The following is a 60,948-nucleotide window of genomic DNA, read 5'->3' on the forward strand; positions in this document are numbered from 1 at the left end:
CCGCCCTTGAAGATTTAACTACCTGAACCACAGTCTCAGTTGCTCTCACTCTAACATTACTCCTGTATCACACTTCTGCCTCCTTTGCCGGTGCCCTTGTTGAGCTCCCCGGTCTGGCTGGAGTTCAAATTGAACCCCAGCATCTGCATACTTCACAGCCTGTATACACTGAGATCTACCTATATCCACCCACCTTCACTTTCAGACTTGGATGGATTCTTATTCTGTTTGAGTAACACAACTTGGAACTGTAGGGGTCAGCATCCCCTGACATGAACCTTGACCAGTGGAAAAAGGGAGATGAGAGTAGAGCACATAAAGATCTCTTCATGTCTCCCTGTCATGGGCTGCTCCAATGTATGTTTCCTCCTTGCAAACCTTCCAGAGAAGCTTCACATGCTGAGTAAAACAACTGCTGAATGACCCATCTCGTCTCTTTATATAAAATGTACTTCTTTGCACTATTTCTCATTACATCATTTGCATCTTTCTTTGCCTCATTCTCTCTTTATGTCTTCATCTTCAATGCCCTGGACTTTCACCTACTAATAGAGTATAAGCATTTTAAACCCTTTCTCAGGCTGTATTTCCTGGAATCCTGGGGCAAAGACAAACAGTTAATATCTATGACTATATTCTGTGGAGACTGGAGGGAAATCGATGAGAAACTTTCAAGGTGAAAAAAAGAAGCTATCATATTCTATTTTGGTGGACCCTTCATTCTTGATCATTTGGCTAAGAAAAATGATGCTCACTCAGAGCTCAGGGGGCCACAAATAACACCATCTTTCTGCTTCCTTTACTAGTGGATGTTCTTGGATTTTTCACTTAGGATTATATTTTATTTGTAGTTTTTCTTAATAAAAATGAAGTATGTCTCACGTGAAATGAATCAGTGTAAGGCTGGTTACTGGGGTCTCTCTGCTCCCAGCTGCCAAACCAGCACCGATTTTTATACAACCATCTGATGACCGAAGATTTCATTTTCTTCATGTCACAGAAATCAGCATCACTTTATGTAGTCTAGACCAGTCATGTCCAATAGGAATTTTGTTGGTAATGGATTTATTTGTTCTGGGCTGTTCAAGAGAGAAGCCACTCACCACAGGTGGCTGTTGAGCACTCGAAATGTGGCTAGTGAAAGGCCAAAGGCCTTTTTGTAGGACAGGGGCCAAGCAACTACACTAAATTAAAACATATGCAAGCAGAAGGGAGATACTTCCCAAAAAATAAAGTTGGCAGTTCAAGCTAAATAAAAAATATGTACCTGCTAAAACAAAGGAAACAACACCTATCAATGAAGAATAACAGAATTGAGAATCTTTAAAATTTAGTACTGACAATGTCCAGGACAAAACTCAAAATTATCTAACATAAACAAAACCAAAAAAAAAAAAAAAATCACAGCCTCAAGAAGAAGAAAAGGATTGATCACAACCCTAAAATGCAAGACTGAAAAAAGGGATGAACAGACTCTCAAGGTGGCAAGAGGCTGCATTCCTTCCTCACGTCTCTAGGAGAGAGTCTGTTTTCGGATCGTTTGGATGTGTGGTAGAAATCAGTTTCTTCAGGTTGTGAGATTCCGGTCCCTGTTTTCATCCTGGCTGTGAACTGAGAGCTGTTCCCAGAACTAGATGCTACCAGCTTTTGGCTCCTTTCCTTCATCTTTACATCCAGCAATAGCAGGTTAAGTCTTTCTCACGTCACATCTGTCTGAACTTTCTTCCATTGTATTTACATCTCTCCTTGGGTACATTTGAGAACAATTCTCTGCTTTAAAGGATTTATGAGATTAGAATGGGATCCCCCAAATAATTCAGGATATTCTCTCAGTTTCAATGTCCTTGACCTTAATCACATCTTCAGAGTCTTTTACTAGGCAAAGTATCATATTCACAGGTTCTACCGGGTTGGTGAGTAGATCTATTTGAGGACTCTTTTCCTACCCACTACATTAACTATTTCAATAATTACATTAATCATGAAAGACTAAAACACTCCAATTAAAAGACAAAGATACTTGAATGAATATAAAATAAGACCCAACTATACACTGATTTCACGAGACACACTTTAAATACAAAAAACACAGACATTTTGGAAGCAAAAGAATGAAAAAGATATACCATGTAAACATTAAGAATAAGAAGGCTGGAGTGGCTATATTAATGTCAGATAAAATAGATTCAAAACAAAAATATTACCAGAGGTAAAGAGAAATCCTTTATGAAAATGAAATGGTCAATTCATCAGGAAGATACAGTATATATAAACAGAGCTTCAAATTACATGAAGCAAAATTTACATAATTAATAGATAAACAATTACACAATCACCATTGTAGACTTTAATGCTGCTCTCTCAGCATTTGCCAGAACTAGACAAAAAAAAAAAATCCATAATGACATAGAAGATCTGAACAGTGCTATCAACTACGTTGACCTAATTGATATTTAATAGGCCACTATATCACACAACCACAGAATACATATTCTTTTCAAGTGCAATGATACTTTTAGCAGGATAGGCCACATTCTGTCTCATAAAACAGTCTCAATAAATTTTTAAAACAACTGTGCAGATTATTTGTAACAAAAGTTAATAAAGGGGAAAATGAAGGAAAGCAATAACTCATGGGTCAGCAAGGAGAACAGCTATCACTGTCTTCTTTTCAGTTACAGCAGAGTGTATTGCATTTCCTTAAGAAGCAGCGCACTTTTTAGCACCAAGAACTCTGTAGTGAAGAAAGCTAAAGGTGCAAGACTTGAGGGGATGGGGGAGGAATATATGTTACAAACAACTGGATAATTCTGAACACATGGATTTACTTCTCTATATCAAATACTGAAACCAATAAACTAATTTTTTTAAATCCTTTTTTTAAAGGGAAATACCAGAAAATTTTTGTCTTTTTAGCTGTAATCTCTCACTGTAAACTCTGACTTTCCAAAGGTCACCCCAATTAGGATTTCTCTACATCTGTAAATACTAGAAAGAGCACCCAAACACCATCCACAAGTACCAAATCAAGAGCTCTGTATTCTCATTATTTTTGTTCTCAGTTAATAAATTTATCTCTAATAAAATGTAAATGTCTTCCAGTAATTAAATATCTCATTGAAAATTGGTAGCCTAAAATAGAACAAGGTAGGTGACAACATTTGTAAGTTGTATAGTCCTGTAAAAATAAAATCATCATATATTCTACTGATATAATAGCAATATGCCATGTGATAACCTTTATTTTAAAAAATTCAATTCTAACACTGGCTTCTCTAGAAATGTAACCTAATATAACGAAGAGCCAATAATTTCCCCTAAAAATGGAAGAAAATGTTGCATTTCTGAAGACACATATGTATTATATAATTTAGTGATATAATTTACTTATAAGAAAGTAGTAATTTAATAGTCTACTTATGAGGTATTATCCTTCAGTGTTCAGGTTTCTCTTCCTCCAGAAAACCTTCTTGACCTAACCCACTGTAATGGTTAATTTTATGTGTTAACTTGGCTGGGCCATGGTATGCCTAGACATTTTGAGTGTGTCTGTGAGGGTGTGTCTGTGAGGGTGTTTCTGGATGAGAGTAACATTTAAATAGGTAGGGCAGAGTAAAGCAGACTGCTATTCAGAATGCTGGTGGGCCTCATCCAATCAGTTGAAGACCTAAATAGAATAAAAAGGCTGAATAAGAGAGGACTTCTTCAGCCCGACTGATTGAGCTGAGACACTGGTCTTCTCCTGTCCTTGGACTGAAACTACACCATTGGCTCTCCCAGGTTCCAGTTTGCCAATTGCAGATCTTGGGATTTCTCAGCCTCCATAATCATGTGAGCCAATTCCTTATGATCTCAATCAATCTCTCTCTCGTCCTCCATATACATATATAACTATACCTATCCATCCATCCATCTTGTCCCCCTGGTTCTATTTCTCTGGAGAACCCTGACTAATACAGTCACAATTTCTAGGGTTGCTTCATCTATGAATATGCCCTTAGCTCCCTCTCCATCTCTCTGTAGAGCTTATCACTCTATATTATAGTTGTCGCTCAGTTTTAAGGTCTAAGAAAGCAGAAATAATGCCTTTCTCCCACATCCTTTATCCATAGGTCTTAGTATGGTGCCTGACACCTAGTATACACTGAACAACAGTTGTTGAATAAATAAAAGAATAGATCAAATTTCAGTCAGAGATATATCTAGATTGCTTTCATTATGTAAGTACTAGATTGCTTTCTTTATGTACTTTAACTATTATTGGCCCACAGGTAAGCTAAACCTAGGTAGACATGACTGAATGTGATTCTTAAGTCATTAAATCCTTCAGTACACATATGTAGCAATTTTTTGTTTTCTGTTTGCCTATTCAGCTTATATATTTCTAAAGGAAAATTGATTTTTGATACATGTTACTCCTGAAAAAAGTAGTCATTCGAATGGATTTGGGCATTTCCATTCTCAGTTTGGTATAAAAGCAATCAGGGCCTAAGAATGGAAAAGGACCATCACATGGAAGGGAAACGCTCCTCCTTCCATTCTGTTCAGCCACTTGTTCAAAGTGAGACAATCATCTTCCCATTAACTAAAGGCAGAGATGGCTACAGGCAAATAATTATCATGGTTGAAAATTCCTGATTTTAAAATAATTCCAATTAGATCTCTTTCATAACTGCATTCATTGCCCTAGAAAAAATAATGAAAAATGAAAGAGTATTTTGGCATGTAGACATACCTCAAGATTTTTTCTTTTGTTGGGGTATGTGAATTAAGAACAGAATGGAATTTTTAAAAGTGGGTCAACGATGGTTAAAATTACTCTGTTTCCTTCTCTATTCTTTCTGTAAAAAAATTTTAATCAACACTTAAAGCCAAATGTCTAGGTTTTGTACACATCAATAGAAAATACAAACAAGAAGGTGAAAGAACACAGATTACTATTGATCCCTCTTTACACAAAAGGAGTTATTTTCTTTGGTATTGGCTTTAAAAAGTGGTGTTTCCCTGTTTCCCCCTCCCCTTCAATACTTCAATAAAGGAGCCAACAATTCATTGTGTGTTAGCTGGAGCTGCAAGGAATTATTGAAAAAGAACTTAAAAAAAAAAAAAGAAGAAAGAGAGAAAGAAAGAAAGAAAAAGCATTATACCAAAGAGAGAAACACATTTCAAGTCAGATTTATCTACTCTCTTGGATTTAGGCACGTGCATCTTTTACAATGAGCTGAATGAATGAGGGTGAATACAAGCCTGTGTCGATGATGCCTTGTACCCAACTACATTACTAAAATCCTTTTCTATAGAAATTGCCCAGTGTTCCATTCCTTTCAGTCTCTACATTGTTGTGCCATAAATACCTAGTTTAAACTGACACACAATGCCATTTTAGTAAGGCTCTCGAGAGCCATTCATTTGAGCACATGTAACAGCAAAGGGAGCAACCTGGCACCTATTACACTAGCATACTCTCCCATGTAAAAATGACATAGTTCTGTCAGGAGCTGGTATTTATGACTCTAAATTTTAAGCTAAATTTGTAAGAAATAAGCTGTTCTTTTTTTCCAAAGACTAGTACAGTGTTTTCAACTTGCATAGAAAAGTATCATTGATTTATATTTTTAAAAGGGTTATTTTTTACACATTTATCACAATGCAATACACTTTTTTAAAAAGCTCATGGTTCACAACTAGTACTTTTTTCTATTTTCTTTCACTGTCCATTTTAAATGGGCAGTTTTATAGTCAGCTCTCTTCACTTAATACAGTGTCATAAACATTTTACTCTATTACCTGATTTTCTTAACATCCCATTGTCAGCATGTGCATAATTACCAAAATCATTCCACCTATTTACATTTTTTTGTTATAATAAACCCATTTGTATATATGTTTTTATAATTTAAGAAAGATAAGTTTTAGAAATAGGATGTTCTTTTAATGACCTTTCCTGAATTGAAGAAATTGAACCCTTAATCCAACTTAGTCATTTCCTTTTAGGATGGATAAGTAAGAATCTAAGCCTCCTTTCAGACAATTACAAAACAGGCTAATAATTAAGACCTGGGGAGAGCAGGCCTAGATCTCAATTCTATCACAAATACCATATGATCTTTAGAAGTGACTTATCTCTTACAGTTCTTCTTTTCTTTTTTTCTCATCTTAAAGTGGGAATACTGACTTCCGTTTTTCAGTTCAGCATGCAAGGAGCTTAGAAGTCACTTCCCCATCCTAATACAAGTAAAAAGCTGTAGGAGCTGAAAAATCAACAACTAGAATCAGAAACGTGACGTCACGTACAGCAACTGTTGCCCCCAAATTGGAGAGTCAGACAAGAGAATAGAGAGAATCCCAAATTACCAGAGCAGAAACCCACAGGGTAGGAAAACCTGAGTGGTAATTAATGAACTGCTGGAAGCTCGGTGTGGACAACTCCTGAGGGTCAACAATTTCAGGGAGGCCCTGGTCATTGCTGGAAAAGAGTACAATTTTGTGAATTTTGACCTTCAGGAGCTCAAACAAGTCCATAAAATGAATATCAGAGAAAAATTCCCTCAAGGTCCTGGCAAGAGAAGACGAAAAAGAACCACTTTAAAATGTACCAGAACATTCTGATCTTAACAAAAGCCTGCCTTCAGGAGAAATTGTTTTACCAGAACCTAAGCTTCTGGGGTTTTATAATAGTCTAACTTACCTGGGGGAAGGGAAATACTCAATTCTATTTCCCGCTGGCCTTTCACATGGGGGAAGGAAACACACAACTCCACTTTCTCTAGCCATTCTGTGCTAACAGGGAGAAAACCTGAGAATCACTGGAGAAGCTTGAAGTCCAGGGGCACAGGCTCAGCAGAAGACTGAGACTTAATCATAGGACTGTAGAATGCTTCCCCTTGCCCCACACCTTACCACTGCATTACTAAAGGCCTACTGATTATCAGCACATTCTTGTTACCTAGTACATCATGTCTTTCAACAAAAAGTTACAAGACATGCCAAAAGGCAAAAAACAAAACAAAACAAAACAGTTTTAGAGTCTGAACAAGCATAAGAACCAGAATTAGGAATGTTGGAATTATCAGACCAGGAGTTTTTAACAAGTATGATTAATATGCTAAGAGATCTAATGTAAAAGTAGGTAACATGCAAGAGCAAATGAATAATGTAAGGAGAGAGAGGGAAATTCTAAGAATCAAAAGGAAATTCTAGAGATCAAAAACACTAACAGAAATGAAGAATGCTTCTGATAAGCTTATTAGTAGACAAGAAACGGCCTCAGAAAGAATCTCCGCACTCAAGAATATGACAACAGAAAATTCCAAAAATGAAAAAAAAAAGAAAAAATGACAAAAAAAGAAAAACCCAACAGACTAGCATACCCCAAAACTGTGGGATAACCACAAAATTTGTAACATACATGTGATGGAATACCAGAAGGAGAAGCTTAAGAGAGGAAAGAATGGAAGTAGTATTTGAAGCCATAATAACTTAAAATTTCCCTCCAAATTAATGCCAGCCACCAAAATGCACATCCCGGAATCTCATAGAATACCAAGCAGATAAACACAAGGAAAAAACCCTAAACATAGGCATATTATATTCAAACTTTAAAAAATCAAAGATAAAGAAAAAAAAATAATGAAAGAAGCCAGAGGAAAATCCCGTTTTACCTATAGAAGAGCAAAGGATAAGAATTACATCTCATTTCAATATTTCAAGTATTGAAAGAAAAAAACCCCCACCAACCTAGAATTTGGTACCCTGCAAATTGTCCATTTAAAGTGAAAGAGAAACAAAGACTTTCTCAGACAAATAAAAATTGAGGGGATTTGTTTCTAAAACTGCCTTGCAAGAAATATTAAAAAATTTCTTCTTCAGAGAGAAGGAAATGATATAGGTCATAAACTTGGATCCACATTAAAAAAAAAAAAACAACGAAGAACATTAGGGAATGAATAAGTGAAGATAAAATAAAAACTTTTATTTTTCTTATTCTTAATTAACATATTTCAGTTTGTTCAAAATAATAATACCAACAATGTCTTAGGTTATGTCCATTTATGTAAAGGGAAATAAATGCCAGCAATGTTACAAAAGATGGGAGGAAAGAATCATAAACATTTTGTTATTATAAGGTACTTGCAACACCCATGAAGTTGTATAGTGTTATCTGGAAGTAGACTTGGATTGATTGTAGGTGTATATTGCCAAATCAATGGCAATCACTAACAAAAGTAACAAAAAAGAAACACAATTGATATATTAAGAAAGGAAAAAATATGGAATCATATAAAATGCTCAACTAAAACCTCAAAAGGCAGAAAAAGAGTAGAAGACAAAAAAGGAAGAAAAAACAAAGGCAACAAACAGAAAACAGACACAAACATGGTATATATTAATGCAGCTATGTCAATAATCATTTTGAACATCAATGGTCTAAATTTACAAATTAAAAGACAGAGGTTGAGTGGATCAAAAAACAAGACCCAATCATATGTTGTCTACCAGAAACCCACTTTAAATATAAAGACAGGAACTCATTAATTGTGGTAGAAATGCATAATGGTATAGCCACTTTGGAAGACAGTTTGGCTGTTTCTTAGAAAACTAAACATAATCTTACCCTATGATCTAGCAATCCAACAACCCAAAGGAGTTGAAACTCTATGTCCACACAAAAACCTGCACACAGATGTCAAAACTTGGAAGCAACCACAATGTTTTTTGGTAAGTGAATGAATAAACTATAGTATATCCAGACAATAAAATATTATTTAGTGTTAAAAAGAAATGAAATATCAAGCCACGAAAAGACACAAAGGAAACTTAAATGCATATTACTAAGTAAAAGAAGTCAATCCGAAAAAGCTATGTACCATGTTTTCAAATGTATGACATTCCAGAAAAAGACAAAGCTATGGAGTCAGTAAAAATTTTGGTATTTGCCAGGAGTTATAGGGAGGCAGGGAAGAATAGGCAAAGCACGTAGGGTTTTTTTATGCATATATTTTTCAGAGCAATTTTTAGTTCATGGAAAAACAAAGAGTAAGGTACAGAGATTTCCCATATATTCCCTTCCCCCACACATGCACCGCCTCCTGCATTATCAACATCCCCCAGCAGAGAAGTGCATTTGTTACCACTGACGAACCTGCACTGACACATCATAATCACCCAGAGACTGTAGCTGACTAGGGTTCACTCTTGGTGTTGTATATTCTATATGTTTGGACAAATGAATAATGGCATGTATCTACCATTGTATGTAGTGTTATACAGAAGTCCCACTGTCCTAAAAATCCTCTGTTCTTAGAGGATTCTTAGAGCAGTGAAAATACTGTTTGATACTATAATTATGGATACATGTCATTCATTATACATTTGTCAAAACCCATAGTGTATACAACACAAAGAGTGAACCCTAGTTAAGTCCCAGTGAAAACTATGGACCTTGGGTGATAATGATGTGACAACACAGGTTCATTTATTGCAACAAATGTACCATTCTGGTGGGGAATGTTGATAATGGGGGAGGCTGTGCATGTATGAGAATAGGAGTGTATGGGAACTCTCTGCTCTGTTCTTTCTGCTCAGTTCTGCTGAAGCTAACACTGCTCTAAGAAACTAAGTTTATTTACCCTAAAGAAATTGGGAGTAATAATGCTTATTTGCCCATACAAGTGATTATGCATATTAAAACATGTGAGGTCAATATATCCAAAGGGAACCTTAATTCAAAAAGATACATGCACTCCCATGTTCATAGCAGCACTACATACAATACCCAAGACATGGAAACAACCTAAATTTCCATTGACAGATGACTGGATAAAGAAGATGTGGTATATGTATATACAATGGAATACTACTCAGGCATAAAAAATAATTAAATAATGCCATTTGCAGCAACATGGATGGACCTGGAGACTGTCATTCTAAGTGAAGTTAAGCCAGAAAGAGAAAGAAAAATACCATATGAGATCGCTCATATGTGGAATCTAAAAAAAAGGACAAACTTACTTACAAAACAGAAACAGACTCACAGACATAGAAAACAAACTTATGGTTACCAGGGTGGAAAGGGAGTGGGAAGGAATAAATTGGGAGCTTGAGATTTGCAGATACTGACTAATATACATAAAATAAACAACAAGTTCATACTGTATAGCACAGGGAACTATATTCAATATCTTGCAGTAACCTATGGAGAAAAAGAATATGAAAATGAATATATGCATGTTCATGTATGACTGAAGCATTATGCTGTACACCAGAAATTGACACACATTGTAAATTGACTATACTTCAATAAAAAATAAATATATACAAGATAAACAAATCAATAAAATACATGAGGTCAATACAAATATAAATTATGATGTTGCTATATTCAAGGTAACTGTAACACTAGACAAATTAGTAACACTTAGATAACAGGAATAAAAAAGAAATTCATGGCATAAAAATGTTAATGCAACTGGACTTCACTTAAAATTAGCTAAAAAATAAGATGATGCTGTGCTGGTGATAGTTATATAGTTGCTCTAGATGAAAAACAAATGGAGTTTTTATGAAATATTTCTGAGTTTTGGAAAATTGATGCTTCCAATTTGGAAAAAGTGCTGCTAGAAAAAGATGTATCAATAGAGTAACAGCTCACTGATCTTTACATTGTGTTTTCAGCCACGCTTCAGCAATGGTTTTGGAATCCTTGCCATCCCAGGTTCTTTATGGATTCTGATTATCTCTGGCAGAACAAAGAATTGGAAGCATTTTAGTCAGCCAGACGGTTGTAGCCTTTATTCTCAAGGCAGATATCTCTGTTAATTACATTCAATTTTTCGTTTGCCTTTAGTTTGAAATGTGATCAGTTTCCAACACTTCAAATACATGTACAGTTCTATATGCTCTAATACTATGCTAAATACAATGTTTTTTCATTGAAGGCTTCTACTGGATCTTTTTTTTCACTTTTAATTGCTCAATTTCAAATGACTTTCATCTTAAGAGTTAGTGATTAATGAACAATCATTTGGAATATGTTTTATGACATTTAAACATCCTGTGGATATGACGTGGTATTCATATCAATGTGTATTTCCATGTGAAGTTTGGGTTTCTATTTTATTTTCAGAAATAACTCCTTTTTTAAAATGAAAATGAATCAACTCCATGACAAGTGGGCAAACAAGGTCTTTCTAAGGAGCATGAGGTCAGCGGAGTTACAGGTTTGGATGACAAGTACTTAATGGCCTGATTATACTACTTTGGTAGAATAAAAGCTATTTAACTTTGGTTTTTAATCTGACAAACAGTACTAATTGTCTTCCAACTCTTAAAAGGTAAATTGAGCCATATTAAAATTTTTAAGAGTTTATCTGAGCAAAAATAGATTAGAATTAGGCAGATCCAAACTAGAAGTGATTAGGAGCATGCCACCAACAGGAGCTGAGAAGAGATTTTTAAAGAGAAAAGGTGGAAGGAAAGCAAGGAAATTATTGATTGCCTGTAGTTTAAAGCTGAGTTGGCTGGTCACAACTGGTTGTCCTTAGGTTTTGATTTTGCAATCTTGAGACGTTTACAGGCTAAGATCTTGGTTTGCTTACATAGGCCTCCATGCCACATTGAGCCACTTCAGTCTAACAGTCTCCTTGTTCAATTACTTTAACACCACATGGTATCAAAGTTATGTCAGATTGTTGGTTACTTTCCATTATTTAGGTTTTAAGTCTGGGGAATTAGAGTTTAACAAAATCCCTCTGTTGTTTGCACATAATCTGAAGTAAGAAAATTCAGTGAAAAGATGAGAGGGAGAATCAGAAACATGGGACTGTAGTTGAGAAAACAAATCATAGCAATAAAAAGAGATTGTCAGTTCTGGGGAGAAGAGTATACAATAGTATGATTATGGTTCAACAAAAGGCAATGTGTATGAAATCAGAGAACACTGTGCTCCACTGGTTCTTTATTTCCCTATTTATAGGTAATCATATATATGACTCCCAAAGAGTTCTGGGGACTGAAATCAAGCCACAGTGGGTTGTATAGCACGGCCACTTAGGAATTCTGCCATTACCTGGAGCCTTATTTTCATGAGCACCACACTGGCTTCCAGGGAACAAGAAAAGGAGATTTGGTGTCAAATAGGCCCCTCAAGACATCAGAGGGAGAAGGAATGACTGTGAGGCAGTTATGTAAAAGCACATCCTGAGGTTGGGAATGGCACAGGGATTTTCTTAGCCTGTTTTGGGCCCGATACACTAGCCTTGTGATCAATAAGGAAAATATGCAGCTTTGGGTTGTAGCCTGTAATTCTCATTGATCTTATTTCTAGAGAACGCCTTTTCTACTTAATAAGCAAGACTATAAAGCTGAAACTTCAGGCAGCAATCCGGAAATCTAAAGGGCTCTGAGGGCTGAAAGGGGGGATAAAAAACGATCTCCCCACTTGGCAGCAGGAGCTGTAGCTTAAGGAAGGAAAAGAGCCACGTGGGCAGCCGGTACCCACGTCCTGACAGCAGCAAAAGGAGGTGGCAGGCACCTGGGATGGTGAGAGCTGGGAGACAGGCAGAGGGAGGAGAGCTAGAGGGTTCGGAGGCCCTGTCCAAGTGCTAAGGGCAAGGCTTAGAAGATGCAGCACAGTCCCAGACAGAAAACAGTTCAAGGATGACAGGTCCTAGAAAATCATCAAACGTTTGTTGAACTGAATTGAAACAGTTAAATCAAGTGAACTAGATGACGTAATTTTTACAATAGTAAACAGATCAATAATTTTACAACAATAAACAGATCACAGTTAAAATGAATGCTACAAGGGTTAGAATTAGTTCTGTAACTTTCCATCGGGTATATATAAGGATTTATTGTCACACGATGCCTTCATTTATCTCTTTCCTTTAGAAGTGGGGCATTTAGTACATCAACAGGCCTAAAGCTTCCTGAGGATTAAGTCTCACCTGCTTGGCCCTGGTGCCTCCCTCTCAGTTGATATTGTCCCAAATCATATCAGAGGAGCCCAGTTTATAGTCTCATAGGATAAGGAGAGAGAGTTAGCCATTCTACCTACTATACCAATAAAGCTCCTCAATCTTATATCATCTTTGGAAGCCCTTCCCTCTCATTTGAAGGATGAAGAGGCTGAGGGTGTGAAGGGTAGTTTTGGAGAGGCCACTGTGAGAATGTTGAACGAGCAATAATTTCCCTGCATGAGAAGCACCCAAAGGCATGATGCTGTAGTCATTTTCTGTGCCTCATTTTGAACAGTTCTTTAAAAGGAAACAAAATTTTGAATACTTTTCTTAGATGATTTCTCTCTAACCTGCAAAAGAAGGTACAGTTTAGAATTTTAACACATCTACCCTGAAATTTTAGCAAAAATTTTCCCCCAAAGATGGTTGGCCATAAATACTCCACTATCTCTACTAATATCTTCTTACCAAGTTAATATTTATATGACAAATAACATCAGATGCTGTATGCTTGGCACTGTTTTTAATAAACCTGTATCCATTTTAATGCTCTCTGAAGATGAAAATACAAAGTGTTGCTAACCAAGGTAGCTGGCTACATTACTGAAATTCAGAGGGGTCTTAAAAGAGGAATGTCACTGGCTCCTTAACATTTGAAGCTTTCAGTTTCTCCCACAATATTTAATTATTACACAAGAACAGTAGATGGGTGGAAAGAGGAATTTTTATCTCAAGCGGCCCAGGTATGCATCATTTAGAAAGGCTGTGTCCATTTGTGTGTATGAGGTGGTGAGTGGATGGAGGTTGTAGTGTGATGCTTTTTTGAAACAAAGTAAACTGCGTTTTATCTTTATTGCCACACAGAGATAAAATAGGCAGCTGTCAGAGGGAAGAGTCACCAGGAAGAGTTAGGTTGCAGACCTCTCATTTCAAGGAATCTCATCTAATCTGGGGTGCAGCAGACTGGTCAAATCAGATGTGAGGCTTGCCATACAGAGAGGCTCTTCAAAGACTTGTCTTCAAACCCTTGGGACTCCTCAGATCATTTGCTTTTTGAGTGACTTCCCTGGCATTGATATTAGTGTCCTCTGTTCCTGCTGGGTGCCACGCATAGCTCTGCAGTGGTACGGAAACAACAGAAAAACAGATTCTCTAGAAGAACAATTCCCTCATTCAAAAAGGCAGAATCAAAACGCACATTTATCTTTTTTTCCCTGGCTTTATTGAGATATAATTGACATATAACACTGTGTATGTTTACGGGGTACAATGTGTTGACTACAGACATGTATATACTGTAAAATGATGACCACCAAACACAGCATTAGCCAACACCTCCATCAGGTCACATAATTATCAGGTCTTTTTTGCAGTGAGAAAATTTAAGATCTACTCTTTTAGCAACTTTCAAGTATATAAAACAGTATTGTTAACTACAATCATCTTACAGCTGGAGATTTGTACTCCCTGACCAACATCTCCCCGTTCCCCCCACTAACCAGCCCCTGGTAGCCACCATTCTAGTCTCTGTTTCTGTGAGTTTGGCTTTTCTAGATTCTGCATATAAGTGACATCACATAGTATTTGTCTTTATCTGTCTGACTTACTTCACTAAACAATGCCTTCAAGATCCATTCATGTTGCAAATAGCAGGATATCTTTCTCAAGACTGAATAATATTCCATTGTAAATGTACACCACATCTTCCTCATCCATTCATCCATTGCTGGGCACTTAGGTTGTTACCATATCTTGGCTATTGTAAACAATGCTTCATAAGCACAGGAGTGTAGATAATCTCTTTGATAACTTGTTTTCATTTCCTTTGGATAAATACACAGAAGTGGAATTGCTGGATCATACAGTAGTTCTATTTTTAATTTTTTGCGGAACTTCCATACTGTTTTCCATAGTGGCTACGTCAATTTGTATTCTCACCAACAGTGCACAAGAGTTCCTTTTTGTCCATATCCTGGCCAACCCTTGTTACCTCTTGTCTTCGTGAGATAGCCATTCTAACAGGTATGAGATATCTCATTGGGATTTTGATTTGCATTTATTTTTGCTTTTGGTGTCAAATCAAAAAAAAAAATCATTGCCAAGACCACTGTCAAAGAGCTTACCCCCTGTGTTTTCTCCTAGGAGTTTTATGATTTCAGGTCTTACATTCACATCTTTAATCCATTTTGAGTTGATGTTTGTGTTTGGTGTAAGATGGAGTCCAATTTCTTTCCTTTTTCCTTTTTTTTTTTTTTTTATTTGCTTGTAGCCATACAGTTTTCCCAATACCATTTATTGAAGAGAGTCCTTTCCCCATTGTATATTCTTGGCTCCTTTATCATAAATTAATTGACTATACACACATAGGTTTATTCCTGGGCTCTTTCATTCTGTTCCATTGATCTATGTGTCTGTTTTTATACCAATGGCATATTTTTTGTAATTACAATAGCTTTGTAATATAGTTTGAAATCAGGAAACATGACGATTCCAGATTTGTTCTTCTTTCTTAAGATTGCACTGGCTATTTGGCGTCGCTTGTGGTTCCACACAAATTCTCAGGTTGTTTTTTCTATCTCTATGAAAAATGCCTTTAGAATTTTAATAGGGATTGCATTGAATCTGTAGATAGCTTTGGGTAGTGTGGACATTTTAACAATATTCATTCTTCAAATCCATGAGCAGGCAATGTCTCTATTCTTTTGTGTGCATCTTCTTGAATTTCTTTCAACAATGTCTTATAGTTCTCAGTGTACAGATCTCTCACCTTTTGATTAAATTTATTCCTAAATATTTCATTCATTTTGCTGCTACTTTAGGGGATTATTTTCTTAATTTCTCTGATAGTTTATTGTTACTGTATAGAAATACTACTGATTTTTGTATATTGCTTTTTATCCTGCAACTTTTTTGGATTTGTTTATTAGTTCTGTATTTTGGTGGAGTCTTTAGGAGGCTTTAGGTGTTTTTGCATGTCATCTCCAAATAGAGACAATTTTACTTCTTCCTTTTCAATTTGGATGCCTTTTCTTTCTTTTTCTTGCCTAATTATTCTGTCCAGGACTTCCACTACTGTGCTGTGTCAAGATTACAAGAGTAGGCATCCTTGTCTTGGTCCTGACCTTACAGAAAAGGCTTTTAGCTTTACACTGTTGAAAATGTTAGCTGTCTGCTTGTCCTATATGGCCTTTATTGTGTTGAGGTATGTTTCCTCTATACTCAGTTTGTTCGGAGTTTTTTATCATGAACAGGTGTCAAATGCTTTTTCTGCATCAATTGAGATTATTATATGATTTTTATCCTTTATTTTGTTCATACAGTGTATCACATTGATTAATTTCCAGATGTTGATCCATCCTTGCATCCCTGGAATAAATCCCTTTTGATCATCGTGTATGATCCTTTAATGAACTGTTTGCTAATATCTTGTTGAGGAGTTTTGTGTCTATGTGCTTCCAGAGATATTGGCCTGTATTTTACTTTTCTCATTTTCTTGTCTGGTTTTGGTATTAGAGTAATGCTAGCCTCAAAAAATAAATTTGAAAGTATTCCCACCTCTTCTGTTTTTTTTGGCAGAATTAATTCAGATCCATAATTAACGCAAATCCTTCTCAAAATGTTTGGAAGAATTCACCAGTGAGGCCATCCAGTCCTAGATTTCTTTGTTGGGAGGTTTCTGATTACTGATTAAACCTCCTTACTAGTAATTGGTCTATTTTGATTTTCTCTTTTTTCATGATTCTGTCTTGGTATGTTGTACATATCTAGGACTTTATCAGTTTCTTCTAGGTTGTCCAATTTACAATTTTATTTATTTGAGTCCTCCCTCCTTTTTTCTTGGTTAATCTAGCTGAAGTTTTGCCTATTTTGTTTATCTTTTCAAAAATAAAAACATTTCTTAGTTTTGTTGATCTTTGCTATTGTCCTTTCAGTCTTTATTTCATTTACCTCCTATCTGATAATAGTTATTTTCTTCCTCTTATTAACTTTAGGCTTATGTTTGTTCTTCTTTTTTCTAGTTCCCTGAGGTGTAAAGTTGGGTTATTTACTTAAGATCTTTCTTTTTTCTTAATGTAGGCATTTATTGTACACTTTAAGCACTGGAAGGGACCTTACAGATCATGTTTTTAGCTTCTCTCTGACAGGACATCTGCCAGTTGATCATCCAGTGATGGTGAGCTCATGGACTTGAAACAGATCTCAATTTTCAGTATTTACTAAATATAAGAATGTTTTCCTTGATACTGAAATGAAATTTCCTTCTAAACTTTTATTCATTGGTCCAAGCTTTAAGATTACCAATTATAAAGCAATTCTGTTACCATTTTTATAAGAGCTTATTTCTTATATTTTATAACATCTCTCCCAACTCCACTGAGGATTTTTAATTTCAGAGTTAACGTCCTGGATACTTTAGATACTTCTTACATAATAGAGCAAGGTCCCTTCTGTATTCTAGCCATCATTCTGAGAACTTTCTACAGCTTTGTCACAGTGCATTTTAAAGCATGGCAACCAGATATAAGTATAATACATTACATGGGATCTGACCAAGACAGTATAGTGGCCTAAGTATGTTCTTTCTTCTTCTCTTAGTATAGATTAGGATTTCATGAATGTTTTTGGCAACTCATTACATATGGTGGCTTATATTAAGTTTCAGTTAACTAAAATGCTTACTTTTTTCCCCAGGTGAGCTGTTTAACTGACTTATCTGAAAAGTAATGCAGAATTTCGTATTTATTCTTACTAAATTTTACCTTGATTGTTTTGATCTTGATTCTTATGTTTCTGGATTATTCTTTACCATCTATGTGTTTACACGGGAATAAAGCAGGGTAAAGCAGTGAGTCTTTTGCTGTCCCATTAAAAAATAACCTATATGTTTTTGTTAATCATTCTTATATAAGATTATTTAACTGGCTACAAATCTATGTAACTGCACATGTTGTTTTACATTATCTTCAGGGGAGAAGTCTCCAAATGTCTGTTGAAAAGACTGTGGAGGGGATAGATACAGCTCAGTGGGAGAGTGCATGCTTAGCATGCATGAGGTCCTGTGTTCAATCCCCAGTACCTCTGTGAAAGAAAGAAAAGAAAGAAAAGGAAAGAAAAAGAAAAAGAAAAATAGAAAAAGAAAAAAAGAAAAAGAACGAGAAAGAGAAAGAGAAAAAGAAAAAGAAAAAGAAAAAGAAAAAAAAGAAAAAGAAAAGATTATCATGGCTTTAGTGAATCAATTCTGCTTCCTGATAAGAACCAACTTCCTTTGTTGAATATTAGCAAGTTTTGGGCTTAAAATTCTACCCTAATATATTTTCAGGTATGTATGCCATACTTTTGAAATCTTTAGCTAGAATTAAATTTTATCATTGAGATAAGTAACATTTGATTAACAACAATATATTAACTAATATAAATAACAATTTTAAAAAATAATATTTAAATCTTTTTTGAGGCCAACAAAATAAACAAAAATATAATCTTCATCAAACTATTCTTAGATGGCCTTTCCACAATGATGTTTGCAAATTCCTTTCCATATCCTGAACTATAATTCAACATAAGTTGCATGAGAGTTGAACTTTATATAGGAGTTTAATTTGACAGGAGTCACCTAGAATGTGTGTGATCTTAGTTAGATGACTTACATTCGTGGGACCCTGGCCTGTGAAGATGATAAACATGAAAACACTGGTGGTGATAACCATCCATCTTGGATTTCAACACCTGTTTATGACATTTACTATACCCCTAGTCACACTTTTTTTTAAATTCTACCAGATAATTAATTTTGGCATATTTCCTCCATCCCCCACCCCCTGTACTCTTGGGAATATCTACTATTAGCCACACAACTAAAATATTTAATTAAAGGAATATATTATATAAATTATCAAAAACTAGTATACCATCTACACATAAACTCAAACTTCCTGGAAAAACCTGTACTGCAATTCAGTAACTTTGCTGAAGCCAATGGTTTAAGCTTTTTCTCATGCAGTTTAATGAGGCTTGACATAACTTTGCCTCTTTATTCAGTCTCTCAGCATTTTCTAGAATTTTACTGCAAGTGCTAAACCCAGGAATATTCTTTTGAATTCACCTTAGTTACTCTAGTTTTTCCCTCTTTTGGCACTGGCCCCAGATCATTGTGTTTTGGGAGTGTCACCCCTTCCTTTGCCAGAGGTCACCCATTACTGCTGACTGACTATGCCAATTTTATACATGCGGTATTTTTGCCTACAAAAGTTCTTTCTAAATCATCAGAGAGAGCAAGTGCCATCATTTTCTGATAATCTCATATCCTTTCCTACTGGGAGAGAGGAAATCAGCCCTTCAACATGACAGTTTATAATTTAGTTACAAATCCATCTGATTGTCCAGCATTTTAGAGCGTAGAAGTATATTTTGGTAGAGTTTCAAAAGAAGGAAGCATGGCTGATGGCGAGGTTGGTGAAACTTTAGGCAGTACAGCTGTAAGTAATTCTTCAAGAATGTCATTTAGTATGATGCTAACACCTCGTGTTGTTCTCTCCCAAGCCATGGTTTCACAACGCTGGCAAGCATCTTTCACTTCCCTTCTCCAGACACTCAGTTGCAACACACAGAAGGCGGTGTTTTGAAGGACAAAAAGACATATTCAGCCCACAGTTTTGGCTTGCTTTCCCTATTATTTTCCCTCAGAATTATGCAATCTTTGGGTTGTTCCAGAAAATATGAAAATGATCATCGTCAGTATAGGACCCTGTCCAACATGCTAAAAGGTTTTTAATCACCATCCAGCTCTTGTTTGAGTTTTGCATGCAAACTCCACTGAGCTAGAAAGATGTAAGCCCTGAAGGATGGCAATGGCCTTCTTATCTGACATCAGAAAAAAGAAAAATTGTTTTGTTAATTTCCCTTAAGTGAAAATTCTCTAAGTAAGTTGATTGAACTAGGGATTATTGGTATTATGAGGGACACTATGAAGTGTGTGCCTTTGATATAAGCCTAAATCTTTTTAATAAAATATTATTTCAGCTGATTGAACTGAGAATTACTGGTTATATGAAGGGCACAGTAAAGTTGTGTGTCTCTATTACAAGCCTAAATCTTTTTTTAATAAAGTGTTTGGACCATTATGTTTTCACATTTGCTTCTGAACAGGTAATGACTACCAATCATGCTCTTTCATGATAAATTTTCAGTATGATCCTGAAAAGCCCTTGCATTAAAATGTAAGAATGAATAGGAGTGATTTGTACCTTTGACTATTATTGTCATTAGAATTAGATGATTCCTCTCAATACTTTTCACTTGAGTGGCCATTATAAAATTATTATTTTTCATATAGATATTTAAAAATCACAGAAAAAAGAAACAGGGTGTACAAAGGTGTAAACTACTCATGCAGGAAGTGCTTTTCGTGCCTGGGGAGCTTGGTAACTTCCTAGGAAATATTTTCATAAATAAACTTTCTATTTTTAGAATACTTTTACCATTAAAAACCTGCTACATTTTAACACCTCCTCTCTCTTCTTTTATTACGAAAGGAAAAGTCCAAGTTGCATGTGTTTTAAATAAATGATTGCCTTCACCCTCCCCTTCTCCTACCTTCCATTTGCCAAGTTCAAGATTATCTGGGCCTTTCTTTGGCCTCTTCTGGAGCATGAAGTAGTGCTTGGCATTATCAGACATGTATGGAAGGGCCATTAAATCTTAGATACTGAGTGGTGTCACCCCAGCTTGATGATGTTAGTCAAGCAAACATATATCCTGGTTTTTGGATTCCATTAAGACATTCCATATTTATGTCTTTCCAGTATAAATGGAGAATATATATATATATATATATATTTAAGGACAACCAGGCTATAAAAAGGTGCATCTGATAAACACAGAAAATCAGTGTTATTATGACTATTATAAATTTCATATTTAAAGAAGGCAATATCAAGGTTAGGAGCAAATGGGGACTTTCTGCTTCTGAGAATGGAAACCCATATGGCAGGAGACAAGGCCTCTAGGGACAGTATATGTTGATCAAAACAGTGAGAGTGGAATTTTCCCGAGTTTTACTTCTATAAATAATTAACCAAATGCCTTTACATAAATAAATATTTCCCTCTGGGAATTACAGCATCATTAGGAATTTCTGAGCACTAATTCTAGTTTTGGCATCTGTTCCCCATACTCATTTTTAGCATCTTTCTGTCTGCTTCTCTTTTAAGAAGAAATCTCCTATTTTCTAAGAAAACAGAAGAGAAATCACATAATAGTCCAGAATAATGGGCATTATTAAGAGTGAAATGGGATTACTGTAAGGGGAGGCATGACAAATGGCCAGGAAAAAATAGTTTTTTTTACCATTAAAAACCCATAAACTGCTTGTGTTGAAGTTCATGAGAAGGGCTGCTATCTCTTTCTCATCCTGGGCCTTTATTCCATTTCTCTTTTCTTGGTAAAAGGATGTCACTGAACTACTGGACGCAGCTCTTCTTTTTAACACTATAGACAAGACCATGGGTAGTTAACCTACAACTCAACCACCAAGAAGTGAAAGAAGTATTCATGACAGCCCCCATTGTTATCTTAATATAATTCGAAACAAAAGAAAAAAAAGATGATTATTAAACACTTATGTCCATAAATGAGGCTCTTGACTAGTGCTAGGAAAAGCAAAATAAGCAGGAAGGCTTTTTCTACGTTTTGGTGAACAAGGAGTCTAAAATAGGTAACAGTGATACAGCCATGCATGAATAGATTTCTACCTATCAAAACTCTGTGACTGCTACACACCTAAAATCATGTGCATAAATCAGTTTCACAACTTCATTAAGAGAGCTCCCTGTAGAGGGAGTTCTGTGTAAATCTGTTTGCAATGTGAATAATCACCTTTTCATTGACCAGCTGGAAGTCAGAATTTGGTGGGTCACATTTTCTTAAATCACAGAATTACCCACATTATAAAAGAGCAATGTTTCTCTGAAGATCTCTCTTGGCTAGTACTGGGGGTCTAGTTTGGGAGCGGAGCTAGACTGGTGGAAAGTAGTGTGTAATGAGACAGCTAATCTTTGCCCTTCCAGAACCATGATCTACAATTTCATACCCTGGTCTGCGTAGGGAGCTGGCGTCACGAACTTATCAAAGGCTTCCTTACCCTCAGGCCTCTTGTTGACACTGACGGGAGAAGAGCAGACAGGAGAGAGTAAGTGTTCATTTTGCCAGGCCCCTCCCAGGTTGCTGTGTATTGCTGTGTGTGTGTGTGTGTGACCTCTACCACGGGTCCCAGTTCCTGTCAGGCTACACTCCATTACAGCTGCCCAGGTGGGGATGCCCCTCCAGTCCTAGGTGGTAACAGCTCTCCATTGTTACTTGGTCCCAAGTACTGCTCTAGCCCTTCGTTGGTTTCCTTAAACCTTGCCTTTGCCAATCATCTTTATTAAACTCTTATCAACTATTTGGGTGGACATCCTTGGTACTTGGCCACACAGAAAGCTTTGCAGTAGTGCAGTAGATTAGTAGATTATATAGTGGTATAAACAATAGATTAATTTTCAGTAAAGACTCCAAAGAGAGACTTCTAAAAAGAATTCTGCTTTCTGTATCACTCCTCAGCACCCCTGTCCTCCCAGTTGTCTTGGACTGCAGGGTAAAATGCACTTGCTAGAGCTAAAGAATACTGACCCCTTCCTACAAACCAAAGAACCATATGAAAGTTAAACAAGGTGTCTTCCCTAAGAATTTCTTAGGCCTTCAAGAATAGGAATGAGAGACAGAGCTGTATCATTACATTCTTATTCTCAGGTTTAAAAGTTAGGTTAAAAATATATTATTCTTGCAGCAATTTTTTTTGGGGATCTGTCTGCTAGAGCAATGGAAATAAAAGCAAAAATTAACAAATGGGACCTAGATAAACTTAAAAGCTTTTGCACAGCAAAGAAAATCATAAACAAAACAAAAAGACAACCTATTAAGTAGAAGAAAATATTTGCAAATGATGTGACCAACAAAGAATTAATTTCCAAAATGTACAAACAGCTCATACAGCTTAATAGCAAACAAACAAACGGCCCAATCAAAAAAATGGCTGAAGACCTAAATAGACATTTCTCCAAAAAAGACATACAGATAGCCACAGGCACATGAAAAGATGTTCAACGTTGCTAATTATCAGAGAAATGCAAATCAAAACTAAATGAGGTATCACCTCACACTCGTCAAAATAGCCATCATCAAAAAGTCTACAAACAATAAATGCTGGAGAGGGTGTGGAGAAAAAGGTATCCTCCTACACTGTTGGTAGGAATGTAAATTGGTGCAGCCACTATGCAGAACAGTATGGCTATTTCTTAAAAAACTAAAAATAGAGTTACCATATGATCTAGCAATCCCACTCTTGGGCATATATCTGGAGAAAACTCTAATTTGAAAAGATACATGCCCTCCAATACTCAGAGCAGCACTATTACAATAGCCAAGACATGGAAGCAACCTAAATGTCCATCAACAAACACACACACACACACACACACACACACACACACCACACCACAATGGAATACTACTCAGCCATAAAAGACTAAAATAATGCCATTTGTAGCAACATGGATGGATGTAGAGATTATCATATTAAATGAAAGAAGTCAGACACAGAAAGACACACTATTATATGATATCACTTATATGTGCAATCTAAAGAAATGACACAAATGACTTATTTACAAATCAGAAACAGACTCACATAGAAAACAAACTATGGCTCCCAAAGGGGAAAGAACGTGGGGACAGGGATAAATTAGGTGTTTGGGATTAATATATACACACTACTATATATAAAATAGATTAACAACAAGGACCTACTATATAGCACAGGGAATTTTATTTAATATCGCATAATAACCTATAATGGAAAAAATCTGAAAAATAATATATATATATATATATATATAACAAATCACTTTTCTGTACAGCTGAAACTAACACAACATTGTAAATCAACTATACTTCAGTAAAAAAAAAAAAAGTTCTGATTGATTGATTAAAGCCAAAAGGGAACAAAAAGGAAGAATACTGATAACAGATCTCAAAATGTGGGAACCATGGAAGAGAACTGGACACTAGAGAGACCCATTACATGGCTTCATGCTTAATAGATTATTACACCTTCTTAATTACATATAATCATTTATTTGCTCATTCATTCTTACATTCATTCAACAAATACTGACTGATTAACCGTGTTCCACGGTACAGGGATAGTCCTTAGGAATAGAACTGTGAACAAGGTAGAGTCCCCCCCTTCAAGGAGCTTTGTGAAGAGGAACCATGGACTGGTATCAGAACACACACTACACCCCCTTTATATTTAAAGACCATTCTCAATCAATCTTTGTATCATCTTCATAAACCTTACAGTCATAAGAAAAAAACACTTTACTAATTACCACATAGAGATACCTGAATATGGTAGCCTCTATCATTATCATTGATAAATTCTAGTGCCTCCCTTACTAAATTTGGTCAGAGTGTATTATGTTTTAAAAGGCACACCCATTTACAGTGAGACGTGTCTGCCCTTTGTATACAGGTTGGTTTGGGTGCATTTCCTCTCTGCTTCAACAAATACTGAGCACCAAGTACAATCTCGCATCTCCATAGGGGATGTGTCCATTTATACATATTTTGGTTTTCACTCTTTAAGTGTTTTTAGTGTTTTAACATACCCAAGCAAGAAACTTTTATTTAATTCATAAACTGCTGGTTACTATTTATTATTTAAAATGCAGAAAAATACATTCTTCCATTACAAAAGCCTCCCAAACACCAAACGTGAAAGTAAGCTGTAGTGCTGTGCCCAGGTCTCTCTTTCCTTCATATGTCTTAGACAATCATTAGCATTGCTTGTCCTGCAAAAATAGCCTTGTTTCCCAGAAGCAAGAACACTATTCTCTAACTGGGTGGGGAGATCTTACAGACTCTTGCTAGATCCAAAATAATAATGATAGAAAAGTAGAAAAAATATTTACAGGGTTGTGACATTTCTGATGCTTTTTTTTTTTTCAACTCCAGTAATTTGTATAGCTTTTTTTTTTCCCAGGGTGTGATCCATGATTTCTATAAGTTAGTTCATATTTTTTATTGAAGTACAGTCTAAAAATAGAGTTACCATATGCTCCAGCAATCCCACTCCTGGACATATATCCACTTTTTACCTCTTCTTTTTTCCCATATGCCTTTAACCTTTATTGTGAGACACAAGCTACTAATAGAGGAGGTAAGATTAAAACTGCATATTGGCAGACAAAGCTCAATTTACCCTTTGAGGATTTCTTGTTTTGGCCATGGGAGGTAAAATTGCTTTTTTGCTTAAAGCAATCAAATACTTCACAAATATTGGCTGCTGTGCTTTAAAAATACACATTTTAATGAATTTAAAGGATTTTATGCACTTTGGGTGGTATACAATCAAACAGTATTGAATTTTGTAACTTGCCAATTTAACAATCTGTGCTGCTCTCATAGTAAAGAATAAAACTGAGTAGCAAAATTCAAACCAGGTAAGTATGGACGTTACACACAAGGAAGCAATTGGAAAAGAGTTATTCCCAACTGGTTGCTTTTATGTACCCTGTCTTCCACCCAAACTTGCTTTCCTGCCACTGTACCTTTATGATGGTACCAATTACATGCACAAATCCAATCTAGGCTTCAAGTTCAATATTTTCTTAATATTTAATACTTTTTTCACAATATGTTATTATCCTTGTGTTCTTTTTTTCTCTCAGGATATCTCTCTGGTTTACCTTTGCATCCATAAAAGCATATAATTAAATAAATAACAGTATGTACACGGTAGATACTCAACTGAATTTGGCTACATTAATGAAAGAATGGATGTATTCTAGGCTACAGTTCAGATTCTCGTGATTTATCTCACAAAGGATTATATTATTATTTTAATGAGATAATTACTTTTTTCATTATATTCCAAAATAAGAAATATACCTATTACTGATATGAGAGATTGACATAGATAAGAAAAATTTTTCCAAAGAACAGAACAAACTCAAATTGTATGCACCATCCCCAAACTCCTAAAGAGATTGAAGAAAGAAAATTACAAATTAAATATTGATTAAATAATATTTCAATGTTTACTCTACACAGTATCTAAGCTCCTTTCATTTTTTACTTCTTTTATTCTTTTAGGTACTCTATTTTTACCACTTAATTCTTAGCTGAAACAAATCAGATTTTTTTTCTTGTCAGAAGCCTTCATAAAATATTTAATAAATAAAACAACAAAAGTGTCAAATAACATAATAAACAGGAATGTAATTTATTTCTATTCCTTCTAGTACAGATCTATAAGTCATAGATGGAAATAATTAAAATTTTTGTCTGAAATAAAGATCCATACAACTGGAAAAATATAAAAATTGTGATTCTAAAATAGCTCTGAAAAAACAAACAACCTGATTAAAATGGGCAGAGGGCCCAAATAGACATTTTTCCAAAGAAGACATACAGATGGCCAACAGACACATGAAAAGATGCTCAACATCACTAATCACCAGAGAAATGCAAATCAAAACACAATGAAATACCACCTCACAGCTGCCAGAATGGCTATATCAAAAAGACAACAAATAGTAAGTGTTGGCGAGGCTGTGGAGAAAATAGAACCTGTGTGCACTTCTAATGAGACTGTAAATTGATGCGGCCACTATGGAAAACTGCATGGAAGTTTCTAAAAATATTAAAAATAGAATTACCATATGATCTAGCAATTCTACTTCTGAGTATTTTATCAAAAGAAAATAAAGACATTAATTTGAAAAGATTATATGCTCCCCTATGTTCATTGCAGCATTATCTACAGTAGCTAAGATTTGGAAGTGACAAGTGTCCATTGACTGATGAATGGATAAAAGAATGGGACACTACTTAGACATAAAAAAGAATGAAATCTTGCCTTTTGCAACAATATTCGTGAACCTAGAAGGCATTATGCTAAGTGAAATAAGTTAGACAGGAAAAGACAAATACTGTATGATTCAACTTATATATGGAATTTTAAAAAACAAATGAACAAATGAAACAAACCAGAAACAGACTCATAGATACAGAGAACAAATGGGACAGGGGTTGAGCAAAATAAGTGAAGGGGATTAAGAGGTTCAAACTTTCAGTTATAAAATAATTAAGTCATGAGAATGTACTGTACAGCATAAGGATTATAAATAATATTGTAATAACTTTATGTGGTGGCAGATGGCTACTAGACTTATTATGGTGATCAATTCATAATGTATATAAATGTCAAATCACTATGTTGTACACCAGAAACTAATATAATATTGCATGTCAAGTATACTACTATTAAAAAATAAAAAGGAAAAAAATAAAACAGTTCTGGATCCAAAAACAATGAAACCTATATTTGAATACTGTTACCTTGGTCAAGTCATTTATCTTCTCCACGTCTCTCCTCTCAAATGCAAAATCACGCTGGATGAGTAAGTTTCAAGGTACTGACTAACTCTAGTATTCTGATTTCCATTTTTAATCCTGAAACGAAGAGAAATGATTAAAAAAATTCCCCTTTGTATAAATCTTTCCACACATTATTTCATACTCAAAAAACAACCTGTAGAGTGGCTAAGTCTTGATAGAGTAAGAAATTAGGGCTTAGAAAAGGCTGTTTAATCATTTAACCAAGGTCACATATCCAGTAAATTAGAGTCAGAAACAGCACACACGCAAAAATGCAAGCTCCTTGTCCGGTGCTTTTCCTGTGTTAGCAGTCTGCTTCTCCAAGAACGAGACACTGCACACACGTGCAAGCTCACACACACAAACACACTAAACTTCCTTCCTCTCTTTATATGTACAGTGAGCTTGTGTTGATACCGACATCCATAAGCACACAGCTGTCTGGATCCATTACTCTTCACCTTGCAGAAAGCTGGAATTGTTTCGATTATTGGTTTTATGCCAAGGTACAGCCCAAATCCTCACACACGAGGACAACTGTTTGGAGAGCTGTAGCACATCAAAAACAGTGCATCTTCCCTAGACTTCTTATATTCCCAGCATGTAGCTTCTACTGCAGCAGTAAGATGAACCCAAAGTTGTTTGTACTACATTATTAAACATAGGTGAAAATGCTTGCACATACTGTCACATATAGATAAATTTAAAATAAAAGATATCATAGTTGTCTTCAAGATTTGGCTGTTTACAATTTCCTATATAACTTGGGGTTAATAGCCCTTACATCATTCTTGTTCCGTAATATTTAGCAATTTTTGTTTTTTACTCTATAGAAGTATAAATGATCATTCTTGCTATTGTACTAGAACACAGCAGTTAAAGAAAATAAGTTTTAATAAAAATATCTGGGTATAACATTGATGCTTATAATCTCCTCAAAATCAAGTTTTATCATCCTTAACTCCCCTCTCCCACCCCACAGCTAGAGAAGATGACTTACAGGTGTATGGAGGTAAAAATAAAATTATATTTTTTCTTAATATCTTGTTTTGTTCAAATAATAATTTGAGGTAGCTTACATTGAGTCATAAAATACAGAAAGATGCAATAATTTAAAAGGATATAATTGGAAGTTTCCAATGGCCAATAAACAGAAAGGTACTCACATTAAATAACTTTTAGCAAAGCATTACACTATGGTTTCTGAATCAGACAGGAGGGGATTATTGTTTATAAAAGTTATATTTGAGGGCTGTTTATCAAAACAATAAATATAACTTCACATAATTAAATTGAACACAGCCCATTAAATGTTATAATCAGGCTCATCTTCTCTCTCTTTTTTAGCACCCAAAATAATAGTCATAGTAAGTTGAATGAAGACAATATAACATCTGGGTATAAAAGAATATTAGTCTTTCTTTATAGCAGGAAGATGTGTATTCTCATTTAAAGGTGTATCAAATAATTAAGGAGAAAATTAAAAGGTAGGTGGAAATCATCAAATGGTTAGCACAATAATGCTGATAAGTAAGGGTTGTTAAGTAGCAGTAATGGCTGGTGGTTTATGTTGAGTTCATGCAACTTTGCTAACCAATGCCAGTTAACCTCTGAAGACTGAGAGAAGATCAATATAACCTTCAAACAAGCATTTCATTATGGTCAGGTTTTGCTGCAAGTTTGTAATATATAGTGGAATAGCTAAGCCTAAAGCCTATTTAATTTACATGTACTGGTCTGATAAATCCTTTTCAGCACTTAATGGAACAAGAAACAGTTACTGGGCAAATATGTAATACATACATCTTACTGTCACTTGGGAGATTGAAAACAGGAGGTTTCTTTAAAAACAAAAAGTATACCTGAAACTATGGGACTAATCACAAAGCCCTATGCTTGTAGGAATGATACAGGTAAAGAAACGAGCAATGATGAGAGCCTATCATTGTAAAGTGGTCCTTGAATAGATCAATGAGTAGATAACTTCTTAAATGCTTTATCCAAGTTTTGATCATTGTGAAGAACTGCTTCCAGGATCCAGTAAGAGCAGTCTGAGATCCACAAAATTAGGTGGTTAACTTTGACGTATAGTGCTACTAAGCTTCTCAAGGAGGACAGATTGAACTGCCACAATTTCAGTAGCCGCTTTTAAACTGTGAGCAACTGATCCAGATATGCAAAGAAATGCTCACTAAAATTATAGTCAACAGATATTTGTACAGACTTTTCCAAATAAATTTGTGTTTCTCCATTAATTCCCCCATTCTCAGCAGTGAAAAGCTGTTTTTTCAAGAGGGACAAATTCTTTGGGGGTGGGTGTTAAATGTAAATGAATCCTCTGCTGCAGCAGAGTTAAACACCTTGGGGACACAAGAAAGGCAAGACTGAATGATCCAAAAGATTCCGCTTCTTAGACCTGGAATTACTATCTATCCAAGTTCCATCAAGTAGGAAAATCCTTGATTTATTCAGTCTATGCAGTATTCTTGGATGGCTATTGAACTATCTATGCTTTTGTTAAGAAAAAAAGTAAAAAGCAAAACCCCAAACACTTTTTAAAAAGGATTTCTTGGTGTGCATTGTCAAATTGCATTTGGAAAATACATAGCCAGTTTTATTCCCACCAACAGTGTATGAAAGTACCTCTATTTTGAAAATTTTCTCATATTTCCTGGAAGACTCCATTAGGTGCTTATCTGTCTTTAATGTCTTTCTTTAATGCTTTATAAATTTACTTTTAACAAGGAAGGCAGAATAAGCTACAGATGGTAGGAGCTGCTAGAGTAACAGCAAACAATAAAACAACGTTGTGTGTTTGACAGTTCACAGTGGAGCAAATGTCTAAAACTGTGAATAACAAAATCCCTGAATCTGGAGGATGACTCTACTAAATGAATGGCAGTTACATTCAGCACATTCATACTTTTGTCTGAAATGTGAAGAAAATTATACAAAGAATTGCTACTGAGATTAATATTACTCAAGATACTCATTGATAACTTAGAGGTCAAAGAAAATTTAATACTGATAAACATGTACAGATATTAGAGAGAACAAAGTCATGGTAAATACAAATATTTAATAAACATACACATGAATTGGTGTAATTTTGTTAAACCACAGTTGAGTTTTAATATACTGAAGTGATCATCATACGCACAAGGTCACTAAATACCTGTCAGTGGTACACATTGAGGTATGTGGTTGTGAAGAAAGATGAGATAATTATAAAGCAGTAAATTACTGCTTCTTACATGTCATTTTTAAGAGTCTCATGCTCTACCGACTGAGCTAGCTGGGCAACCACTTACATGTCACTTTAAAAAGACAATTTAAAATTAAAAAAATTTAATTATTTATTTATTTTTAATTGACGTATAGTCGATTTACAATGTTGTATTAATTACTGCTGTACACCATAGTGATTTATATATATACGTATATAAGTAATATATATTTAAATAAGTATTTATATATATGTACACACATATTCTTTTTCATCATAGGCCATTACAAGGTATTGAACATAGCTCCCTGTGCTATATAGGATAAGGTTGTTGCCTGTCTATTTTATATACATAGTGGTTGGTATCTGCAGATCCCAAGCTCCCAATTTAACCCTCCCTGGTAACCGTAAGTTTGCTTTCTAAGTCTGTGAGTCTGTCTCTGCTTTATACGTAAGTTCATTTGTACTCTTCTTTTTTTTTTTTTTTTTTTTTGATTTCCTGTATAAGTCATATCACATGGCATTTTTCTTTCTCTTTCTGGCTTGCTTCACTTAGAATGATGATCTCCAGGTCCATCCATGTTGCTGCAAATGGCATTATTTTATTTTTTTATGGCTGAGTAGTGTTCCATTGTATAAATATACCACAGCTTCTTTATCCAGGCATCTGTTGATAGACATTTAGGTTGTTTCCATGCTTTGGCTATTGATAGCTATCATAGTGCTGCTATGAACATGGGGGTGCATGTATCTTTTCAAATTAGAGTTTTTTCCAGATATATACCCAGGAGTGGGGTTGCTGGATCATATGGTAAGTCTACTTTCAGTTTTTTAAAGAATTGACATACTGTTTCCCATAGTGGCTGCACCAAACTACATTCCCACCAACAGTGTAGGAGAGTTCCTTTTTCTCCATACCCTCTCCAGCATTTATCTTTGTGGACTTTTTAACAATGGCCATTCTGACTGGTGCAAGGTGATGCCTTATTGTATTTTGATTTTCATTTCTCTGATAATTAGTGATAGTGAGTATTTTTTCACATGCCTATTGGCCATGTATATATTATTTGCAAAATGATACAATTGACAAGGGCTTAATTTCCCAAATAAACAAACAGCTCATACAACTCAATAACAAAAAAAAGCAACCCAATCCAAAAATGGGCAGAAGACCTAAACAAACATTTCTCCAATAAAGGCAATTTTGTATGGTCAGGAATTACAGCATGAAATTCACCATGACATTTTTAAAATGATTTGAGAAGACTACATTTTAGTAACAGGGAATTGAGTTCCATTTTGTATTTGCCTTGTAGTGTTGAACATTTTAATCACACATCTGGAATAGATCAGTTATTATTCCACTTTGTAAAGGTCTGCTTCTACACCATCAGCAGCATTTCCTAATAACCTAGCATGTGTTGAGTATTGTGCTAGGTGTTGTGGTAAAATATTTTCGTGAACATATATTAAATGTACGATTAATAGCGTCATATATATAGGGAGTCCTGAAATGGCACAAACTGAATGCGAGTATGAGAAAAGATGTTGTAAAGAAAGAAATGTAATGATTAGCACTTGAAAAGGATATGACCTCTTGGTGAAAAGTCATTTCAAAAACCAAAAAGGACCATTACATTAGGTTAGATAAAATAGGGAGGGGTCATTCAGGCAGCGTGTAAAAGTAGGTAAATCCAAGAACATCTCATATGAGTAACAGAAAGTGCTTAGAATCAGAAAATCCCCACTCATTGCTTCATTTCTTCCAAACAGAGAGACCCCAAACTCCTCTCTCCCTTCCCCACACGTATGTGAAAATGACCCAGAATACACTTTGGAAAGTGAAGAAGGAAGGAAGGGAGGGAAGGACGGGGGAAGGAAGGGTCCAGTCTGACTGAAAGTCATGTGCTTTTTTCACTCATTCTACCACCAACTGCAGAGAAACATGTTGTTGTAATTTGGGCATTACCAACTATAACCTAATCTCTTTAAAATAAAGAAATTAAACTATTGAACCAAACTTCAAATTTACTATTTTTAAAAATTGGTTTTAAATGAATATTATCCTAGATCAGCACAGTCTAATAGAAAAATCTGTGATGATGGAAATTCTCATTGTCCAATATGGTAGCAACTAGCCACATGTGCTTATGCCTATTGAACTTTTGAAATGCGGTTAGTTTACCTGAGGAGCTGAATTTTTTATCTCATTAGACTTAAGTCACCTATGGGTAGTCCCTATTGTGTTGGACATCACAGCTTTCCAATATGTTGGAAATTGTAAACACTTTGATGGCAGGGCCTTTGTAAATGATTTCATCTCTTCCTGGGCCCTGCAGAAGGTGGACCTCATAATAAATACTCATTAGCTGATAATTAACTCTGGAAAGATCCAGTAATCATAAAAATAGAAATAAGTGCATAGCCACCAAGAAAAAGTCACTGTAAATTTAAATGGTTCTCACTTTACTTAGGAAAATTCCAATCATAGCCACTGACATAACATAAGATGTTTTTAACTCACTGAAAAGTTGATTAAGAAGGTTTTCTCCTTGAGAGCTGTAGGCTAGGGCTTGCCATCAACTTTTCAGGGACTGAGGCCAAAAGCAGAGCCAGAATCAGCTTCTATGAATTCACTATTAATGTGTGGTTTGGAATTCTGAGTTCTGTCTTGCCACACACTGTCACTATAAATGTCACAATGGTGAGTCTTCCCATCTGTGCTAAGGCTCAGATCCTTTGTTATATATGATGAATTCCTAACAGTATTTTAGTACCAAGGGTCTATTGTAAGACATCTTGCAAGATTTTTTAGGTGGCTCAAAAGAAATGAAGGCACACTGGATTCTATTATAACCATAGATTTAGACTAAATTGGGAGGGAAATAGAAGATACTATTTTGAAAAAGAAAAACAAGCAAAGTATAACTCTATTTTAAAGCTTCCTTGTATTCACTGGGATTGCACATTGGGCAGGATCCTCACCATCAACCACTATAGAAACTATTCAAATGTTCTTCCGGTGACATTATCCTCATTTCTACACATGGACAGAATAAATAACTAGCTCAAAGTCATACTCTATATTACTAGATAATTAGGAATAAAAGCCAGAGTTCTTAGCTCTATTTTAGAGTTCAGGCAGTTTCCTGCATTGCTTCAATCATGACGGTAGAAAAGGAAAGGAATCTCATTAAAGCAAACTATTGTTGTTTTTTCTTTCCCCTTTCAAAAAGTGTAGGATTATAGCCTTAAAGCTCAGCCTATTCCTTAAGAGATAGTTTCTCAGAAGTCTTAAGGTTTAAGTAAACGATGATAAAATAGAGTTGCAGACAGCTGTAGATGGGACTACCCTTGTTCACTGCCCAACATTTGGCTCCCACATTAATTGCAAGTAACTTTCCCAATCACTGTGACAGCCAAAGACAATAGGGCTCCCCAGATGTCCCTATTCTCTGTTCTCTAGAGGCCCTTTTAGATGCCCTGAGGGCAAGTGAAAGAATCCAAGGCCACGGAGTTTTGGTTTTAAGTATCCTTCTCTAAGAGCTCTTGGCATTAAGTTCCCTACTTTCCATCAGCTTCTGTACATTCTGAATGTTTTATCTGATGAACTCCTTAAACACAAAGTTTTACAAGTCTCTATGGTAAATAAAATTAAAGTCAAAAGAGAGTGTTCTTATGCCTTCCTGAATCTAACATCCACTTATAATGAAGTGTAGCAGAATTTGCCACCCAAAACATGCCACTTTGTCATAAGGATTATTTTGAAGTGAAGGCAACTGAGAAGTAGATACAAGAAAAGCTCTCTGCTCTCCAGCTATGTCCCAAAAGCAGGACATCAGTTTGTAAAGGTGTCTCCCCTCCCCTAACAGAAGTTAATCACCAGAGACAACTCTAGATCCTTATCAGCTCAGAGAGGGCACCAGAGAAATCAACCTAACAAACCTCGTTAAAACTAGCCCTTCTCTACCATCAATTTCCCCATATATTTGCCTTCCCACAATTTGCCAGTCACAAGAAGCTTAAAGTCATTTTCCTTTGCCTTGCCACTTCTTTAAAATTTTACCTTTTATTAAGATGCTACATAAGCCCAAGTACTAACCACGCTCTCAGTTACTTATCCTCTGAGTGTTCCCATGGGTATGCACATGCTAATAAACTTCTGTTTATTTCTCTCTTGTTAATCTGTCTTCTGCTAGTCTAATTTCCAGGGCCCTAGCTAGTGAACTTAAAATGGGTAGAGGGAAATCACTTTTTCCTTCCTAAAATACTCCAACACTAAATGCCAGTAAATTAGACAAAATGACTTCAGTGGTTAAACAGTTTTCCTTCCTCATTTACTTTAATCTATAACTGTCTGCTGGGTTTTTATAGCTTTTTCATAGTGCAGATACCTTACACTTAAGGTCATGCTCACTAACAGTGAATATATATAATTTTCAAAGTTGAAATGCTTTAAAAGTTGAATAAAGTCAAATTCTCACAGTTTATGATTGTACCTCTTTTCATTATGCCCTAATCCCTTCTCTTACAATTAAATGAAAACAGATAGACTTTAGGAAATAAATTTTTTTTAGCATTCCCTTAGGAAGAAGCAATTTGTCTTAGTAGAAGAGTACCAATTATGCAATAAGACTACCTTAGTTTTAATTTAGCTTCTTTGGGCCTCAGATTCTTCATTGTGTAAAATGGGGATATTAGAAGTATCCTCATTATTATGAATATGTATTAAGATGATGCAGAAAAAGATTTAATATAGATCTGATATACAGTAAAACCTGATTTTGTGTATATACACATATATATTTATGTACTTAGCATATGTTAAATATATAGTATGAAATAAATTTGATAATAATGATGCTACAACTCTGCCCTGTGGCAATATCCTATTTTAATAACTTGTCATTCACTTTATTGAATTTTTCAAAAGTTTCAAAGTTTAGAGGATTAGCTAAAATAATGACTGGCAGAGTCAATGTTTGAAATTAGTTCACTAGATTTAAAGGATGGGTTAAAAATCAGTGACATGTATTTCGACAGGAATAAATGGAAAAGCCTATATGCCAATTTAAATGATTAATGGGCCTGTCAAAAACCTAAAAGTTTTAATTCCCCAAAAGTCAATATTGAGATGTAGTGGTTAGCAAGTAAATATAATCTTGGAATGAGTTAATCAGAATTTAGTTTACAAGAAAGTTGTCCATTTCGGAAGTTATTCTCTGGGCTTGTCATATCAAACTGTGGGGCTGTATTTTGTTCTGGGCTCTACATTTTAATGGTAATACTGAAAAATGAAAACAAATACTTGACAAAATACTGAGAAACAGCTAGACGAACTGCTGTGATTTAGCCTAAAGACAAGGTAACTTAGATCATGCTTTGCTGTCTTCAAATATTTGAAGGGATACAATGTAAAAGACAACTTTACTGGTTATTCACTACATTTATAATAAATTCTTTTGGTTAAAAAATACATCCAAAAATTTTTTTAAATGCTCAGAAATTATAATGTTTAAAGGTAAAGAAAAGAAGACTCAGAGAGGTTAAATGATTTAGAAACAGAGATCCATAAACTTTTTTTATAAAGGGAATTTAGCTGGTATTTTGGACTTTTGGAGTTATGTGGTCTTGGTTTCAATATTCAACTGTCATTGTTGTATGAAAGCAGCAATAGACAACATATACATATGTTCTAGTAAACATATGGCTATGTTCTAGTAAAATTTTATCTATAAAACTAGGCCCCAGGCTTGGTTCGTGAACCCCTGACTTAGGAATTTAATCATGTATATATATAAAACGGTAGAGCAGAGCTGTAAAACTCAGAACCTTCAGTTCTACAAAAATAATGAATCATTTAACAAGAGTTAAAAGTCTAAGCCTCCAACTTAGGAAATTTTCAACAGAATCTGACCAACTTTTGGGGTTATTTATTTATTCATTCACTCATTTATTCCAAAAACATTCAGGGTCTATAGGAATTTCAACAGATTTCTGATTTTATCTCTTTGGCTAGAACTGTGTCACACGGCCATACCAGGCTTGAGAGAACCTGGAAAAGCAAATATTTTACACACCAAATCTAAGTTCTCTTAGCAAGGAAGAATTAGAAATAATATTGAGTAGGAAATTAACAGTATGTGCCATATTAGCAAGTAAAAAGTTAAGTGATAGAAGTATATATATAAGATCAAAAGATGGGGAAAATTATCAATATTGCACTAGAGCTCAGGGAAGATCAACCAGAGAAAGTGAAAACTGTTTTAACAGGGATTCACCACGCATTGATAAAAGTATTGAAAATATGACAGCAGAAGATTTTTAAAAATCTTATATTTCATGATATGGAGGATCAGCAAGATGACTATAGTACCTGGAGCAACTTATATACACAATCTGTCTTTTAAAAAAACTCTTTCCTGAAAGTTATCCAATGAGAATGGTCCACTGACAGTTCAAACATTTCAAAAGTCATATTTAGCTAGGAATAAGCGGAAATAAAGTAAGACTTCATGTTTAATTTTGAAATTTTCAACAAAATGTTTTTCTGACAAAGACAATAGATTAAACTCACACATTTTATTGTGGTTCCTCTAAAAATGAAAATTAAATGACAGGTAAAGGCATTTTATTTCAAATGGCACATACCCACAAAGAATAAAAGATGGGGAAAGCAGAACACGAGCATTCATCTGCTAGGTAGCTGCATGGCGTCTGGCTGGGGTTTATTCTAATCAGTCAGGCATCTTTTCTCACTGGTTGGCTCCCATAACATACCGATTATTAAACATTTTAATATAAATCTTGTGATAGCAACAAAATTTTGAAACTAGAGAAGCTGAAAGAGGAGTTCTAATTAATTGAGTCACTCTGAAAAAGCTTAATTCTAAGTTGGCAGTGAGGAAGAAAGACAAGCAACATGATTTATATCATAGAATCTCTCATAGGTTCAGCAACTGGCATCACCTGCTAACTCTGGGGTGGGGGTGAACGTGGGATAAAACGAGGATTTGTGGAGTGAGCTTAAGAAGTAAAGAGACCCACAGATCCTCAATCACACTCTGCACAGCTGAACAACTGACTCTCTCCAACTGCTATGGACTGAATTTTGTGTCCTCGCCAAGCCCTGCCCCCTCACAAATTCCTATGTTGAAGTCCTAACCCTAAGCTTGGCTATACTTGGAGACAGAGCCTTTAAAGAGGTAGTTAAAGTTAAATGAGATCATAGGGTAGGTCCCTGATCCAACAGGACTAGCGTCCTTACAAAGAGAGGAGGAGAGATCAGGAATGGGTGCACAGAGGAAAGGCCACGTGAGGACATAGAGAGAAGCCAGCAAGTCAGGGAGAAGTCTGCAAGTCAGAGAGAGAGGTCGCAGGAGAAATCAATCTCACTGGTACCTTGAGCTTGGACTTCCATTTTCCTAAACTGTGAGAAAATAAACTTCTGTTGTTTAAGACACCTGGTCTGTGGTATTTTGTTATGACAGTGTGAACTAACTATACTGACCAAGACAGAAGATTGTAGGTTTATTCTCTGGGGAGTGTAAAACGCAGAGTCTTTGTATTGGAGATGAGTAGCTACAGTTGAGAGCAGGTTATGGGCTAGGAGGAGTCAGTGTTTATTTATTAATGTTGAGAATCCCTTAGCCCTCTTCCCCCACTCAATTTCCAGAAATATGGCAGGCAGGCGTATATCTGGGATATTCTTTTCTGGGAATTTTTGCCACATCAAGAGAAAGATCTAAAATGCTAAAATTGAGAGTCTCTCACTAAAACGGTACAGCCAGATCTTCATACTTCAAAGTCTGCAATAGAAAAAATTATCCCTATGTGTTTCCCAAAAAGCTTTTAGTCTATCTCTTATAGCATGAATAGAGAATAAAATAAACAATGTGGAGGAAGTAGATACTACACAGATTGAAAGAAACTTTAATATAAGTTTTATTACTATGTTCAGAGTTAAGAAAAAAATTACAGCTATGAAAATAAAAAGCTATATAAATAAACAGAATTGCTCTTAAAAATTAAAAACAGCATAAATAGAAACTTCAGATAAAGTTTTGAAACATTAAAGAAATTCTCACAGAAAGCAGAGCAAATGAAACATAAATTTTTTTTCAAAACCAGAAGACACTGAAAAGATTTAAAAATAAATATAAGAAAATTAGAGGACCATTTGAAGAGATCCAGTATTGGACTAATAGGAAACCCAGACAGAAAGAATGGAAAAAAAAGATAGTAGAAAATCATTAATAATTTAAGAAAATTTCCTAGAAATGAAGGATATCAATCTCTAGATTATGCCCAGCATGATAGCTGAAAATTGGTAGACCAAAGGCATTTAACTGTAAAATTTCAGGACTTCAGGAATAAAGAGAAGATTATAAATTAAGCTTCCACAATCAGTAATTACAAAGAACTTTGATCTCTCAAAGTTACACCAAAGATAGAGGACAATGGAGAAATGCCTTTGAAATATGGAGGAAAATTATTCTGAATCAATAACACCATACCCAGTGATAATATCAGTCAGGTAAAAGGGAACATTACAGGTATTTTTAAACATACAACCTTTCTAACAATTTATTTCCCATGCTGTCTTTCTAAGAAAACCCCTGGAAGAGTTACTTCACCCAAACGAAAGAGTAAATCAAGAAAGAGCAAAGCATTAGATTCAGGGAATGGGAGCTCCAACTCAGGAGAGAGCAGGATCTCTCTAGGTTTACCTTGAAGGTAGGTATCTCAGGATGATGGTATTTTTAAGGCATAGAACATAACCAGTCCAGCTGGAAAAAGATCAGCAGCCTCTGAATAGTTGTCTCCAAGAACCTGATACAATCCTAATGAATTTGGAACAACTTAGGGAGAGTTAGGGCAGACAAAACCAAGTCAATAAAAAAAATAGTGTACTTAACACCAAGAAGGTTGTTTAAGAAAGCAAAAATAATCCTAGTATAAAATATAGCACAGTCAACATCTACAAAAATACAATGATGTGAATGCTGAATATTGATATAAGTAATGTTATAACTCACAAGTTTGGGGAAATTCGTGCAGTAAGGAGGGCTAGAGGGTGAAAAAATGCCAAGTCCACATTTCTCATGGTGAGAAATTAACAAATTGATGCTTAAAGTTTTTCTTAAAGCTACTAATATAACAAGTGTTATTTGACAATATGGAGGTAAACACACACAAGTGAGTGTTAAAAGTGAACCCGAGGTATGGGAAATGCAACAGTCAGGGAGGACAGGTAACTGACTTTCATTTCATAATTCTTATGCAAACGTTTGGCTCATTAAAACATCTGCATATATATTTTCACCGAACACTAAAACTTAATTACAAACTTAGGAAGAGCTAATGATGATTACTTTTTGTAAGTCTTCTCACTTGAGTTCACCTGAGTTACACTCTGCATTCTGCTGCAAATCCTAAAAGTAAATTAATCTGGGTATTTGCTCCCTACATTGGGGAATGTCTTGTTTTATTTATAATTAGATGCTATAGCCTTTATAAAATATATAGTCAATGTAATTATTTTCAAAAGTTATTCATGGTTTAGCTAACATAGAATTACACTGCATTCTAAAAAGCCCTTTACCTCACTAAGCTCTCATCATATCAAAGGCTAGCTAAGATAAATTTGAGGCATCCATATCTTTGTAAGCGATCTCAGGATGTGCTGATGTTGCATGCAATAGAGAAAAAGTCAGCTACCCTCATTTGCAGTACAGAGAAATGAGTGATAAGTGACTATGGAATTATACTTTCTCACCTCACCAGAAAATTTGACTTCAAACAATGTTTACCAAACTTCAGGAGACTCGCCTACACTTTGCTTACTTCCATAAAATATGTAAAATCTTTATCTGCAGGTTTCTTAAATGACTTCCACTGCTCCTTATTTATTTGAATATCTAGTTCACATTTTTCTCCCTTGATTTTAAATCTCATTTGAAAATATTTTCTTCTCACCTCATTATCGGTTTCTTTTTTTCCCCCTTCTCTTGCTTTATTATTTCTAAACACTTCACTGAGCTCTTTGACACTTAGTTTGTAAGAGAGATGATTTGCTGTTTCAGTAAATTCTTTGTTGGAATTTAGAGTACAGAAAAATGACAGAACTATCAACAGAGAATGTTGTACAAGCTATTGGTGTAGAAAATTTGAAGCAAAAGCCTTGCCTGTTTCGTTCATTGCTTCCCCTTCCTCCACTCTCTCTAGCCTCTATCTTCCTGGTCCTCCCTGGGCATTGCAACTCATAAAATTCTAAAAATCATCATCTTTTTTTCTGGTTAAGGAGATGACTTATTGCTTCTGCTATTTTACCATGAAATGAGAAACAATAAAACAAACACTATAAAAGATCAATGAATTTAAGAGACCAACAGGAAATGACAATCTTTTAAAAGAGGTCAAGCTTATTATCTTGATGTTAATATACTTAAAGAATTTCCAAGCCATTCTGGACCTTCCTATTCCTCTAACACACATATACACAGAGCTACACATGAAGGCATATCTTTAAGCATCACCACCCAGACCACAGGGTAAATGCCCCATTTTTCTGTATCTACATAGATGTACTACCTTTGATCCAAGCCAGAAGTTTTACCTACTTTGCATATGAATTCCAGTATATGAAAAGAAAGCAACTAGGTCTTGCCAGGACCCATGTCACTTTGATAAATTTTTCACTATTAGTTTGCCAAAAACACAACACTCTAAACAAGTTACCCTCTAGACAATGAAGCATGCTCCTTCAGCAGAACACTGAGAAAATGCAATGGCTCAGGCATGCTTAACAAAAAAGATATAACAGGTATTTGCTCCTTTTCGGCATTTCTAATAGCGCCCTCACTTCCTATTGGCTTTACCCAGCGTGCAGTTTGGTAGCAGGGGAGTCGGCTTGCCGGTCCTCTACTAAAGACATGCCAGTTTCTTCCTCTCACCATTTCAGTCAGCTAAGAGAAGAGCAAATGGCCAAAACTCAGCCAACTGAACTGTCTTGAGACACACCCTGAATCTTCAGCAAGTGACGCAAAAAGAGTAGAATGCATAGGAATTTCTTCTTTGCAGTAGCAGTGGCCTGATTAGCCTGTTCCCTTGTCCAGCCCAGGCCTGAGTTTGGTTCCTTAGTCCTCTGATGCTTTCTTGGCTCTTCCAGGCTCGTTCTAGTCTAGTTCTGCAGTCTCCCCATCTCCACAATGCGTTCTTAGTATCTTAAACCCTCTTTTGCTGAGGTTAGCTGGCATCAGTTTCTGTTGTTTATAGTCAAAAACTCCTAACTGGTGCAAAGGACATTTTGCAAGAAATCTGACTAAGAAAATACCGTTACTATACACTATTTCTTATTGTAAAAACTACCTTTTTTTTTTTTATCACATGTGCTCCCCCCCAAATTATGCTGGTATTAATCTTCAAAAGGAGAAGATATCAATACAGTCTTTTTGATGAGTAGGAAGAACAGGACTGAAAGTAAGTTTCTTCTTCTTAAGCTGGGACCTTTATAATGATGCCTAATTCCATTCATTTATTGAGATCTTCTTTAGCACTTACTTGTGTTCTGCTTGGGGCAGAAAACTAACCTACAGACTTCCATTCACATTGCAATGGCCTTAGCAATGAGCTATCATGCAGACTTTTATGATGTCTAGTCCAGCATAGCTAAGTCACTGTGTACTAGTACTGCTGAGAGGGAAGCAGCTATTTCTTATACATCTCCTAGATGTGAGGTCATGGGCAGGCCATTTTTCCTCATGTTTTTAAATGAGTTCTAGCATCTTGTGATTAATTCTGTAATTTCAACAAGGTTATTTCAATAAATGTAAACATCTATAACTGCAGATTATGGATGACAGCAGCATCTTATATCACTGTATTCAGATTTTTGTTTAATTTTATATCAGTTTAATATTTGCTATGGGGGGTGCTATTTTACACACCTAAATAATTAACAGGTAATCACACAATTTTAGGTGAATGGACATATGCAATCCTGAATTTCATGATTTAATGATGATAACTTAATAATTTAATAATAATTATAGTAATTAATTAATGGCCCGGTTAAAATAAGTTGTATTTGAATAGATATTTTACAAGAAGTTGTATTATAAGATTTCTATAAAAAGTCAATTAATTACCCTGGCTGCTTAAGTCAATGAATCTGTTTCTAATTGTTAAAAATTATCACATTTCAGTGGAAATATTTTCTTACATTTAATTTTTATGACCATCAAAGTTATTTTTCATACATTTAAGAGAGTCAAGTGGTTCTGAAATTCTTATTAAGAAAAACAGCAATGCCTCAACCCTCCCTGCCCTTTCCACTTTCTGAGAAGCAACATTTTTTCAGCTGTTTTGGCTTTTTAGCTAGCTGTTAGTTTTCCTTCACTGGTGTAAGTAGAATAACAATATTGCAATTTCTTGATCTCTCCCTTTTAGGTAGTATCTACTGACTTCTCCCAGTGAAAAATGAGCATTTAGTTCTCTTTAACTCACTATGCCCCAGAGATAAACACAGATACTTCCCATGTCCTCTATCTTCTCACTAAAATTATTGCATGATTTTGACTAAAAATTTTCAGGAAACATTATTATATTTATATAAGAACTATTCACAGAAAAGCTATGTATAAACCATGACTACATGTACTTGGTTAAGCAACTTTTTGTTTCCTTTGTTGCTAATTATTGTTTTATTTTGTTGTTGGCTTTATTTTCTAATGTGCTCATCACTGAAAAATGCCCCACATCTCCCAGTTACATCAGATATTCTATCATTTTTATTTTCTTAGAGATAATCTTCCTGGAACCCTCTGAGCGGCTCTCTTGCCCTTGCTGTCCAGTGATGTGCTACATTCCTGGTTTATTCCATCATCTTCATCCTAGAGATATTCTTTGCCTCTTTCTTAAAGGAAAGAAAACCCCATTTTCTGGATTCCATGTTTTCCTTCCCTTGGTTACTCCCTCATTTTAGTATAGGAATCTTACAGTAGTTTCCTAAGAAAGGATTCATGGGAAGTAAATTGTTTGGAGCCCTGTATCTGAAAATGTCTATCCTACCCTTGATTTGTTAGTTTGTCTAGAATAGAAAACCAGAGTCAGAATCTTTTTATTTCAGAGTTCCAAAGCTATGTCTTCATTATTTTTCAGTTTCCAGCACTGCTCTTAGGAGTTCAAAACCGTCTTGTTTTCTGATCCTTTATTTGTGACCTATTTTATCTTTCTGGAAGCTTTAGAATCTTCTATTTAATCCATAGGTCTGAATTTCCACTCTTAAGTGCCCTGAAGTAGACCCCACTGTATCTACTCAATAGGCACTTAATAGAAACTGCCAATCTTTAAATTCATGTCTTTTAGTTCAGAGAAATTTTCTTGACTGTTTATTTAATGATTTCCTGAGTTCAGATTCCTCTGTTCTTTCTTCACTGAAATTCTATCATTCAGTGGTTGTTCCTTTTAGACTGGTTCATTCATTTTCTAATCTTTTTTCACTTAAAAAACTCATTTTTTTGTTGTTTTGCTCTACTCTCTGGGAGACTACCTTGATTTTATTTTCTAACTGTTGCACTGAGATTTTCTTTTTTACTATCGTATTTTATTTTTAATTGTTTTCTTATGTCTGAACAAACACATTTTATGTATAAATTATTATATATAAATATATTCACATTTTAAATATATGCAAGATATGTACAAGAAACACATATATGTATATATATGCAATGCATTTATATGTGTATATAAATTTTTGTTTCATGAGTGCAATGTGTTTTTATTTTTCTACGATTATTAGCACATATATATTTGAACTTTTCCTGTCCTTACATAATATATTTCCTCTTAGTGCTTTTTTTTCCTGTTTGTATATTTGTACACTTTGATTCTATCATTCAAGTTACATGCTTGAATGAAGTGTCTACTGATCCTCTGTTGTCTATTCATTTAAGTGGGTTACAAAAAATTCTTTACGAGCTACAGGTTTGTTGAATTTAGGCTTCACTGTAGTGATTCGGTTGTAACCTTTTGTTGGAAAACTCCGAATAATAGTGTTTTTCTGTAGCTCTGGTCATTACTTAGAGAAGAACAGTTCTGCCTAAGTCAGGCTGTCAGTCTCCTAGAAACTGAATGGGGAAAGATGTAAGGTCAGGTTCCATGTTGCATATATACTCCAGGCTGTGCCTGTTTTGGGAATAGTACCCTTTCTACTACTTTGCCTCCTGAGGCAATCAGGAATTTTCATTTTGCTGTCACCAGAGAATAAGCTTCCAGTCTTTCACTGAGGCACTAGGTGGGATCTGCACTTCTGTTTCTCACACAGAAAACTGATCAAATCCTCATTTGTTTTAGCCCCACCTTTACCCTCACCTTCAGATAGGTATGCTGTGGTCACGTCTCAGCCTTTTAGGATTTCTGACATACAATTAGGTTGTTTCGCCTTTCCCCACTACTTGATTGGGCTTCAGCATATCTGGGCTTCTAAGTTAATTGTTATTTATTTTTGCACATTCCACATTGCAGAAAGCTGTTCCTAATCTGCTTTATTTTATCCTTTTCATCTTTTTGAGTTTATGTTTTAGAACTTCTTTACTTCGATATTTTCTATTTTTGGAAAGAATAGAAGTTAATATATATATGGACAGTCCATCCTGTTTAATTGGAAGTTTGAGCATTATATTTTTATTTCCATATAATGACTATATATAACTATAATATATATATTTAATTATGTATAATATTTGTAAAGCTTCTTAAATTACTACTGCTGAACCTTCAGGTTCTATAAAACAGAATATAAAATCTGTAACATTTTGGTATAAGAAACCCACATACACATACATCTGTAATTGATATATAAAATAGTCTATGGTAAGAAATTGATAAACAGGCCCATCAGTGGCTTCCTATGTATTGGCAAAATGTTTTTAAAAAGTGAGAACTTCTGAGAATCTTTAGGGAAAAGAGATGTTTAAAAAATATTTAAGTCTGTATGATATGCTTCCCCAATGCCAACCAAATCTACATTACCCATATATACTTCTGGGTTAGATTTAATATTTTTACTTAAACAATGAAAGGAATTATATTCAATGCTAGAACATACCAATTATATTCATAGTACACTATTTTGAAAAACATGTCACTTTATTCCCAATGTCAGTTTCCTCATATATAAAATGAGGATGATACCCCACTGAATTGTTTAAAAGGATTAGAAATAAAAACCAAATAAACACTAGAAAAGTACTAGGAACAGGAAAACTTCTACCTGTTATTAACAAGTACAAATTCGAAACTATATAAACATTTACTTTATTCACTACATGTCTTTCCTCTTGTTTTGCCAAGACTCTAATTCTGGGAAGATATATTTGAGTCTTAAGAATAAGCCTTCTATTCTACCTGCAGTCTATTTCCTTGCCATCTTCTTGACAGGAATAATCAAAAGGAGGACTCATTTTCAGACTGCTTCATTAGGAAGAAGTGGACTAATGTTTAAATCTGTGTCTAAGTTAATGTTTAAATTAATGTACATCTGTAGCATTTTGGATAGTGACTGACAGATAGCAGGTGCTCCACAAATATTTACTGAGTGAATGGGTGAATTGAAAATATTGCTAAAATTAAACTACTATTTTTTCTAGTTGTGCTTTCAAACTGCATTATTATTCTTTCCTAACTCATCTCTAGATATATATAGCTTGTACATCAGGCAGGGTGTAGGCAAATGTCTTCCTTAAAGGGTCAAATAACAAATATTTTAGACTTTGTAGGTCATATGGTGTCTGTTAAAGCTACCAAACTCTGGCATTATAAATGCAGGCAGCCATGAAAAGGACATGGCTGTGTACCAATAAAACTTTAATTATAAACACTAAAACGCAAAGTTTATATAATTTTCATGTCATAAAATATTATTCTTCCTTTGATGTCTTCAACACTTCAATATAGCTCACAAACTATTCAAAATGAGCAGGGGGTGGGCCAGATTTGCAGAACAGACTGTTTGCCACCACTTTATTATGGTATGGTTCTTTGTTTAAAAGCGTATAGGGAAAATCAGATGGGTAATTTCCTCCAGTTGTCAGCATAGCCATACAGCAAATACAAGATATTTTTATTAGAAGTTACACTTGGATTTCTTTTCACATTATTTTCAATAAGACCAGCATGCTAATTTAGAAATCCAGTTTGCTCAGGTATATGGTTTTCATGTCATGATGATAATGTTTATCAAAACATTTTACTTATTTTTCAGAGTTCTCACTGGTTTCAGAAAATAACAAGCAATTATTATTTCAAGTCTTTTAACCTTACTCAAAACCTTAATCATCCTTGACTCCTCCCTTTCCTTTCATCTTCCCCCCATCCCTCAAAGTCAATCAATTCCCAAATCTTGTCAGTTTTTCTTTTTTTCAAGTCCTAGATGTCTTCTTTTCTGTCCCCATTCACAGCCCTAGTTCAGGACCTCATCAATGGTTATGTTTTGTGAAATAAACACTTTATATACTCTATTTCTCTTCTGTCAATCATCTGTCCCCATAATCCTCTGAACTGTGAAGATGATACAAATAGGGAGTCTCAGAAAAACTGCCACATGGTTTTGTACTTGTAAGAACAGGCAGAGGGCATTTGTCAAAATTATAAGACAGCTAGCCTAGAAATAAATACCAAAAAAATAGCTTTCAATGTCATATGTCACGACAGAAAACAAATTGCATGGCTAGGTTGCATTTAACCTGAACCACTTATTCACAGAATTTGCAACTGAGAAATTAATAAAGAGAGGAAGTTCAACATGGCAGGCAAAAAAAAAAAAAAATGACTAGCTTCAGGGAATCCTTTAGTCATCTCTCTCTTTTTTAGACTTAACTGCATGATCTTCCCTATGTAAAAGTCTCTGGATTCTGAGTATCGGACATTGATATTCAGGCACCAGGATATAATTGTTGAAGTTTCTGCTACTGGAGTTTCTTGAGCTTCACCAAAGTTAGTAAATATTATTAGATATGAATTAATGGGCAACCAGCAACTTTTCCAGGTCCCATTCCAGAACACCACAGTTTTATTTTTCAATTTTACATTTGGAACCATAAACATAAATCTCTGTGTGAAACATGTGTTAGATCTAAGAACTAGAAGACTCAGGAGGCTGTCAAATGAGTCTGATACAATGAATTTTTAAAACATCCACACATCCTGTGTGCCCCAGATACCTCCTCCCTGGACTATAAGAGCAAGTTAAATATTCACATCAATTGACCACATTTTGAACTTTCCCTTTCCCTAAACAATAGTTGGTTCGATCTTTCCTTGACAAGGCTCTAAATGCAAGAATTCTCCACTGCCAAACTTAATTCTCATCTCTGGACCGTTTAGACTTTGTATTAGTAAATGATCTTTTCTGTCTGGGGAACTTGATTTTATATAGTGGATGGCTATTTGGTTTTCTCCTTTGCCTCTACAGAAAATGTTTTGCCTCAGAGGCAGCCCAAATAAATCAATCTTCCCCACCTTTTTTTTTTTTTTTTTTTTTTTTGGTCACTTCAAGCTCATATTTGCAGCTTTTAATCACTCTCCAAAAACTCAAGGAAAGAGACACCCTAGTATAGAATGAAAACTGTAGGAAGCATGTATTGGATTTTAATCACTATGCATTTGCTTGATAATTGCCAAGTGAGAAGAGGCCAGGAAGGAAAGCTGGAAATCTGTCTGGTACTATTAATTATTTTGGTGATAGAAATAGAGGCTTGGAAAGCTTATTCATCAAATTCCCAGATGGCTCTATTCCAGGTGATCCGAGGTGACAGAATTAATACTCAGAATAAATGACTGTCTAAGAATAATAGGTATGTGGGTTATTTTTTATTTCCTTGCCTGTATTTTCAATATTTTCTATATGTATTATTTTAAAACAAGAAAAATTATTTAAAAATATGCAAAAAAGGATCAGAGCAGGTTTGAATATTGAACTAAATAGAAGATGATACTCAAAAGAAATATATAAAAAGTACTACATTTTTGTTTTATTTTTTAAAATCTGTTATAAAAATACAAAATGGTGGAGACATAACTTGTCATCTGTAAGGGACAGACTTAATCAGCTGTCATTATGTTGCAAAAAATCTGGATCCTAAAGGTGCACAAGCTGACTTGATAACAGAAAATTACTGATTATAGGCTGAATTAACAGACATATAGTGTCCAAATAAAAGAAGAAATTAGGCACTCAAGTACTTCTGTGCTAAGACATACTTAAGTATGAATATGAATATAGACTGAACTTTATATCTAGAATAAGAAAAATTTAAATTAAGCTTACTTCAAAATAAATCTCACCTTTCAGATGACCAAAATCAGAGTCTGATATCACAACATATCAGTGAGGGAACGGCAGAGACACTCATATATTTTTCACGAGTTTAAATGTGTAATATATTTAGAGGAAACAATTTGGCATCTATAAAATTCATAAAATGTCTACCCATTGTGATCAATTGTGCTGGTTTCTAATTATTTGTTTCTCCTTCCTCTTGGTAGAGAAATGTACATCCATATCCTTTTGATGCCAGCCTTGACCACATGATTTTCTCTAGCCAGTGAACTGTGAATAGAAGTGATTTGTACTATCTTCAAGCAAAAGCTTTAAAAACTGTCATTTGGTTACCCATGTCCTCTTTTCCTTCTACCAAAAACCTGGTTTGTCCGGTAAAGAAATTGGTCCTTCAGGGGTGGTGCCAAGATGGCAAAGTAGAAGGACACATAGCTCACTGCCTCCAATGAATACAATGAAAATTATATCTACAGACCCATCAAGTTGCACAGAACACCTACTGAATTTTGGCAGAATATTCTCTTACCTCAAAATACAAGAAGATTCCTCACAAAAACTGGTAGAAGAGAAAAAAAAAGAAAAAAAGGAAATTGGTGTGGGCCCTGTCTAAGGGGGAGGGAGTGACAAATGAGGAAAAGCACCCTCACGCTGGGATGCCCCCTCTCCAGTGGGGAGGTCAGTGGGGACATAGGGGAGCTTACTAGGCTTACAGGTGAAAGCAGCAACTGCTTGGTAGACAGAATTAAGAGAAGCCAGCACAGAGAGGTCCCTGCGATCCCAAGCCCTAGACACAAGCTGGTGGGGGTGGGCTAGGACTGGCTGCTGGAGCTCTCTGATGAGCCTGGGGAGAGGGCTGGGGCCAACTCTGATGGGTACTGGTGCCTGACAGGTGGTATGAACTGGTGGCTCTGCAGGCGTAGAACCTGTAGGATACCAGAGCGGCTTGCCAACATTTCCCACAGCTGAGGAGGAGACAAGGCCAGCATCAACAAAGAGTACTTTGTAAGCCAGCATAACAAGTGACAGACAACACCAGAGGGCACTTCCTGGTAGACATCTACTGGGGGGGGGGGTGTACTCAGTGACTCTTCTTCCCAGGTGAAGCACTCCAACCCTGCCTGCCACACACTGCAGCTCAGAAACAGGTCTGGAAGCCTCTATCCCAACAACAAGGGAGCAAACCCAGCCACTGTCCAGGCTGTGACAATCACAGACCAGAAAGGAGGCCCTGCTCAACAACCAGGGCAGGCTCTGATCACCACAACACTGGCCACACCCCCAGTGAATGGGTAACAGTCAACATACACAGGAGTAAGATGTGGCAACTATCCATACTAAAAACAGCCACTGTGACAAAATTACTAGATGCACACAGTCTACACAGGAATGCTCACACTTAAAAAAAAGAAACAAAACAGCACTTCAAGACCACAGTAGATAACTGATACTCCTAAATCCTTAAAGTTAAGAGAAATATGAGTAAAATGAAGGAGAGGAACCACTCCCAATTAAAGAACAATAGAAGTCACCTGAAAGAATGAACAATGAAATAGATCTTAATAGTCTACTAGATCATGACTTCAAAAAGGGGGTGATAAAAGCACCAAAGGAAATAAGAAAGATTACGAATAAAAATGCAGAATAATATAAAAAGGAAATAAAAACCATAAAGAAGAGCCAATTAAAATCAGAAAACTCAATGGCTCAGATAAGAGCCAAGCTAAAGCCAGTCAAAAGCAGACTAGATAATGCAGAGGAATGAAAAAGTGACTTAGAAGAGAGGATAACAGAAATCACCCAATCAGAACGGCACACAGAAAAGCAAGTGAAAACTAATGAAAGCAATATAAGGGACCTATGCGATAATATAAAGCATGCCAATCTACACATAATATTGGTCCCAGGAGAAGAAAGAGCAAAAGGGATTGAAAAGATATTTGAAGAAATCATGACTGTAAACTTCCCAAACTTAAAGATGGAAACAGATATCCAAGTACAGGAAACACAGAGGGTCCCAAACAAGAAGAACCCAAATAGACCTCCACCAGGACATATTATAATCAAGATGGGCAGAGTTAAAGATAAAGAAAACATTCTAAAGGCAGCAAGAGAAAAACAAAGAGTTAGTTACACGAGAACCCCTATAAGGCTATCACCTTATTTCTCTACACAAACATTGCTGGCCAAAAGGGAGTGCCAAGATATGTTCAAAGTCCTGAATGAGAAAAATTGGTAACCTAGGATAGTCTATCCAGCAAGACTATTCTTTAGTATAGAAGGAGAGAGAAAGAATTTCACAGACAAGCAAAAACTAAAAGAATTGAGGAATACTAAACCTATCCTAAAAGAAAGGCCTACTCTAAATAGAAAAGAAGCAGGAAGCTATAGAAAACAGAAAACCATAATTGGAAATGCAATAACTACAATGAGTTGCAAGAGAATAAACATGAAGATGTAAAAGAGGATAATCAAAACCATAAAAGGTGGGAAAGGGAAAAAGAAAATATAGATTTTTGTTGTTCTTCTTCTCAGGATGTGTTTGAGCCCATATGACTACCAGTCTAAAGCAAACAGATATAGTAATGGGTTAACACAGTTGAAAAACAGGGTAACCACAAATCAAAAGCATACAACAGAATCACAAAATCCAAAAAGAAAACAAGCTAATACAAAAGAAAATTATCAAAACACAAAAAGAAAAACAAAAAGAAAAGAGAAGGAACAAAGAAGAACTAACAAATCAACTGGAAAACAAAGTTCAAAATGGCAATAAACACACATCTTTCAATAATTACTGTAAACGTCAATGGAACTAAATGCTCCAATCAAAATGCAAAGAGTGGCAGACTGGATAATAAAATAGGAGCCTACAATATACTGTCTATAAGAGACCCACTTTAGGGTGAAGGACACACATAGACTGAAAGTGAGAGGATGGAAAAAGATATTTTATACAAATGGAAATGACAAGAAAGTGAGAGGAGCAATACCCATATCATACAAAATAGACTTTAAAACAAAGATCATAAAGAAAAATAAAGGACACTATACAATGATTAAAGGAGAAATACAAGAGGATATTATAATCATTAACATATATGCACCCAATATAGGAGCACCTAAATCTATAAAACAAATACTAACAGACATAAAGAGAGAAATTGACAATCATAGTAAGAGACTTTAACACCCCACTAACATCATTGGACAGCTCTTTCAGACAGAAAATCAATAAGGCAACGGAGATACTAAATGACATAATAGAACAGTTGGACTTGGTTGATATTTTTAGGACATTACATCCCCCTCAAAACAGAATATACATTCTTTTGAAGTGTTCATGGAACATTCTCTAGGATAGACCACATCGGGCACAAAAGAAGTCTCAACAAATTTAAGAGGACAGAAAGTGTTTCAAGTATCTTTTCAGATCACAATGGCATGAAACTAGAAATAAACCACAGAACAAAATGAGAAAAAAAAAAAAAAAAAAGACTGCATGGAGACTAAACATTGGTACTAAAAAACCAATGGGTCAACAAGGAAATCAAAGAAGAAATTAAAAAATACTTTGAGACAAACAACAATGAAAACATAACCACACAAAATCTAGGGATCCAGCAAAAGCAGTCCTCAGAGGGAAGTTCACAGTGATACAGGCCTTTCTCAAAAAACAAGAACAATCTCTAATAAACAACCTAACCTATCACCTAAAAGAATTAGAAAAAGAAGAGCAAACAAAACTGAAAGTCAGCAGAAGGAAAGAAATAATAAAGATCAGGGAAGAAATAAATAAAATAGAGATTAAAAAATAGAAAAAAAATCAATCAGGCTAAGAGCTGGTTTTTGAAAGAGTAAACAAAATTGACAAACCTCTGGCCAGGCACACCACGAATCCACCATCTATGAAGCCACCATCACCCTGATACCAAAACCCAACAGACATTACCAAAAAAGAAAATTACAGACCAATATCATTGATGAACATAGATGAAAAAATCCTCAACAAAATATTAGCAAACAGAATCCAACAACACATAAAAAAGGTCATACACTATAATCAAGTTGGATTCACCTCAGGGACACAAGGATGGTTCAACATATGCAAATCAACCAGTGTGATACACTACATCCACAAAAAAAGGACAAAAATCATATGATCATCTCAAAAGATGCAGGAAAAGCATCTGATACAATTCAACACCTATTTATGATAAAAATCCTTACCAAAGTGGGTACAGAGGGAACATATTTCAACATAATAAAAGCTATTTATGACAAACCCACAGCCAGCATAATACTCAACAGTGAAAAACTGAAAGGCTCTCCACTAAAATCTGGAACAAGACAAGCATGCCCACTCTCACTACTTCTATTCAACATAGTATTCAAAGTCCTAGTAATAGCAATCAGATAAGAAAAATAAATAAAAGAGATCCAAATTGGAAGGGAAGAAGTAAAATTGTCACTTTATGCGGATGACTTGATACTGTATATAGAAAACCCTAAAAGCTCCACACAAAAACTACTAGAGTTGATAAAAGAATTTGGCAAGGTAGCAGAATACAAGATTAACATATAGAAATCAATGGCATTTCTTTACACTAACAATGAAATGTCAGAAAAATGGAATAAAGAAACAATCACTTTTCAAATTGCATCCAAAAAAAATAAAATACTTAGGAATATACCTGACCAAGGAAGTGAAAGATTTATATGCAGAGAACTACAAAACACTAATTAAGGAAATTAAAGATGACCTGAAGAAATGGAAAGATATCCCATGCTCTTGGATTGGAGGAATCAATATTGTTCAAATGGCCATACTATCCAAAGGAATCTACAGATTTAATGCAATCCATATCAAATTACCCAGGACATTTTTCACAGCACTAGAACAAATAATCCTAAAATTTGTATGGAACCATTTGCTATGTATTTATTTCCTTCTTCCCCATTTACTCTGGCTCTCAGCCAAGTTTACTAAAGTTGTATATTATTATGGACATAGGCACCTCGAGGCAGATATAGTGTAACATTTCAATTGCACTGAGCTTCTAGATGATTTCAAAGTGATTTTCATGGTTTTCTCTACTGACCAGGTCCCAAACCTCATTGCTGCTGAATTGGGAAATGACCACAGCCACTGAAGTACTTAAGGAACTCACTTCTTTCTAATCCTTGCCAGTCTTCTCTGTTAGCAAAGATTGCTTCATAGAATTTATTTTTTTCTGTCTATTCATTCCTTCAGCTCTTCAAGGTTAATAATTTGTCTCATCCTCCAATGACCAAGTCAATATTTGACACAACTGATTAGTCTACATGTTTATAACTGCTTTGAAATTTGGTCCATGATGCAAAGCAATACAATAATCCTGAAATACTGATGATGATCCAGAGGAACTAGGCCAACTGGAGTCACAAGCCAGACAGGAAAATCTTTTTAACACAACTTCTCTCCAATCACAGAATTCTCTGCCATATTCTTTCAGAAGCCCCGTGGAAGAGGAGGTTATGGGTTGTAAGTGCAAGTCAAGGTGGATAATGGGGGAGGCACTTAATGAGTTCAACATTATGGACTTCCCATGGTGCTGTTGCTTTTCGTTCTGTATTTTTTTACTCACTGGTTCAATATTAGTAACTATTTTACCCAGTTTAACTTGTTCTTTCGCAATTAGAACTACAGAATCCTTGCATTTTTTTTAACATTAAAAATGTGTGGCTCCCTGAAAGAAGTTTGTTGTGGAGACTCCTCAGTATGTCCACTTTTGGATGGTCTTTGGGAAACAAATCATTTTGTGTGCTGCCTGAAGTTCTGTTCTTGGACCACATCACGTGTTTCCTTTTTTTTTACCACCACCCCCAAATCTCCAAAGGTATGAATCTGCCAGATTTGGGGTTTTGATGTTTATTTCTAAAAACATTTATAGAAGTATCCTGAACTTTATTCTCATTGATTTTCTTATATTGTTGGGCGATGAGAGTTTTTGTTTCTTGAAAAAAATCTTGCTTGGGAATCTCTATTACAGGACATTCTACTTTTATCAGGTACAGCCTCTGCAACCATGGTGGGCATTTAGGGTGATCTCTTTTGGAGGCTGGGCTCCAAGTCCCTCCCAAGAACTGGAAATCTGCATTTCACTAGAAACATGTTGGGATCCAGGGCTTCTTGAAGGAGTTGCCTGAATGGCAAGAGGCATTTGGAGTCTTCTGAATTCCTTTACATTTCAGTCTTCCTGCCCCCTCAGGGTCTCGACAACCGCCAATCTTCAATTTTTAATTGGTGTATTTAGACCATTTACATTCAATGTAATTACTGATACGCTGGGGCTTAAGTTTGCTTCTTTATATCTTGTGTTTATTGTGTTATCTCTGTTTTTTGTTTCTGTTTCTTTTTTCCTATCTTTCTGTGGGTTAATGAAATCTATTCTAGAATCCCATTTTGATTTATTAATAATATTTTCAGAGTAACTCTTTCTATATGTTTTTTAGTGCTTGCTCTAGGTATTGAGTTTTATATATATATATATATATATATATATATATATATATATATATATATATATATATATATAACTTAGTATAGTTTACTGGTATTGGCATTTTTGCCAATTCTAGTAAAGTATAGAAACCTTAACTCTATTTATGTTCTTTTACTCTCCCTCATTATAATATACTTGTCTTAAATATTTTATCTATGTACTTTGTTAGTGTTATAATTTTTGCTTGAATCACCAATCATAATTTAGAAAACTCAAGAGAATAGCCCACATTTTTGCTTGGAGTGTTTTTTTTTCCTAATGTTCAGCAAGTTCCTTCTTTTACTGTTTCCATTCCGTTAAGAAAACTTCCCCTAGCTATACTTTTAGTGTAGGTATGTTGGTGACCAGTTCCCTCAGTTCTCCTTCATCTAAGAGATTACTCCTTTATTTCGGATGGATATTTTCACTGGATATAGGATTCAGGGGTGACATTTCCTTTCTTTCAGCACCTGAGTAATATTTTGACAATTCCTTCTAGCCTCTATGGTATGTGATAAGAAATCCGATTTCATTTAACTTGAATTTATTTTCCTTTTGTGGTGTTTCTCTCTGGTTGCTTTCACAATTTTTACTTTGTCTTTAGTTTTCAGAAGGTTAATTATGGTATATCTTAGTGTGATTATCCATGAGATTGTCCTATTTTGGTGTTTACTAAACATTTTTAATCTGTAGGTTTATATCTCTTGTCAAGTTTCAGCCATTATTTGAGTACTTTTTCAGCTTCGCCTTTTTTCTCCTCTGTTTTCAGGACTATAATAACACAAATGTTAAATCATTTATTATGGTCCAACAGCTCCCTCCCAATTCTATTTTCTTTCTGTTGTTCAGATTTCAGATTGAGTAATTTCTATTGTTACATACTCTAGTTCAATGATTCTTTCCTCTGCCCCTCCATCCAGCAATTAAGCCCTTCTACTGAGTATTTTGTTTGTTGTCTTCTTCAGTTCTAAAATTTCCATTTTGTTTCTTTGAAATTTTTGTCTTTATTAAAACTTTCTATTTCTTTGCTATTTTCCATTTCTATTTGCTTCAAGCATGCTAACAATTGCTTATCAAACCATTTTTATTGTGACTGATACTGAAATCTTTGTCAGGTAATTCTAACATCTCTGTTATCTTGATGTTGGCATGCATTGATTATCTTTTTTAAGTCAGTTTAAGAACTTTCTGGTTTCTGATATGCTTGATTTTGTTACTGAAATGTGGAAATGTGACTGAAATTTTTAAATGATAAGACTCTGATTTAATAATTTAAGTTATAAGACTATGGATCTTCTTAACTTTGTTATAAGACTCTGGATCTTATTTTAAACTTCTTGCTTAGTCGGATTTCTCTGTCACTGACACAGTGACTGCCTCTTTACTGCTAGGTGAAGACAGAAGTCCAGGTTCCCTAGTCAGTCTTCATTGCCACATGAAACAGGAGGAACCTCATTACTGCTAGATGGGTATGGGAGTTCCAGTCTCGCATGTCTCTCCATGAACCCCACAGTGTGAGTGGCCTCATTACTGCTGGGTAATAGTGAGAGTCCTGACTCTCCGCTAGGCTTCCTTTTATTCTCCCCAGTGAGGAATGGAAGGAGTGCCTCATTACTGTTGGCTTAGGTGAAGTCTAGGCTCACCATGTGGTCTCCAGAACATTGGGATGGAGCTGGTCCCACTACCACTGTTGAAGGTCATGGAAGACCCAGGTCCCTACTTGAACTTCTCTGACATGACCCTGGTGGGGGTGTGGGGAATACCATATTATAGTCTAGTTTCCTCACTCAGCCTTTGCTGGCATCAGTAGGGGTGAGGCCATAGTTTTTTGGAAAACTGCCAGAGAGTTTTCCATTTTGCTGTCTGACTTATTCCTGGTCTTCTGGCTTTAGAGAGTAGGCTTTGGGGGGGGGGGGCTTTTTTGGTCTGCACCTGTTGGTGTTTCTAGGTTGTCAACTTCTTCAGCTCTTAAGTCTTGAATATAAGGGTAAAAGAAGAAAACCCAAGGAATCCACTCACCACATTGTGTCCTGAGGTCAGCTGGTTAGCTTTCTTCTCTCTACTTTGCAGAGTCTTCTTATATATTTTTTATATATGATGCCTAGATTTTTTTAGTTGTATTTAGTTGGAGGAATAGGGAAAAGTATATCCATTCTATTTTCCTGGAAGGGAAAATCTTAAGGCTTAAAAAAATTCAGTTTTAGGACTTATGTTTTCCCTATTCAGTGAAAACCAAATTTGATATCATATTTCACTCTAGAAACAGAAATCTTCTCACTCCTTTCTATTCCCAGGGGTTTAAAAATAAATTCTTTAGCCTTTTTCCATTCCTCAAACTGATATTTCCCTATTCTGACTTTAATAAATGCTTTCATCAAGTGGCAGTTGATCAGATGGTTTGTGTGACCTGATAGGGTGGCACAGAACCTCTTTTCAAACTGACAGAATATTCAAAGCCTTTACTCTTTTCACCAGTTAAGCTGCTTTGTAAATGCCAGACTCTTTTAAAATTGTGTTGCTTGCAAGTGCATGTATTATTCATCTGACTGAGGTATCCCACACTGTCAAGGGGGAACACTGCAAGAAATCTATCTCTGAGCTTCCCTTTGATGCTGTGAGAAGATTCAGAATGAGTGGACTGGAAGGTGATTGTATTTTTCCTTTACCTTCTGGTTAAACTGACAATATCTGCCTCATGCTTCATTTTACCATATGACATGTCACCCAGGAGGAAGACCCTGAGAGCTCGAGTCACCTCCAGAAAGAAAAAACTCATTGTGTGATCCAAAGGTGACGGAGGAGATACTGATGCTGACAAATGGCCGTACACACATTTCTTTAGCTCTGCACATGGTGCTTTCTGGATGGGACAGCATGTATCTTATTCCATAAAGTACCGGCAGCAGCAGAAGCTGAAAGGCATCTAGATACGTTCTTCCCAGTACACAATTCACAAGGCTAGATCTTAAATGAGATAGAATTATACACAGATAAGACTAAAAAGACTTTAAAGGTCACTGAAGGGAAGGCTCCCTTCCCCTTTGGCCAACGTACAAGTGAGAGACCAGACAGCTTCAGTGACTTGTCCAAGCTAACTAGTGGCAAAACTACAACATGCTTTGACAGCTGACTTTTATCCAATCTCCTTTTATATACACTGGAGGGTCATCAATAATGACTTTTTAAATGCTGGTTGATTATTCTGCATTAGAGCAGAAAATTATCAATCTACCATAGAAGGACAATCTATGTGAACTTTGAGAACTGGTTCCCTTAAAGAGTCAGGATTCTGATGACTAAGTTGTTCAAAAACACCAAGGGGCAGCAAGAAATAGGCTGTGATTCATTCAGTGGGTAGCACTACTTCTTGTGACAGTCTACTCCCAAGTCTTCTGTATGGTCAACTGAAAAGTGAGCCAAACCTGGGTCCCTCTGAGGTCTGCACAAATCACAGAGTACAGCACAAGTTGACTCGTCTTCCAGAGTAGGTCCTAGCTGGGCAATAGTTCTAGGACTGCTTTCTGATTCCATTTTAAAGAATGACCTCTAGCTGACCTATATTCTCCCGAAAGCTTAAATTGGATCTGGCTTCCAACTTCCTTTGCTATCTTAAACCACATAGCTCTCTGCACAGCTGTTTAACAAGTTGTAGATTCTGTACAGGGTAATGAGTACTAGCAGTTCACACAATAGCTGCTTATATATTTAAATGTAACCTACATATATATATGAAGGTTTCAGTGTGAGTTTATACAACCTAGATATATTTTATGAAATGTATTTGATATTAAAAGCCATTTTAGTGTTTCTGTTATTATCTGTTCTCAGAAAAAAAATAAAGAGGAATTTGAAATAGGTGAAAGCAAGAGATCAAATATTATTTTAATATTCATATTTTCTGAACCTCAAATCAGGGCACACATTAAGAAAATGTAATAATAAGTAAAACCTGAACTCTCAAAAGATACAGATTTTAGGATTTTCATAGATGTCAGGAAACTAAGTTCTCATAACAAGATCTATTAATTTCTCAAAATCCTTAATTGTGGGACTGACCAGAATTATCCTCCTATCTTTCACCTTGATTACTTTTTGAATCTTTTCTAGTAGACCTTAGTTTTTACAGACATCTGATAATTATTCAAGTCTAATAAAAAGCAATAAATATAGATAAACAACAATGTCGTCCTGTGTAGCACAAGGAATTATACTCAATATCCTGTAATAAACTAGAATGGAAAAGAAAATGAAGAATATATACGTATATAACTGAATTGCTTTGCTATACATCAGAAACTAACAAAACACTGTAAATCAACTATACTTCAATAAGAAACAAAGCAATAAATAAATATTGATTAACGCAAAAAAGGAGGAGCTTATCCAGTAAGCAACAAAGAGTCAGTGAAGGATTTTAATAAAAGGATATTGTGAGACGTCTCTCCACAGGTTGCTCTCACTTCTGTACAATTTCTGAGCAAAGCTATTGCTAGCTTTTATTCCGAAGTGTCATTTCAAGAGTGTTTGTATGGTAAACAGCCTTGGAAGATGGAGAAAGTATCTCTTTCCAGATCAAAGATTTGTTTGCTGTCTGAGATAATAAAGATAACATTTCCCTCCAAGGTTAAGGTTGGGCTTACCAACGGACCTTTTGGAAGATTGAGATTTTCGTAACCTAAGACTCTTAAGATGTAACATGTACTCACTGTGAGCACAGCATCCACTTGGGCATCACCCCATGGGCATTGGGAGTCAAGGGGAACCAATGAGAACATGCAATAAATGGAATGAAGTCCTTTTTCTCTGACCTAGGAGTCTCATGTCATCTGCTGGCACCTATGAAACTATGGCAAGCTAACTTAATAGCTTGGAAGCAAAGTAAAATGTCAGACTTTTCATGGTTCTTGACAAAAGGTGACATTGTCATTGGTCATATACTACAATTCCACCATTCTTGGGTATGACACATATGTCTGTGATTCAAACTGAGTAGCTCTAGAAGGAATCATAAGGAAGATCATGACTAACCGGAGAAATGGGATTAAAAATCATGTGAATGGTCTACTTCCTAGTCAACTATGGCAACATACTTTAACTGAAGACAGTGTCTCACATTTCACATTCTCCTCAAAGCAATATATAAATGCGAGAGTGCCGCTGATGGTGGTCTTGAAAGGTAATGAGAGGGGCATTACCCAGCTAAATGCTGCCATGGGCACAACAATTACATCCTCTGCTTTCCTAAACTCTGGGTGTTCTTTCAGTGGCTTACAGCACCCATTGACATTTCCTGTCCTGGACTATAATTTTATGTTGCCATTATGGTTCTCTTACCCTGAATGTTAAATTTTTCTAAATACAGCAAGGAAGATATATCAAAGCATGGTGGCTTCGCAGTTAAAACACTGAACCTAAATTCAG

General features: G+C 35.4%; 1 long non-coding RNA gene and 1 pseudogene across 1 annotated transcript; one reads left to right on the forward strand and one right to left on the reverse strand.

The window, feature by feature from the left end:
• Positions 1–33,373: 33,373 nt before the first annotated feature.
• Positions 33,374–50,501, forward strand: LOC116663264. Its single transcript, XR_004319486.1, has 3 exons — positions 33,374–33,383; positions 39,632–39,635; positions 50,414–50,501. It is a non-coding gene; the product is annotated as an uncharacterized LOC116663264 (long non-coding RNA).
• Positions 50,502–54,324: 3,823 nt separating this feature from the next.
• Positions 54,325–60,740, reverse strand: LOC116663907 (annotated as a pseudogene).
• Positions 60,741–60,948: the final 208 nt, after the last annotated feature.

The sequence above is a fragment of the Camelus ferus genome, chromosome 1 (assembly GCF_009834535.1).
Source record: "Camelus ferus isolate YT-003-E chromosome 1, BCGSAC_Cfer_1.0, whole genome shotgun sequence".
Classification (NCBI taxonomy): domain Eukaryota; kingdom Metazoa; phylum Chordata; class Mammalia; order Artiodactyla; family Camelidae; genus Camelus; species Camelus ferus.